At 40.1% G+C, this 72,089-nt stretch overlaps 4 protein-coding genes across 4 annotated transcripts; all 4 read left to right on the top strand.

The window, feature by feature from the left end:
- Positions 1-10,227: 10,227 nt before the first annotated feature.
- LOC311055937 (GTPase IMAP family member 8-like) lies at positions 10,228-21,273 on the top strand (the record flags this gene model as incomplete). The annotated part of the gene is made up of 3 exons (XM_084072217.1): positions 10,228-10,264; positions 10,435-11,265; positions 20,306-21,273. The coding sequence occupies 3 exons, from the start codon at positions 10,228-10,230 to the stop codon at positions 21,271-21,273; spliced, it is 1,836 nt and encodes a 611-aa protein (XP_083928343.1).
- Positions 21,274-30,218: 8,945 nt separating this feature from the next.
- Positions 30,219-34,778, top strand: LOC311055929 (GTPase IMAP family member 9-like; the record flags this gene model as incomplete). Its single annotated transcript, XM_084072203.1, has 3 exons — positions 30,219-30,255; positions 30,428-31,186; positions 34,678-34,778. 3 exons carry the CDS (start codon positions 30,219-30,221, stop codon positions 34,776-34,778), a joined length of 897 nt encoding a protein of 298 aa, XP_083928329.1.
- A 4,651-nt stretch (positions 34,779-39,429) lies between these two features.
- On the top strand, positions 39,430-50,834 carry LOC311055921 (GTPase IMAP family member 8-like; the record flags this gene model as incomplete). The annotated part of the gene is made up of 4 exons (XM_084072192.1): positions 39,430-39,466; positions 39,635-40,393; positions 46,013-46,771; positions 50,806-50,834. The coding sequence occupies 4 exons, from the start codon at positions 39,430-39,432 to the stop codon at positions 50,832-50,834; spliced, it is 1,584 nt and encodes a 527-aa protein (XP_083928318.1).
- A 299-nt stretch (positions 50,835-51,133) lies between these two features.
- LOC311055913 (GTPase IMAP family member 8-like) lies at positions 51,134-68,745 on the top strand (the record flags this gene model as incomplete). The annotated part of the gene is made up of 4 exons (XM_084072178.1): positions 51,134-51,170; positions 51,343-52,101; positions 59,722-60,477; positions 67,955-68,745. 4 exons carry the CDS (start codon positions 51,134-51,136, stop codon positions 68,743-68,745), a joined length of 2,343 nt encoding a protein of 780 aa, XP_083928304.1.
- Positions 68,746-72,089: the final 3,344 nt, after the last annotated feature.

Genomic DNA, 72,089 nt, shown 5'->3' with positions numbered 1-72,089 from the left:
GAGTACTCCAGAAAAGCTACCAAAGCTAAACCCCGGTGAAGGAGAAATAATTCGTAACAACTTGGTACTTCTAAATTATCAGTGCAAGTTCATGGAAAGCCGGAAGGAATTGCAGGAGCAGGCCTTCAAGACATCGACTCAAGTCCTTCTTTATATACAAAAACTGGAGCAGGAAAAAAGAAAAATGAACCAAAGAATTACAAAACTCGATTGGGATGCGAAATGGAAAGCTAATAAGGCTGTTGCTGTGGATCAGATGGGACAGTCAACATCTGCTGGCCAGACAGGAGGAGCAGACGGAGGAGGAGACAGTGTTCCTGGGGAGCAGATGGAACAGTCAACATCTGTTGACTGTTCGCAAAATGGATGTATCAACAAAGACAACCTTCTCAAAGGCACTGTATACACTCCTCTGAACAATGACATCCGAGAAATCAACAACATATGCTTGGCTGACTTACCTACAGAAGAGAGAGTCTACCTTTCAGCCGACTCAATTCAGGAGGACGACCACAAGGATTACGTGACTGTGGAATTACTCAATTCACTGACACCCTCTGGAATCCCTGATCATAACCTCAAATTGAAAGTAGGCGCACCAGTCATGCTGCTTAGAAACCTGCAATCAGGTCCTGACCGCACTCTCAAGAATGGCACCAGAATGGTGGTAATGCAAATGATGGACAGTCAGTGTGAGATTGCAGTAGGCACAAACAGGGGTGAAACAATCTTCCTACCAAGCATACCTCACTATGACAGAGGTGAGCTTCCCTTCACCTTCATTAGACGACAGTTCCCTATCCGCTTAGTCACAGACACAGATAGCTCCATATATGGGCATAAATGCACACACAGATGGGCATAAATGGACACAGGCAAACAGATGGCCAAAACGGGTCCTATGACAACAGGTCTAATGGGGTTTGATTTAAAGGGTGGAGCATTCATTCCCTATTTACATCGTTCCTGTGTAGGCCGGTCCCCGACTAGACCCTCGGCCACCCGAAGGGCTAGACCCTCGGCCGCCCAAAGGGCGGCCGAGCTTCTAGTTTTAATAATTGATGTTTTACTTTGGGATTTGGATACATTATGAGAGAGAGAGAGAGAGAGAGAGGGACGCAAGGCACAGCTCTGTTTCTATGCTGTTCCTTTTGTCATTGGATTCATAAATTCAAGTTCTGTTATCAATACACATAATATTATTGTCTCCGCCAGGCCGAAAGGCATGGCGAGAGAGTATGTTTTACCCCCTGTCCGTCCGTCCGTCCGTCCGTCCGTCCGTCCGTCCGTCCGTCCGTGTGTCCGTCATTCTATCTGTCTGTGTACAGCTAATCTCCGGCATCGTTGGCTTACTCGCAGCGAAACTGTGCACACACTCCCTGGATGCCAGAGCAGAACCTCTGGCCCAAACTTTTCACATGGGCCTGTTATAGCGCCACCAGGAGGCTGGTTTGTGCAAAACGCATTTCTTGACAGTACTCCTACATATTTTGTCCAAACATCACGCAAATCGGTACACAGTATCTCTATAGTCATTAAACGAAACGGGTCTTTCAGATTTTTCATATTCTATCCTGATTGACTAAAATTGCCTTCCAAAGTTTGCAAGAGTGCTCCGTTTTGAACAAAATGCCTCAAATCATGAACACAGCATGCAATTTCCGTGACATTTCACACGCACATTCCCACTACGTCAAGGAAGAAATGCTACTTGAACATTTTAAAATCAGCCTCATGGTGGCGCTATAAAAGGCCAATTTGTGTTTTTGCCTATAACTGTACCGATCTGTGTAAAACTTTGTATGCACACTCTCTAGAGGCGAAGGAAAAACCTTTGCCCTACAGTTTTCACATTTGCCTTTTATAGCGCCACCAGGAGGCCCACTTATGTAAAACACATTTTTTTATTGTAAGCCTTCAGATTTTATCCAAATTTCACGCAAATCGGTACACATGATCTCTCTAGTCATGTGATCAAGACGGATCTGTTAGATTTTTTATATTCCATCCTGATTGACTAAAATTGACATCTAAAGTTTGCAGGAGTGGCCCGTTTTGAACTAAATGCCGCAAATCATGAACGCAGTGTCCGATTGCAGTGAAACTTTGCTCGCACATTCGCACTACGTTTTTTTTGTATTACTCCCACAAATAGTGTCCAAACATCATGCAAATCGGTACCCATTATCTCTATAGTCAAGTGGTCAAGATGGTTCCGTCCGATTTTTCATATTACATCCTGATTGCCGAATTCCCAACATTGCTGCCCCACAATAACCTACCTGACCTGGCGGAGACCTGTGCTCCGAGGAGCACTTTTTCTAGTTTGATTTTGAAACAGTAGCCTTATGCCTTTCTGAGGTTATTGTATTATTAAATCAATGACTTATTTCACAAAGGTCAGTCACTTCATGCTGGTCTTGTGGAATTAAACCTACATTTCTAACCACTGCTAATCCTCTGATGTGCCTATGCCTACAAATGTAACTTTAGTAGTCACCATACTTTTACTGTGTTGCATTATTAGCTGTGCATATTGTTTGCGGCCAATGCATAGAACATGTCCTCCATGGTCATTAAAACAAGTAATAGTTGGTCAGATATTAGCCTTCAATCAGCCACTGTCTATCAGTTACTGCATCAGATAGTGTACGTTTTTTAATTGGGCCTTGCCCCCTGGTACATGATCTTGCTGTGAAGAACAATCTTATGTAAAATTGTTGCATGCAATAATGTGATTTTCTGCCAGTCTGCCATCCAACACTGCTATGACAAACAGTTCCACACTGAGGCTCTTTGCGCTCCATTGCTCAAACAATGATGCAATTATCGGTCTAAAGACAAATTATTGACACATATACAATACCACAGCCACAATACTAGAGGGAGCGACAACAACGATCTAGTAACACCCACCTTTAAAACAAACATGGGTAAATTATCCTTCTACAGCACTGCCACCCAAGTGTGTGTGGAATGCCCCGACCCATCCCTTAAAAAAAAAAACTTTTGGTGTTCATCCTTTTAGATCAAGTGTTTGACTGTACGCATGCTGTTGCTTTTCTGACTAATAAAGTATTCAATCAAATAGGCCTATAGCCTACATAGCTCAGATTGTAATCATAGCAATCCCAACATGGCATGACTCATGCCATGTCATTTCACTCACACTGTCAAGCTATTTAGTATATTTGCAGTTTCCCCACTTGAAAGGGATGGTACAGTCCATAGGAGGTTTTAACTGGGTTTCACTCATACAATGACCACAACTTTGGTTTTCCTTTTAGTTCTTCTTTACTTTAGTTTTTGTTGTTGCAGTACAGCTTATGCAGGTAGTGTATAGTTGTTGTAAGGTTGTAAGGTAAGTATAGGTGAAAAACCTTTAAATGAAAAATAAAACATAATTACTGTAAATACAATGCACATGAAATAATAAATGCAAAATATAAATGCTTTACATATATGTTTTAACACTTGTGAATATTGTTTTTACTTTCTTAGTGTCTTTTTATGAATTAGGTTTTTAAACTGTTTTTAACAAATGCAGTCTCATATGAAATGCAAATATAATAGACTGAATTTTAGCAGCCTTTAAACTGTTTCTATCAATCTACATTTCTCAATAAACAAATCACATTCGTTTTTAAAACAACAATCATGTTGCTTTAACTTGAGGACATCAAACAAACAATTGACATTGAACTAGAACGCACGTTGTAACGTGCGCCACAAACGGCAAGTTTTATGACTCTTAAACAAACAAACAGTTCGTCTCTCACCGGCTGCCTCTCCAGCTTTTTATGGCTGCACCAGTGCTGCTTGATGTTCTGCGCGACGTTGCTGTTGCAGGACACACATTTGTTTGTTTGCAACAATGGCGGATTTTGGAGGATTCTCCTCCTTCTCCCTTCTCTTCCACTGTGGTTTGGTTTACAGGCTCCTTTCGGGTGTGGTGCTTTATAGTGTAGCGACGCTGATTAGTGATTGGGAATGATTTCAGACAGCTGCCACTCTGTCAATCAGCCCGACTTTTTAACCCTTTTGGTTCCAGTGAGGATTTCCCAAGTTGACTGCACACACACACACACACACACACACACACACACACACACACACACACACACACACACACACACACACGCTTAGTACTGTATATGCATGTGCATGTGTCCAACAACATATCGGTACATACTTATTGGGGTTTATGCAATGCCACAATTCACCCCTGCTAATGTCACATTGCGCTTCTTACCAGGTACTTTGGTCTAATGCCAAAGAAAACAATCTACTCTTGTGGATCTCAGGATCCACTTGGGAACATTGTGGATCCAATATAAATATTATCCAATATAAATCTCAGACTCATGTGGCCAGCCTGTCACATCAGTCGTCAGTAACATACACCTATCGATGAGTATGAGGTACTAAAGTTTTACTGGTAGTGTGCATAAGAAATATGGCACTGATCACTTTGACAAAATATGACTTGGCTGAAACGACCTAAAAGTCACTGGCAGTGACCTAAAGATTATCACCACCAGACAGTCCTCGACTTCTCGGGCAGGTTGTCACATTTGATTTCACGTCAAATAAATGTAAACATTGCCTCTTTTTGTGATAGTATTACCTCTTACGTATAGCTTGTATTTGTATTGTATACATTTTGTTTCTGTATAATTTCTGTACATGGTAGTTGTAATTGTAGGCTTAATTGGATAATGTATGTTTTGTAATACAAATAATAATCTAAATCTGCAAAGTAACTATTGTAACTAAATCTGTCAAATAAATGTTAACTTTCCACCTCTGGCCAGCCATGGAGGACTAGAGAAGTAGGGTGAAGGTCCAGACGGCTATCAGGGAATGCAGTTACCATAGCCAAATAGACACATATGGAACTGGAGCAGTGCCAGATTTTGCGAGAGAAATAAGCAACCAGGTATTTGAAAACAAGACAAAAAAAAACGACTATAGGCCACATGAGCACTTTAACCTATTGGCTATTTGAAAATAGCAGATCTACAAGCTCACAACATGTTGCGATGTGACACGTTTGTTTTTACATAAATGCTAAGTATTATGCACAGTTCACCATAACTAATGAGCCACTTTTGTGACTTGTGCTTTATATTTAAAGTCATGTATTTATATATTTAACGGTTTAGGATTACATCCTATAAGATGTGTAGAAGAAATCTTATTTTCACCTTTATTTTTATTCTAACCTATTTCACAGCATGTGCTATGTGCTTTTTTTTTTTTTTTGCTAATCTGCTTTTATTTTCACTACTTTGATCTTGTTTATTATTATGTTTTTATTTTCGTCCACACGGTTGAAAAGACTTCATGTGCAAGAGTTCACTGACTGAAGTGTTGCCAGAACTCGTGACAATACAATCCATGAATCTTGTGTGCTCATAAAATAGTTTGAAGTGGCAGGTAAATGGACTCAAAGGTTAAGAAGAAGAGTGCCACTGCCAGAAGTTGCATGTATGGACAGACAGACAGACAGACAGACAGACAGGGCGGAGTGCAATTGAAGACCTTAGCCGTTACCAAGACAGAATGCACAGCAACATTGTATGGTACCTAAACATTTACTTTCCAAGAACGTACAATGGATAAGCACTTGAGACCATATACAATTTAGGCATTTAGCAGACGCTCTTAATCCAGAGCGAATTACAGTAAGCAAGGTAAAGGTAAGGCAAGGCAAGGCAATTTTATTTGTATAGCAAATTTCAACAACAAGGCAATTCATTGTGCTTTACAAAAAGAAAAACATTTCAAATACAGTAACTCAATTAAAGGCAGCAGCAAACAGAAAGGTCTTTATTTGTGTTTTAAAATGAATAAGAGTGGCAGCCGAACCTGCAGTTTTCAGGGAGTTTGTTCCAGATACAGTATGTGGTGCATAAAAACTAAATGCTGCTTGCCCACGTTTATTTTTGGTTTTAGGGACAGGGTTTTAGACAAACAGTTATCAATAACCAATAACCCTGATCTGTCACTCTGCCTCACAGCATTTACAAGAAATAGTCCCATCATTCATGTATTTTGGAGGTAATAATTACATTTTTATCTTTCCCATACTGTACACCTAGTCTGACCTACTTTACACTTCACACTCATAAACAGAAGAACAATGGCTGTCTTTGATTTCTGCTTGAAATGTGTCATGTTCACAAAGAACACCACAACGCATGACGCAATGAAGCTGCCAACTCTGACAACAACTAAGGCACACAAAGAACATGCACTGAAACGACTTCTAAAATATTTAACACAGAGGGTCAGTGATGTTGCTAGGTTTTCAATGTAATGGGTCCTGGGACCCAAGGGTGGTCTTTTAGATGGGTCCCAGGGACGGGATAGAACCGAATTAGACCCGAATTAGACCCGATTTTTTTTCAGGTTGTGCACGCACATGCACGCGCGCGTGCGTGGGCCTCACGTGAAACTCCCGCGGGGAGGCCCCGCGATTCTGCGTTACGCCACTGCTTTGGTATTGTGTGTTTTTATGAGGAGCTGGTGAGGCAGACACAAGCCAGGCTCTGCAAATTATTGCCTGGATGGAAGTAAGAGCCAGAACTGTTCCTCTCTGCTGCATGGCACCAAACCACTTCATAATGTCTGCGCCCCCAGGCTTTGAGGCCTTGAACACGGCCAACACCACCATAGTCTTTACCAGGATACACAAGACACTCAGCACAAAGCTGATGCCAGTTGCTGCTTGCCTCAGCTGACAAGTCCATAACCTGGGACGGCCGATGAACAGAAGCGAACACATCTACTTATATAATTGAGGACTGACTTCCGCCCCGCCACTGACGCTATACCCAGAGCTCTGTTGTCGAGTAAACACAACACCGACACACCACATCTCGCCACCACAGTAGCCACGGCGTGCGTGCTCAATTTGGGAGGCATGCGATAATCCGACAGACCTTTTCTCCGACGACGGGTTTCGCCGAAACACTGGCCGCAAACAATATGCACAGCTAATAATGCAACACAGTAAAAGTATGGTGACTACTAAAGTTACATTTGTAGGCATAGGCAGATCAGAGGATTAGCAGTGGTTAGAAATGTTTAATTCCACAAGACCAGCATGAAGTGACTGACCTTTGTGAAATAAGTCATTGATTTAATAATACAATAACCTCAGAAAGGCTACATATATACAATAAGGCTATTGTTTCTAAGTCAAATAATATTATGTGTATTGATCACAGAACTTGAATTTATGAATCCAATGACAAAAGAAACAGCATAGAAACAGCTGTGCCTTGCATCTCTCTCTCTCTCTCTCTCTCTCTCTCTCTCTCTCTCTCTCTCTCTCTCTCTCTCTCTCTCTCTCTCTCTCTCTCTCTCTCTCTCTCTCTCTCATATACTGTATATAGGCCTACATTTACATAATGTATCCAAATCCAAAAGTAAAACATCCATTATTAATATGCTGGGTCCCCATGGTTAAGTTTATTGTCTAGTGTTGTAGGAGTTGTCCCAATTATTTTATGGAGCTGAGGAGTCCAGGGTAGACTCTCGTGCCTCGCTCGCTTTGTCCTTAGTAGAAGGTTGATTTTGGCTGCGGTGGTCTCAACAACTAAGAGGAACTGAGGTGAAAGACCCGAGCACTTTTTTACATGCTCAATCCTACAGTGCAAAGTGATAAGACGACAAATGTTTCGGTGACCCAAACGTTTGTCCTCTTATCATTTTGCACTTGAGCACAAAAAGGAAATATGAGTCTTTCACCTCTCTCCCGTTCCTATGAAGCTGCTGGAGGATTGCTCTCTAGATGTGACCAATCATGTTAACGCTGTACAATATTATAGAATTGACAGTGAATTCTAATTAAACGTAGGGTAAGTGGAAAGTATGGTTAAAGCACTATATTCTGATAGTACTCATTGCTATAGAGTGTTTGTTCAGTAACAGGAGTCTCCCCGTCTCTCCAGCTCTTTAATAAACAGAAAAAAAAAATTCCGGTAGGTGTCAAAATCTCAGCCAATCAGGAAAAAGTAGCCATTTTTAAGCTTCATTTTTATAGTGTTCCAGTTCCAATTTTGCCTGCTCATTTCCTAGTGTCATCACTTCCAATTTCACTTGTTTAATCTGTATCCTGATAGAGTTCTGTATCCTGATTGGATAAAATTGGAAATGAAACTGAAACTGAAACGAAAAGACCTGACTGCTGCTGTTTTGCAAATAAAAAGCAGTGCTGTCCAGGGCCGGCCCATGACACCATGCACATTCATGAGAGATAGTCTGCCCTGGCCAGAATGTCATAATCTGAACGTTTATGGGGTGATTAATGAATGCTTGAACATTCATGGATGATGGCTGGTGTTTGGTGGGAGTTAAACCTATCTCCAATCTCCTGCTGAAGTCCTGTGGTCAAAAACACACAACGTGAAGAAGAGCTCCTGCGCTTATGTCGGTTATATCCTTAACTGTAGGCTAAGTTGAGAGACCGCTCTCCCTCCATGAAAATATTTTAGATCTGATGACTGTTATGGCACTTTTTAAATGGGTGAATGATTAAGGATCTAACTTATAAAACACATAAAATTGAAAATATGTCAGATTTAAATCGCTTGATTTTAATTGCTTGTAGGCCTAATTATGTCACTTGAAAATATTTGATAAATGAGCGCCTGGAGCGCAACATGTCCCACAACCCATTAGCCTATTAATGGTCTCTTTTTTATTATAAAAATGCAGATTTGAATGCACATAACCTGTTGGGGTGCTGGGTTAAAAAGAGGAGCATGAAAGGGTCCTTGTATGAAATTTACTGGAGCGATGAGTCTACACGTTTGATTTGATTGTTAATTATGATTGACAGAGTAACATCAATTTCGCAAAATGTTTCCTCGACGCAAACACAATTTTGTTTATTCATAGGCCTACAGAATATAATTTGTTCCTATAGAACATAGTCTACTATAATGCAAGTGTATGCAGTCAATTTGCAATGACAGTGAGGAATATTAAATAAACGACGTAGGCTATATAGGCTAATTATTATATTGACATTATTATTTTATGAGTGTGTGTGACAGAGTGAGAACTCTCACTGCGCATGCTTATAATGTGAAAAACTCTGTTTATGCCGTCCACATGACGACGCATAAACGCTGTTTTTAAAATTTACACTGTGGCAGGAGTTTTCAAAAAGATGCATTTGCGTGTGGGCGAACCCCCCAAAACGCATATAAAAATGTGCGTTTTTTAAAATGCCCGTGTACGTGTGGACGAAAGCTAATAATCTATAAAATGACAGGAAGACACCGGAGAGGTGTCAGTGAGCTGGTCGTTGTTGATTGTAGAATAATCCATTATGATGATGTTTGTATTGGCATGTTACCTGCACATGTGGCCTTCTAGCGCCTTCCTGTATCTTATTTTCAGAATGTTTCAGGAAATTTAGCCATAATAAGTACAAATATATGCAATTCTAAGAAGCTACAGCTGTGACTACACTATTGAAACCAGGGGACTTTGTACATGTCACATGAAAGTGTTGAGAGAGTTGATTGATTAGATCAGATAAGGACAGTAGCCACTGTTAAAGAACAGTGCTGGAGCCTGAGTTGCGTCATGTTAGACAGTACCAAGTCACGATTAAGTCATGATTAATCAACAGAATGTTACACCCACATGGGTAGACCAAACCCATAATAAATAGAGTGGATGCTCACTGATCAGTACGAACTGTCTGCAGGCATCAGTGTTACTAGTTACCAGGGTGTTATTGCTGCGTCATTTTCCATTGCGAGCTCCGAGAGACTGACGGTAAGAATTGAGAGTGTTTAAACGACGATAAATGTATGTGTTTCTGATATGTTTTACAGTTTTGTGTGTACAGTATATTTCATGTCAGAATTGAGAGGTCTGAGTTGTGTCCGCTAACTCGGTTGCTCCAATACCCTTTACAAGGGGAGATCTAATTAGTTGCATTGCTTGTGTGACTGGCTAGATAATTGTACATTGATGAAGCTTCATATCCTGTCTTTATACTTCCTCTGTCTCTCCACACCTACAGTACATTAGTATTTCAGTACTGAAGCAGGTAAGACACTGAGACCGGTTGTCTTTTAATGTAGACGGGAAAATGTGACTTCTCTTAACCATTTTAATTCGGTGGTTCTCTCTCTCTCTCGCTCTCTCTCTCTCTCTCTCTCTCTCTCTCTGAAGGTGAGAGAAAACAACAACTCAGAAATGAGTGAAGATTCAAGCAGCAAGAAGGGAGGTGAAGGTATGTATCTTACTAGGAGAAAAGACGCATTTCAACAAATTTTTCTTTATCAAGACAGGACTAAATCTGTAATGAAATGTAAATTCATACAAATAGCATAGAGTCTTATAACCATGTATTTAAACCTCAAGTGTTTACCAACCATAACCATTATCCTTTTAATCCACTAGCTCTCATAATAAATGATGAAGCTGTTCGCATCGTGTTGGTTGGGAAGACTGGAGCTGGAAAGAGCGCCACTGGAAACACCATCCTGAGTTCAAAAGCTTTTCCATCAAAGTTGGCCGTTGAATCTCTGACAACTAGCTGTAAGAAAGTCACAGGTGTAGTGGCTGGTAGAAATGTTGCTGTCATTGACACACCAGGCTTTTTTGACACCAGGTTTGGCGAAGAGCAAACTTTTCAAGAGGTTCAGCAGTGTATCAGTTTTGCTTCTCCTGGTCCCCATGTGTTCCTGATCGTGATCAAACTGGGAAGATTCACAAAGGAGGAGGAGAGAACCGTGGAGATGCTTCAGGAAGGGTTTGGTGAAATGTCCAAAAAATACACCATGATCCTCTTCACCTTTGCTGACCAGGTTGAAGAAGATAAGTCAGTTGAAGACATGTTGAATGATAGTCCAAAACTAACAGAATTAATCAGAAAATGTGAAGGTCGCTATCATGTCTTCAACAACAAAACCAAGGATCCCTCTCAGGTCGCTGAGCTGCTGGAGAAAATCAACAACATGGTGTTGGAGAATGGAGGAAGCCACTACACCACTGAGATGTTCCAAGAAGCAGAGAGAGCCAAAGAAGAAGAGAAACAGAGGATTCTCAAAGAGACCGAAGAGGAGAGACGTAAAGAGGAGGAAAAATTGAAAAAAAAATATGAGGATGAGCTACAGAAAGAACTAGAGAAAGAGAAAGCTAAACATGAGGTGCAGCAACGTATAAGGAGAGAGGCTCATGAAAGACAGATGAGAGAGATGAGAGAGATGCAAGAATATGAGGTGCAGCAACGTATAAGGAGAGAGGCTCATGAAAGACAGATGAGAGAGATGAAAGAGATGCAAGAAAGACGTGATATAGAAGCAAGAGGAGAGATGCTCATTCGTCAGATTGCTAAACTAACTAAGAGTTTTAATCCGTTTAAATAGGATGAAATCTGACTTAGGCGAAAAACAAAAGCAAAAATGTTTTCAAAATGGCCTAAATCAGTAAATAATTTGGCTTAAGTCACAAAACCATGCTGACTTAGGCCCAAAAAAGGCCTATTTTGGCCTAAGTCACACTAGGGAGCTAGGCCATTGTACTAAAAGGGGAGTGAACAGCATGATCCTTTTCAATTAGGAGTTGGGCGATTTTACCAGAGGTGGCCAGTGTCGTGAGGAGCTGACTTAGGCAAAAATATCATTTTCCTCAAAAAATGACTTAGGCCATTAGTTTAGCAAGGTGACGATTTTTGTTCTTGCTTTGCTGGTCCATCACTGATAAATGAATATTGGGAATGAATGATGAACATGATAAGAGCACAGTGGGTTGTATGAGACAAGAGACAACAACCTGCTTTTATGCTTTCTTAACTATAATATGTCCATACAAGTGAAATACTTGTTCTATATTATTGTTTGTGACTTAGTAGATAATTTAATATTGTGTTGTTACTAGTGTGTTTTGTTTTTACCACATCTCACTAAGTCTAAGAGCACACTTTTACTTGTTGAAATGAAGGATTCAGTACCTGTAATTCATGATAATGAACGCTGTGTTCATGTTCATGAATGTCTCAATATGTGCAGTAATCTAATAAAGTAATCTCCTTTTAAGAATATTCCACAAATACTCTTAATTATTCAGTGACATTCATGTAGACTACATCACAGATTTTGGAGGTAATAATGACATTTTTATCTTTCACATACTGTACACCTAGTCTGACCTACTTTAAATGTAAAACACTCATAAAACAGAAGAAAAAATGGCTGTCTTTGATTTTTGCGATCTCTTAAAAGTAGATTCCGTGCCTCAAAAAAGAAGTTTGAGAGCTTTTAAAACTGAAAGTAAAAAGTTAAAACTGCCCACAGAAAACAATGGCGTCTCGTTCCATTTTTGTCGGCTGCACTCGGTTCCATTCGGTTTCACTCGGAACAGTTCACACGGACGCGCACGGACGCACACATGCGTGCGTTAATTTACGTCCCGGACTAAGGCTTCGTCCACACGTACACGGGTATTTTCATAAACGTAGCTTTTTATATGCGTTTTGGGGGGTTCGTCCACACGCAAACGCGTTTTTGCTCCATGTAAACGCATCTTTTGGAAAACTCCTGCCACAGTGTAGATTTTTAAAAACTCCGGCTATGTGTTCCCGTGTGGACACGGTAAACGGAGTTTTTGCATTTAGCCGTTAACGTTTAGCCGTTGTCGTGTGGACAGAGAGATTTTTTTAAACAGGGCCGTGTAGACGTGGAGGTTTTCAAAAACGAAAACGAAATATCTGCGTTTATGAAAATACCCGTGTACGTGTGGACGAAGCCTTACATAAACTGTAGGGAAAATACGGATTTCAGAAAAACGACTGTGTTTCAATGCAGGAAAACACCCCAGCATCATTATATAGTGGCTGATAGAGAGAAAATGTAGGCTTAATGTTGCCTAGAATCCCTTTAACACAGAGGGTATATATTGACAAAAGACCAACTAGACACAGGTGAACATAAGTACAATCAACACACGATATGTTGGAACTGAACAAGACACAGGTGATCACATTTGCTAATTACAGGACAGGAAAGACAAGACAGGCAAACTAACTAAGCAAAACAGGAAACAGTAGGATGACACTACAAAATAAACACTGCAAAACCTAAAGTACAACACGAGACAGGAAATAATATTAAGTCACTGCAACAGGGGTAGGCAACCTTATAAGTTCAGACTCTGAACTCTGACTGGGGAGGGAGTCTGGTAGATACAGTAGGTGGGTTATTGAGTTTAATGGTCATTACAATGTTCTCCTGATCATGTGAAAGAAAATATTTCAAGAGAAGGAAACAATAAGGTTATCTCTCATATACATATACATATACTCTTACACTGTTTATTTTCTTCATTTATCCAAATTCCAAAGCAAATAAATTCCATTTTAAATCTATGGTTGTTTGTCCTATTTATAGAGCAGCTCCAGGATTGGCCTCTAGAGGACAGATCATCTCATTCTGCTGATCAGCTTAAAACAAGATTTGTTGAAATTCACAAGTACAAAACACTGTTCAATATTATATTATATAATTAACAGTGTATGCTAATAATTTAGGTTTAATTTAGCAAGTAAGACCCTGGTTTGTGTTACTCCTCCTTACACACACACACACACACACACACACACACACACACACACACACACACACACACACACACACACACACACACACACACACACACTAATCTTATCACTTTGGTATTGTGTGTTTTTATGAGGAGCTGGTGAGGCAGACACAAGCCAGGCTCTGCAAATTATTGCCTGGATAGAAGCAAGAGCCAGAACTGTTCCTCTCTGCTGCATGGCACCAAACCACTTCATAATGTCTGCGTCCCCAGGCTTTGAGGCCTTGAACACGGCCAACAGCACCATAGTCTTTACCAGGATACACAAGACACTCAGCAAAAAGCTGATCCCACTTGCTGCTTGCCTCAGCTGACAAGTCCATAACCTGGGACGGCCGATGAACAGAAGCGAACACATGAAACAAAATATGAGTGACAGCAAAAGTTGGAAGCTGAGTTCTGAGTTGTTGGCGCGCACCATGGGAGTGTCTCGATGATAGATGAAGATTTCCAGGACAATGGCTCAGATAAGTTTTCCGAACAATGAGATGGTGGTCAAGGAGATACCCAGGGCCTCATGGTAGGAGAGGAACTCAATGCTCTTTGGGAAACAGTGGACACGCTGGGGACTGGACCACAAGTCCTCTGGACAGCAGCATGCACTCTGTAGAGCAGGGGTGGGCGACATTTATTTCCAGAGGGCCATACTGACTTGGATAAAGTGAGTGAAGGGCCATAAAGTGTACAATTTAATTGAAACTTGAAACACGTAGTGCTAAATTATGTTAAAACTGCATGAATTTGGCAGACATACCAGACTACTTTACAAGAAGGTACTTGCTTTCACAACAAGAATGTCCAGTTACAAAATGTTGCTCCTGAAAATTGCTCAGTTTTGTACAGCTGTGCTGTACTGTATCACTCTGGTGTACTCTGGCCTTACAACAAAAAGATTACTTACATAAAAAAAGCCACGTCAATGCCGTATCAAGTTTTAAATTAGCCTATGAATTTATACAGTAATAATAAATTGCATTTTTATAGCGCTTTTCCAAGTGCTCAATACAGTCTAATATAATACAATATCTTATCTTATCTGATATGAACCACTCCATAGGTCACTGATAAAACACATTCCATTATGTTATGGAACATACTGTATGTTGTGGAATCAAGGTTGACTGTTTCACTGTTACATAAACATTTGAGTACATACAGATGGAGAAATGCAGGTACAGTATAGTACTCAAATGGTAAATATTAATTATTATTAATTGGAGTCGATTCTTTCTCAAAACCATTAATATACGGCAGCCTTTTGGAATGTACATTATTTGGGGGGGGGGGGGGTCATTTAGTTTTTCTTTGAGGACTTGGCGGGCCGGATTGAGATGGCCAAAGGGCCGGGTCCTGCCCCCTGGGCTGTATGTTGTGTACCTCATATTCATCCATATGTGTTGTTACTGACAACTGATGTGACAGGCTGGCCACATGAGTCCAAGATTTATATTGGATGATATTTATATTGGATCCACAATGTTCCCAAGTGGCTCCTGAGATCCATATGAGTAGATTGTTTTCTTTGGCATTAGACCAAAGTACCTGGTAAGAAGCAGAATGTGACATGTGGGGATTTGGCATTGCATAAACCCCAAAAAGTATGTACCGGTATGTTGTTGGACACGTGCACATGCATACTGTATACTAAGCATTTGTGTGAGTAAAATGACTGAGTCATGCCATGTCAGGATTACAATCTGAGCTACATGTATTTGATTGAATACTTTATTAGACAGAAATGCAACAGCACAAGTAAAGTCATACAGTTGGTCTAAAAGGATAACACCAAAAAAGTCATTTTTTTAAAGGGACGAGGTCGGGGCATTCCACACTTGGGTGGCAGTGCTGTAGAAGGAGAATTTACCCATGTTTGTTTTATAGGTGGGTGTTACCAGATCGTTGTTGTCGCTCCCTCTAGTATTGTGGCTGTGGTATTGTATATGTGTCAATAATTTGTCTTTAGACGAGGTCCGATAATTGCATCATTGTTTGAGCAATGGAGCGCAAAGAGCCTCAGTGTGGAACTGTTTGTCAAAAAAGTTAGAACAGGAGGCAGAGCATTTAAGTTTCAGGCACCTCAGCTGTGGAACCTTCTCCCAGTCTCAGTCCGCGAAGCAGACACACTCTGTATATTTAAGACTAGACTAAAAACCTTTCTCTATGATAAAGCCTATAGCCGAAGTGTATAGACTCAGTCACCCTATAGTTTTCCTCTCTCCCCTCCCCTGCACACCCCCCCCCCTTCTCCTCTCGTCCTCTCTCTTCTCGTCCTCCCTTTGGTTGTGTGGGTTTGTGTCCCAATGGTACAATGGTACAATCGTAATTAACCCTGTACGGATTCACGCTCTAGTAAGGGCTGCCACTAATTCTACAACCGGGGACCCGCTCCCCGGAGTTTCTTTTATTTCCCACGTCGCAGGTCCATGGACTGTCACTACGGACCCCCAGCTGCGGCTCAAGACTGTGACTGCGGACCGGGCCTCTCCATGGAGCACGACCGTGGATTTCTATTACACTACACTATACCACTATACTATATATACTGTATATTATCTTAACATTCTTATACTATACCATTATATATTACATACACATTATTACTGTACTATATTATACTATCATATATATCTTACACTATTATATGTGCTACTATTGTTACTGTTACTACCTGCACTGTATCTCTTTCTGTCTCTCCTCTGTCTCTGTATCTCTTTCTGTCTCTCCCTCTCTCTCTCTCTCCCTCTCTCTCTCTCTCTCTCTCTCTCTCTCTCTCTCTCTCTCCTCTTTCCCCCAACACGGTCGAGGCAGAAGGCCGCCACCCTAGAACCTAGGGTCTGCCTGACGTTTCTTCCAGTTAAGAGGGAGTTTTTCGTTGCCACTGTCGCAAAAATTGCTTGTTCAGGGTGGGATTGTCGGGTCTCTTCTCTACATGTAAAGTGTCTTGAGACAACTTGTTGTGATTTGACACTAATAAAATTGAATTGAATTGAATTGAATAGCAGTGTTGGATGGCAGACTGGCAGAGAATCACATTATTGCATGCAACAATTTTACATAAGATTGTTCTTCACAGCAAGATCATGTACCAGGGGGCAAGGCCCAATAAAAAAACGTACTCTATCTGATGCAGTAACTGATAGACAGTGGCTGATTGAAGGCTAATATCTGACCAACTATTACTTGTTTTAACGACCATGGAGGACATGTTCTATGCACTGGCCGCAAACAATATGCACAGCTAATAATGCAACACAGTAAAAGTATGGTGACTACTAAAGTTACATTTGTAGGCATAGGCAGATCAGAGGATTAGCAGTGGTTAGAAATGTTTAATTCCACAAGACCAGCATGAAGTGACTGACCTATGTGAAATAAGTCATTGATTTAATAATACAATAACCTCAGAAAGGCTACATATATACAATAAGGCTACTGTTTCTAAATCAAATAATATTATGTGTATTGATCACAGAACTTGAATTTATGAATCCAATGACAAAAGAAACAGCATAGAAACAGCTGTGCCTTGCATCTCTCACTCTCTCTCTCTCTCTCTCTCTCTCTCTCTCTCTCTCTCTCTCTCTCTCTCTCTCTCTCTCTCTCTCATATACTGTATATAGGCCTACTTTTACATAATGTATCCAAATCCAAAAGTAAAACATCCATTATTAATATGCTGGGTCCCCATGGTTAAGTTTATTGTCTAGTGTTGTAGGAGTTGTCCCAATTATTTTATGGAGCTGAGGAGTCCAGGGTAGACTCTCGCGCCTCGCTTTGTCCTTAGTATAAGGTTGATTTTGGCTGCGGTGGTCTCAACAACTAAGAGGAACTGAGGTGAAAGACCCAAGCACTTTTTTACATGCTCAATCCTACAGTGCAAAGTGATAAGAGGACAAATGTTTCGGTGACCCAAACGTTTGTCCTCTTTTCATTTTGCACTTGAGCACAAAAAGGAAATATGAGTCTTTCACCTCTCTCCCGTTCCTATGAAGCTGCTGGAGGATTGCTCTCTAGATGTGACCAATCATGTTAACGCTGTACAATATTATAGAATCGACAGTGAATTCTAATTAAACGTAGGGTAAGTGGAAAGTATGGTTAAAGCACTATATTCTGATGGTACTCATTGCTATAGAGTGTTTGTTCAGTAACAGGAGTCTCCCCGTCTCTCCAGCTCTTTAATAAACAGAAAATACATTTTCCGGTAGGTGTCAAAATCTCAGCCAATCAGGAAAAAGTAGCCATTTTTAAGCTTCATTTTTATAGTGTTCCAGTTCCAATTTTGCCTACTCATTTCCTAGTGTCATCACTTCCAATTTCACTTGTTTAATCTGTATCCTGATTGAGTTCTCTATCCTGATTGGATACAATTGGAAATTAAACTGAAACTGAAACGAAAAGACCTGACTGCTGCTGTTTTGCAAATAAAAAGCAGTGCTGTCCAGGGCCGGCCCATGACACCATGCACATTCATGAGAGATAGTCTGCCCTGGCCAGAATGTCATAATCTGAACGTTTATGGGGTGATTAATGAATGCTTGAACATTCATGGATGATGGCTGGTGTTTGGTGGGAGTTAAACCTATCTCCAATCTCCTGCTGAAGTCCTGTGGTCAAAAACACACAACGTGAAGAAGAGCTCCTGCGCTTATGTCGGTTATATCCTTAACTGTAGGCTAAGTTGAGAGACCGCTCTCCCTCCATGAAAATATTTTAGATCTGATGACTGTTATGGCACTTTTTAAATGGGTGAATGATTAAGGATCTAACTTATAAAACACATAAAATTGAAAATATGTCAGATTTAAATCGCTTGATTTTAATTGCTTGTAGGCCTAATTATGTCACTTGAAAATATTTGATAAATGAGCGCCTGGAGCGCAACATGTCCCACAACCCATTAGCCTATTAATGGTCATTTTTGTATTATAAAAATTAAGATTTGAATGCACATAACCTGTTGGGGTAATGGGTTAAAAAGAGGAGCATGAAAGGGTCCTTGTATGAAATTTACTGGAGCGATGAGACTACACGCTTGATTTGATTGTTAATTATGATTGACAGAGTAACATCAATTTCGCAAAATGTTTCCTCGGTGCAAACACAATTTTGTTTATTCATAGGCCTACAGAATATAATTTGTTCCTATAGATTAGAACATAGCCTACTATAATGCAAGTGTATGCAGTCAATATGCAATGACAGTGAGGAATATTAAATAAACGACGTAGGCTATATAGGCTAATTATTATGTAATATTGACATTATTATTTTATGAGTGCGTGTGACAGAGCGAGAACTCTCACTGCGCATGCTTATAATGTGAAAAACTCTGTTTATGCCGTCCACATGAGACGCATAAACGCTGTTTTTAAAAATCTACACTGTGGCAGGAGTTTTCAAAAAGATGCATTTGCGTGTGGGCGAACCCCCCAAAACGCATATAAAAATGTGAGTTTTTTAAAATGCCCGTGTACGTGTGGACGAAAGCTAATAATCTATAAAATGACAGGAAGACACCGGAGAGGTGTCAGTGAGCTGGTCGTTGTTGATTGTAGAATAATCCATTATGATGATGTTTGTATTGGCATGTTACCTGCACATGTGGCCTTCTAGCGCCTTCCTGTATCTTATTTTCAGAATGTTTCAGGATATTTAGCCATAATAAGTACAAATAAATACAATTCTAAGAAGCTACAGCTGTGACTACACTATTGAAACCAGGGGACTTTGTACATGTCACATGAAAGTGTTGAGAGAGTTGATTGATTAGATCAGATAAGGACAGTAGCCACTGTTAAAGAACAGTGCTGGAGCCTGAGTTGCGTCATTTTAGACAGTACCAAGTCACGATTAAGTCATGATTAATCAACAAAATGTTACACCCACATGGGTAGACCAAACCCATAATAAATAGAGTGGATGCTCACTGATCAGTACGAACTGTCTGCAGGCATCAGTGTTACTAGTTACCAGGGTGTTATTGCTGCGTCATTTTCCATTGCGAGCTCCGAGAGACTGACGGTAAGAATTGAGAGTGTTTAAATGACGATAAATGTATGTGTTTCCGATATGTTTTACAGTTTTGTGTGTATATTTCATGTCAGAATTGAGAGGTCTGAGTGGTGTCCGCTAACTCGGTTGCTCCAATACCCTTTACAAGGGGAGATCTAATTAGTTGCATTGCTTGTGTGACTGGCTAGATAATTGTACATTGATGAAGCTTCATATCCTGTCTTTATACTTCTTTATACTTTATACTCTCTCCACACCTACAGTACATTAGTATTTCAGTACTGAAGCAGGTAAGACACTGAGACCGGTTGTCTTTTAATGTAGACGGGAAAATGTGACTTCTCTTAACCATTTTAATTCGGTGGTTCTCTCTCTCTCTCTCTCTCTCTCTCTCTCTCTCTCTCTCTCTCTCTCTCTCTGAAGGGAAGGGAGAGAAAACAACAACTCAGAAATGAGTGAAGATTCAAGCAGCAAGAAGGGAGGTGAAGGTATGTATCTTACTAGGAGAAAAGACGCATTTCAACACATTTTTCTTTATCAAGACAGGACTAAATCTGTAATGAAATGTAAATTCATACAAATAGCATAGAGTCTTAAAACCATGTATTTAAACCTCAAGTGTTTACCAACCATAACCATTATCCTTTTAATCCACTAGCTCTCATAATAAATGATGAAGCTGTTCGCATCGTGTTGGTTGGGAAGACTGGAGCTGGAAAGAGCGCCACTGGAAACACCATCCTGAGTTCAAAAGCTTTTCCATCAAAGTTGGCCGTTGAATCTCTGACAACTAGCTGTAAGAAAGTCACAGGTGTAGTGGCTGGTAGAAATGTTGCTGTCATTGACACACCAGGCTTTTTTGACACCAGGTTTGGCGAAGAGCAAACTTTTCAAGAGGTTCAGCAGTGTATCAGTTTTGCTTCTCCTGGTCCCCATGTGTTCCTGATCGTGATCAAACTGGGAAGATTCACAAAGGAGGAGGAGAGAACCGTGGAGATGCTTCAGGAAGGGTTTGGTGAAATGTCCAAAAAATACACCATGATCCTCTTCACCTTTGCTGACCAGGTTGAAGAAGATAAGTCAGTTGAAGACATGTTGAATGATAGTCCAAAACTAACAGAATTAATCAGAAGATGTGAAGGTCGCTATCATGTCTTCAACAACAAAACCAAGGATCCCTCTCAGGTCGCTGAGCTGCTGGAGAAAATCAACAACATGGTGTTGGAGAATGGAGGAAGCCACTACACCACTGAGATGTTCCAAGAAGCAGAGAGAGCCAAAGAAGAAGAGAAACAGAGGATTCTCAAAGAGACCGAAGAGGAGAGACGTAAAGAGGAGGAAAAATTGAAAAAAATATATGAGGATGAGCTACAGAAAGAACTAGAGAAAGAGAAAGCTAAATATGAGGTGCAGCAACGTATAAGGAGAGAGGCTCATGAAAGACAGATGAGAGAGATGAGAGAGATGCAAGAATATGAGGTGCAGCAACGTATAAGGAGAGAGGCTCATGAAAGACATATGAGAGAGATGAGAGAGATGCAAGAAAGACGTGATAGAGAAGCAAGAGGAGAGATGCTCATTCGTCAGATTGCTAAACTAACTAAGAGTTTTAATCCGTTTAAATAGGATGAAATCTGACTTAGGCGAAAAACAAAAGCAAAAATGTTTTCAAAATGGCCTAAATCAGTAAAAAATGTGGCTTAAGTCACAAAACCATGCTGACTTAGGCCAAAAAAAGGCCTATTTTGGCCTAAGTCACACTAGGGAGCTAGGCCATTGTACTAAAAGGGGAGTGAACAGCATGATCCTTTTCAATTAGGAGTTGGGTGATTTTACTTGAGGTGGCCAGTGTCATGAGGAGCTGACTTAGGCAAAAATATAATATTCCTCAAAAAATGACTTAGGCCATTAGTTTAGCAAGGTGACGATTTTTGTTCTTGCTTTGCTGGTCCATCACTGATAAATGAATATTGGGAATGAATGATGAACATGATAAGAGCACAGTGGGTTGTATGAGACAAGAGACAACAACCTGCTTTTATGATTTCTTAACTATAATATGTCCATACAAGTGAAATACTTGTTCTATATTAACACCAAAACCTTAGATAAATAAAAGATGTGTATTATAAACATAGCCTGTACATTTTATCTCATGATATAGTATTCATTTATGTATTTGCTTGTTTGTGACTTAGTAAATAGTTTAATATTGTGTTGTTACTAGTGTGTTTTTACCACATCTCACTAAGTCTAAGAGCACACTTTTACTTGTTGAAAGGAAGGATTCAGTACCTGTAATTCATGATAATGGACGCTGTGTTCATGTTCAGTCTCAATATGTACAGTAATCTAATATTCTCCTTTTAAGAGTATTCCACAAATAAACGTAATTATTCAGTGACATTCATATAGACTACATCACAGATTTTGTCTTTGATTTCTGCTTGAAATGTGTCATGTTCACTGAACCACTGATTTAATGAAAAGAACACCACAACGTAGGACAATGAAGCTGTCAACCCTGACAACAACTAAGGCACACAAAGAACATGCACTGTAACAACTTCTATAATAGTTAAAGGGATTCTAGGCAAGTTCAGAGATTAAAAAAAAAGAAACTGTTGTCAAACACCGCCCCTCCACTCCCTACCTCCCCCCCACCCACCTCATCAGCAGTTTGTTTCCCCGACCACCAGGGGGTGACGCAGGGGGGACTTCGAAACGGGCCATGCCCGTTTAGGGTTAGGTTAGGGTTATGTTATTTAATTCTGATTTTACCGATTTATTATTATTCATTTTTTTCCCCTACTTTTTTTGCCGCCTGTCCAAACTGCCGCTCTAGGCGGCCGCCTAGGTCGCCTCTATGGACGTGCCGGCCCTGGTCGGCGCCTGATTGGGAAGGCTAATATTTAACGTACTATTACTTGTTTTAACAACCATGGTTCAAGTCAGGGAAGTTCTATGCACTGGCCGTAAACAATACGCACAACTAATAATACAACACAGTAAGAAAGTGGTTAGAAATTGATTTTTAATTCCACAAGACGAGCATGAAGTGACTGACCTTTGTGAAGTCATTGATTTAACCATGCAACAACCTCAGAAAGGCTAGATACAAAACCATAGAATACACGTATTATTCAGAGCACTTGGAAATGTGTAACAATGGGGGAGCAGTGGCGTAGCCAGAAAGCTGGCAGCAGCTGCGCATGGGGATTTGTGGGTGGGCACTCGCGCGTGCATGAGTGCCATGTGCGCGCGCGATTTTCTTTCGGTTATTATCGGTTAAAATCTTACTTTTTTGCGCAATTTGCGGGTCTTTTGCGGGTCTTTTGCGGGTTTATTATGTTATTTAATTGTTATTTTTGCCTTAATTTTCATGAAAACATTGACAGGTCGCAAATAATGCCCCGTTGTCCGCCTCCTCCGCACGTCCGCAGTCCGCGGCTGTCCGCCTCCACTCACAGAGCACAGGCACAGTTCACAAGCAGAAAAAATGTTTTCTTCTTTTTTTTTTTGGGTGGGCACAACAGCCAGGTGGGTGGGCCCAGGCCTACCTATGCCCACCCGTGGCTACGCCCCTGCAGGGGGAGTATAGAAACAGCTCGCTCTCTCTCTCTCTCTCTCTCTCTCTCTCTCTCTCTCTCTCTCTCTCTCTCTCTCATATTCATATACTCTTACACTGTTTATTTTCTTAATTTATCCAAATTCCAAAGCAAATAAATTCCATTTAAATCTATGGTTGTTTGTCCTATTTATTCTATAGAGCAGCTTCAGGATTGGCCTCTAGAGGACAGATCATCTCATTCTGCTGATCAGCTTAAAACAAGATTTGTTGAAATTCACAAGTACAAAACGCTGTTCAATATATATATAATATATTATGTTATAGAATTAACAGTGTATGCTAATAATTAAGGTTACCCTTTAATTTAATAAGTAAGACCCTGGTTTGTGTTACTCCTCCTTACACGCACGCACGCACGCACGCACGCACGCGCGCACGCGCACACACACACACACACACACACACACACACACACACACACACACACACACACACACACACACACACACACACACACACACACACACACACACACACACACACACACACACACACAGATGGACACCAGAGCTGTGTGTGTGTGTACACACACCTACACATATATCATATATCTGTGTCAGTTTGAAGTTTTTGGGTTCCTACCTACCTGCTGATGCAGTGGGGCGAAACTAGTTTGTGACGCAGTACTGTTTCCGCACATACGTCTTTTAACAACGCACACACACACCTCCATCATCATCATCATCATCATCATCACACATTAATAATGTTGTCTTTGGGATGTACATGACATGAAAATTACGGAAATATTACCACAACTCGGGTTGCACATAATCTGTTGGGGTGCTGGGCCTACCCAGGGCCTCATGGTAGGAGAGGAACTCAATGCTCTTTGGGAAACAGTGGACACACTGGGGACTGGACCAGAAGTCCTCTGGATAGCAGCGTGCACTCTGTAGAGCAGGGGTGGGCGACATTTATTTCCAGAGGGCCATACTGACTTTGACTTAGATAAACACCTAGTGCTAAATGATGTTAAAACTGCATGAATTTGGCAGACATGCCAGACTACTTTACAAGAAGGTACTTGCTTCGATTCCCGCCAGGGACGCTGTGGGCGCTGGGGGCGTGTTCTCAAGTGGCAGCGGTGGCCTAGTGGTTAGAGGGGCGGCCTTGATACCGGAAGGTCCCTAGTTCGATTCCCCAATACATCACATCAATCATGAATCATCGCTGAATAGCCCTTGAGCAAGGCTTCCATGCAGGGTCCGGCTGGAAACAAGTTTCGTACTTAGTCCGACACCCTGGGTAAACAACAAACTTTGCTTTGCTTTGCTTTGCTTTGCTCTCCTCCACGTCATCGGCGCCCATACCCTGGGTGGGGTTGGCGAAAGGGCCTACTCTGTGTGGAGTTTGCATGTTCTCCCCGTGTCTCCTAGGGTAGTTAATACCCTCACAAAAACATGTAGTAATCCTGGTCACTATACTGCCTCCCCCTGGTCAGCCGGGGCGCCTGATGGAGGAGAAGGGAACTGGTTGGAATAACGTGTTCCTTCCACGCGCTATGTCCAACCAGGGAAACTCCCCCCTGTCGGGTGATAAGAAGCGGCCTGCTTGCTCCTCATGCATTGAAGGAGGCATGAGCTTCAGCTTGGGCTCTCCCTAGGCTGGCAGAGGGTAGGTAGTGCCCAGGATTACATAGGCAATTGGTACTGGGTGAAAAAATGTGGGTTACAAAATCGTGGGATAAAAATTATAGATAAAATAAAAAAAATTAAAAAAAGAAGGTACTTGCTTTCACAACAAGAATGTCCAGTTACAAAATGTTGTTCCTGAAAATTGCTCAGTTTTGTACAGCTGTGCTGTACTGTATCACTCTGGTGTACTCTGGCCTTACAACAAAAGGATTACTTACATAAAAAAATCCACGTCAATGCCGTATCAACTTTTAAATTAGCCTATGAATTTATACAGTAATAATAAATTGCATTTTTATAGCGCTTTTCCAAGTGCTCAATACAGTCTAATATATAATACAATATCTTATCTTATCTGATATGCACCACTCCATAGGTCACTGATAAAACACATTCCATTATGTTATGGAACATATGTTGTGGAATCAAGGTTGACTGTTTCACTGTTACATAAACATTTGAGTACATACAGATGGAGAAATGTAGGTATAGTACTCAAATGGTGAATATTAATTATTATTAATTGGAGTCGATTCTTTCTCAAAACCATTAATATACGGCAGCCTTTTAGAATGTACATTATTTGGGGGGGAGGCATGCGATAATCCGACAGACCTTTTCTCCGACTATGTGGCATCCGCGTGCGGTTAGGGTTAGGGTGCGGGTTTGGTTCGGGTTCTAACGTACTGCACCCATTTGGGGGGGGGGGGGGTCATTTAGTTTTTCTTTGAGGACTTGGCGGGCCGGATTGAGATGGCCAAAGGGCCGGGTCCTGCCCCCTGGGCTGTATGTTGTGTACCTCATATTCATCAATAGTGTTGTTACTGACAACTGATGTGACAGGCTGGCCACATGAGTCCAAGATTTATATTGGATGATATTTATATTGGATCCACAATGTTCCCAAGTGGCTCCTGAGATCCACATGAGTAGATTGTTTTCTTTGGCATTAGACCAAAGTACCTGGTAAGAAGCAGAATGTGACATTGGCAGGGGGGATTTGGCATTGCATAAACCCCAAAAAGTATGTACCGGTATGTTGTTGGACACGTGCACATGCATACTGTATACTAAGCATTTGTGTGAGTAAAATGACTGAGTCATGCCATGTCAGGATTACAATCTGAGCTACGTGTATTTGATTGAATACTTTATTAGACAGAAATGCAACAGCACAAGTAAAGTCATACAGTTGGTCAAAAAGGACCAAACACCAAAACAATATTTTCTTTAAGGGACAAGGTCGGGGCATTCCACACTTGGGTGGCAGTGCTGTAGAAGGAGAATTTACCCATGTTTGTTTTATAGGTGGGTGTTACCAGATCGTTGTTGTCGCTCCCTCTAGTATTGTGGCTGTGGTATTGTATATGTGTCAATAATTTGTCTTTAGACGAGGTCCGATAATTGCATCATTGTTTGAGCAATGGAGCGCAAAGAGCCTCAGTGTGGAACTGTTTGTCATAGCAGTGTTGGATGGCAGATTGGCAGAGAATCACATTATTGCATGCAACAATACCAGGCCCAAAATACTTACACTATCTGATGCAGTAACTGATAGACAGTGGCTGATTGAAGGCTAATATCTGACCAACTATTACTTGTTTTAACGACCATGGAGGACATGTTCTATGCACTGGCCACAAACAATATGCAGAGCTAATAATGCAACACAGTAAAAGTGTGGTGACTACTAAAGTTACATTTGTAGGCATAGCCACATCAGAGGATTAGCAGTGGTTAGAAATGTAGGTTTAATTCCACAAGACCAGCATGAAGTGACTGACCTTTGTGAAATAAGTCATTGATTTAATAATACAATAACCTCAGAAAGGCTACATATATACTATAAGGCTACTGTTTCTAAATCAAATAATATTATGTGTATTGATCACAGAACTTGAATTTATGAATCCAATGACAAAAGAAACAGCATAGAAACAGCTGTGCCTTGCGTCTCTCTCTCTCTCTCTCTCTCTCTCTCTCTCTCTCTCTCTCTCTCTCTCTCTCTCTCTCTATCTCTCTCTCTCTCTCTCTCTCTCTCATACTGTATATATAGGCCTACTTTTACATAATGTATCCACATCCCAAAGTAAAACATCCATTATTAATATGCTGAGTCCCCATGGTTAAGTTTATTGTCTAGTTATTTTAGGAGTTGTCCTAATTATTTTATGGAGCTGAGAAGTCCAGGGTAGACTCTCGCGCCTTGCTTTGTCCTTAGTATAAGGTTGATTTTGGCTGCGGTGGCCTCAACAACTAAGAGGAACTGAGGTGAAAGACCCGAGCATTTTTACATGCTCAATCCTACAGTGCAAAGTGATAAGAGGACAAATGTTTCGGTGACCCAAACGTTTGTCCTCTTATCATTTTGCACTTGAGCACAAAAAGGAAATATGAGTCTTTCACCTCTCTCCTGTTCCTATGAAGCTGCTGCAGGATTGCTCTCTAGATGTGACCAATCATGTTAACACTGTACAATATTATATTATAGAATTGACAGTGAATTTTAATTAAAGGTAGGGCAAGTTATATTTGTTGGTTAAAACAAAAAGTATTTTGTTAAAAGGTTCAAGCACTATATTCTGATAGTACTCATTGCTATAGAGTGTTTTTTCAGTAACAGGAGTATCCCCGTCTCTCCAGCTCTTTGATAAACAGAAAATACATTCAGTCAAAATCTCAGCCAATCAGGAAAAAGTACCAATTTTTAAGCTTCATTTTTTTGTTCCAGTTCCAATTTTGTCTGCTCATTTCTTAGTGTCATCACTTCCAATTTCACTTGTTTAATCTGTATCCTGATTGAGTTCTCTATCCTGATTGGATAAAATTGGAAATGAAACTGAAACTGAAACGAAAAGACCTGACTGCTGCTGTTTTGCAAATAAAAAGCAGTGCTGTCCAGGGCCGGCCCGTGACACCATGCACATTAATGAGAGATAGTCTGCCCTGGCCAGAATGTCACAATCTGAACGTTTATGGGGTGATTAATGAATGCTTGAACATTAATGGATGATGGCTGGTGTTTGGTGGGAGTTAAACCTATCTCCAATCTCCTGGTGAAGTCCTGTGGTCAAAAACACACAACGTGAAGAAGAGCTCCTGCGCTTATGTCGGTTATATCCTTAACTGTAGGCTAAGTTGAGAGACCGCTCTCCCTCCATGAAAATATTTTAGATCTGACGACTGTTATGGCACTTTTTAAATGGGTGAATGATTAAGGATCTAACTTATAAAACACATAAAATTGAAAATATGTCAGATTTAAATCGCTTGATTTTAATTGCTTGTAGGCCTAATTATGTCACTTGGAAATATTTGATAAATGAGCGCCTGGAGCGCAACATGTCCCACAACCCATTAGCCAATTAATGGTCTTTTTTTATTATAAAAATGCAGATTTGAATGCACATAACCTGTTGGGGTGCTGGGTTAAAAAGAGGAGCATGAAAGGGTCCTTGCATGAAATTTACTGGAGCGATGAGACTACACGTTTGATTTGATTGTTTATTATTGACAGAGTAACATCAATTTCGCAAAATGTTTCCTCGGTGCAAACACAATTTTGTTTATTCATAGGCCTACAGAATATAATTTGTTCCTATAGAACATAGCCTACTATAATGCAAGTGTATGCAGTCAATATGCAATGACAGTGAGGAATATTAAATAAACGACGTAGGCTATATAGGCTAATTATTATATCACTAGACCATACCCGGTCGACGCATCCGTGGGGGGATATGCGCACATGATCTGGCTGGGAGGCATGCGTTAATCCGACAGACCTTTTCTCCGCCTATGTGGCATCCGCGTGCGGTTAGGGTTAGGGTGCGGGTTTGGTTCGGGTTTAGTATTGGAAACGTCGGAGCGCTGCGCTGTCGGAGGAATGCGCTGTCGGACTAACGTACTGCACCCGATCTGGCTACCCGGGAGGCGACATTGTTTGACACATAAACGCTAATAAGAAGCTGAGATTTGATGAAATTGAAAAACGGGCTTCACAGTTAAGTTCAGATGGTAATGGTCAATGGCTGTGTGCAAAATCAGAGCAATTGGTCCAGCCACTGAGGAGAACCGGGTAGCTTCACCTACCACTACAGAGGTTACTAGAATTATAGGATAATTGACATTGACATTATTATTTTATGAGTGTGTGTGACAGAGTGAGAACTCTCACTGCGCATGCTTATAATGTGAAAAACTCTGTTTATGACGTCCACATGACGACGCATAAACGCTGTTTTTAAAAATCTACACTGTGGCAGGAGTTTTCAAAAAGATGCATTTAAGTGTGGGCGAACCCCCCAAAACGCATATAATATTTTTATGCGTTTTGGCATTTTTTAAATGCCCGTGTACGTGTGGACGAAATCTAATAATCTATAAAATGACAGGAAGACACCGGAGAGGTGTCAGTGAGCTGGTCGTAGTTGATTGTAGAATAATCCATTATGGTGATGTAACGGTAGCGTTTGTATTGGCATGTTACCTGCACATGTGGCCTTCTAGCGCCTTCCTGTATCTTATTTTCAGAATGTTTCAGGATATTTAGCCATAATAAGTACAAATATATGCAATTCTAAGAAGCTACAGCTGTGACTACACTATTGAAACCAGGGGACTTTGTACATGTCACATGAAAGTGTTGAGAGAGTTGATTGATTAGATCAGATAAGGACAGTAGCCACTGTTAAAGAACAGTGCTGGAGCCTGAGTTGCGTCATTTTAGACAGTACCAAGTCACATGATTAATCAACAGAATGTTACACCCACATGGGTAGACCAAACCCATAATAAATAGAGTGGATGCTCACTGATCAGTACGAACTGTCCTGCAGGCATCAGTGTTACTAGTTACCAGGGTGTTATTGCTTTCCATTACGAGCTCCGAGAGACTGACGGTAAGAATAGAGACTGTTTGAACTTTGTATGTGTTTCTGATATGTTGTGTGTACTGTATATTTCATGTCAGAATTGAGAGGTCTGAGTTGTGTCCGCTAACTTGGTTGCTCCATACCCTTTACAAGGGGAGATCTAATTAATTGCATTGCTTGTATGACTGGCTAGATAATTGTACATTGATGAAGCTTCATATCCTGTTTTTATACTTCCTCTGTCTCTCCACACCTACAGTACATTAGTATTTCAGTACTGAAGCAGGTAAGACACTGAGACCGCTTGTCTTTTAATATAGACGGGAACATGTGACTTCTCTTAACCATTTTAATTCAGTGGTTCTCTCTCTCTCTCTCTCTCTCTCTCTCTCTCTCTCTCAGAAGGTGAGAGAAAACAACAACTCAGAAATGAGTGAAGATTCAAGCAGCAAGAAGGGAGGTGAAGGTATGTATCTTACTAGGAGAAAAGACGCATTTCAAAATATTTTTTACTTTATCAAGACAGGAGTAAATCTGTAATGAAATGTAAATTCATACAAATAGCATAGAGTCTTAAAACCATGTATTTAAACCTCAAGTGTTTACCAACCATAACCATTATCCTTTTAATCCACTAGCTCTCATAATAAATGATGAAGCTGTTCGCATCGTGATGGTTGGGAAGACTGGTGCTGGAAAGAGCGCCACTGGAAATACCATCCTGGGTTCAAAAGCTTTTCCATCAAAGTTGGCCGTTGAATCTCTGACAACTAGCTGTAAGAAAGTCACAGGTGTAGTGCTTGGTAGAAATGTTGCCATCATTGACACACCAGGCTTGTTTGACACCAGGTTTGGCGAAGAGCAAACTTTTCAAGAGGTTGAGCAGTGTATCAATTTTGCTTGTCCTGGTCCCCATGTGTTCCTGATCGTGATCAAACTGGGAAGATTCACAAAGGAGGAGGAGAGAACCGTGGAGATGCTTCAGGAAGGGTTTGGTGAAATGTCCAAAAAATACACCATGATCCTCTTCACCGGTGCTGACCAGGTTGATGAAGATGAGTCAGTTGAAGACATGGTGAATGAAAGTCCAAAACTAACAGAATTAATCAGAAAATGTGAAGGTCGCTATCATGTCTTCAACAACAAAACCAAGGATCCCTCTCAGGTCGCTGAGCTGCTGGAGAAAATCAACAACATGGTGTTGGAGAATGGAGGAAGCCACTACACCACTGAGATGTTCCAAGAAGCAGAGAGAGCAATAGAAGAAGAGAAACAGAGGATTCTCAAAGAGACCGAAGAGGAGAGACGTAAAGAGGAGGAAAAATTGAAAAAAAAATATGAGGATGAGCTACAGAAAGAACTAGAGAAAGAGAAAGCTAAATATGAGGTGCAGCAACGTATAAGGAGAGAGGCTCATGAAAGACAGATGAGAGAGATGAGAGAGATGCAAGAAAGACGTGATAGAGAAGCAAGAGAGGAAGCTGAGAGACAGAGAACCTCCCAGACAACTTCAACTTCACGGAGAAGAAGAAAAAAATGCACTATCCAATGATTAACAAAGTTAAAAGAATTACAGTTCAGGCCAAAATGTACAGCTTGCTACTATACTGTCTCCTATTAAATCCCTTGTTGATCTTTGTATTGTTATGTGTTGGTACTGTAGATATTTGAACTCCTCACTTTCTCTTCTACAGACCAGTGAAACGATTCTGATCATAACTCGTGTTCTGTTCATTTCTCAATAAATCGATGTAAGACTTTATACATGTGTGATGTGTTGATTATGTTATAATGGACAACATATATTTGAAATCTGATATCTGAAATCAGTGAAGCAGCTGAGGTGCACCGGGTTTATCTTGTTAGGATATAACTATCATTTCGTCGCCTTGCTAAACTAATGGCCTAAGTCATTTTTTTTTAAAGTTTTTCAGGAAGAATAAAAAACTGATCCAAAACAAAACTATATGATATTTCTTAATCATTTCACCCAAAATGTTTATAACAAAGTATGACTATTTAAATAGAAATAACACTGTCTGTCAGTTATGTAACATAAGAGATTTAAATAGGTTTAAATAGGATTAAATCTGACTTAGGCGAAAAACAAAAGCAAAAATGTTTTCAAAATGGCCTAAATCAGTAAATAATTTGGCTTAAGTCACAAAACCATGCTGACTTAGACCAAAAAAGGCCTATTTTGGCCTAAGTCACACTAGGGAGTTAGGCCATTGTATTAAAAGGGGAGTGAACCTTTTCAATTAGGAGTTGGGTGATTTTACCAGAGGTGGCCAGTGTCATGAGGAGCTGACTTAGGCAAAAATATCATTTTCCTCAAAAAATGATTTAGGCCATTAGTTTAGCAAGGTGACGATTTTTGTTCTTGCTTTAATGGTCCATCACTGATAAATGAATATTGGGAATGAATGATGAACATGATAAGAGCACAGTGGGTTGTATGAGACAAGAGACAACAACCTGCTTTTATGCTTTCTTAACTATAATATGTTCATACAAGTGAAATACTTGTTCTATATTAACACCAAAACCTTAGATAAATAAAAGATGTGTATTGTAAACACAGCCTGTACATTTTATCTCATGATATAGTATTCATTTATGTATTTGCTTGTTTGTGACTTAGTAGATAGTTTAATATTGTGTTGTTACTAGTGTGTTTTGTTTTTACCACATCTCACTAAGTCTAAGAGCACCCTTTTACTTGTTGAAATGAAGGATTCAGTACCTGTAATTCATGATAATGAACGCTGTGTTCATGTTCAGTCTCAATATGTGCAGTAATCTAATATTCTCCTTTTAAGAGTATTCCACAAATACTCTTAATTATTCAGTGACATTCATATAGACTACATCACAGATTTTGGAGGTAATAATGACATTTTTATCTTTCACATACTGTACACCTAGTCTGACCTACTTTAAACGTATAACACTCATAAACAGAAGAAAAAATGGCTGTCTTTGATTTTTGCTTGAAATGTGTCATGTTCACTGAACCACTGATTTAATGAAAAGAGCACCACAACGTAGGACAATGAACATGCACTGTAACAACTTCTATAATAGTTAAAGGGATTGTAGGCAAGTTCAGAGATAAAAAAAAGAAAAAAAACTGTTGTCAAACACCGCCCCTCCAATCCCCCCCCCCACCCCCCTCCTCATCAGCAGTTTGTTTCCCCGACCACCAGGGGGTGACGCAGGGGGGACTTCTAAACGGGCCATGCCGAAAAGAGGTTGCTTTATTCGGATACAATGCGTGTCACTGCCCGCCCGGTCCGCCCCTGCCGGTTCTCTGAATTTTTATTTTTAAATAGGCTCTGTCATGATAAATTGACCACATGAAGTTAAACAACTAAATTCTATCCAAACGATCTCTTAAAAGTAAATTCCGTGCCTCAAAAAAGAAGTTTGAGAGCGTTTTAAAACCGAAAGTAAAAAGTTAAAACTGCCCACAGAAAACAATGGCGGCTCGTTCCATTTTTGTCGGCTGCACTCGGTTCCATTCGGTTTCACTCGGAACAGTTCACACGGACGCGCACATGCGTGCGTTAATTTACGTCCCGGACTAACATAAACTGTAGGGAAAATACGGATGTCAGAAAGACGACTGTGTTTCAATGCAGGAAAACACCCCAGCATCATTATATAGTGGCTGATAGAGGGGAAAATGTAGGCTTAATGTTGCCTAGAATCCTTTTAACACAGAGGGTATATATTGACAAGAGACCAACTAGACACAGGTGAACATAAGTACAATCAACACACGATAGGTTGGAACTGAACAAGACACAGGTGATCACATTTGCTAATTACAGGACAGGAAAGACAAGACAGGCAAACTAACTAAGCAAAACAGGAAACAGTAGGATGACACTACAAAATAAACACTGCAAAACCTAAAGTACAACACGAGACAGGAAATAATATTAAGTCACTGCAACAGGGGTAGGCAACCTTATAAGTTCAGACTCTGAACTCTGACTGGGGAGGGAGTCTGGTAGATACAGTAGGTGGGTTATTGAGTTTAATGGTCATTACAATGTTCTCCTGATCATGTGAAAGAAAATATTTCAAGAGAAGGAAACAATAAGGTCATCTCTCATATACATATACATATACTCTTACACTGTTTATTTTCTTCATTTATCCAAATTCCAAAGCAAATAAATTCCATTTTAAATCTATGGTTGTTTGTCCTATTTATTCTATAGAGCAGCTCCAGGATTGGCCTCTAGAGGACAGATCATCTCATTCTGCTTGTTGAAATTCACAAGTACAAAACACTGTTCAATATTATATTATAGAATTAACAGTGTATGCTAATAATTTAGGTTTAATTTAGCAAGTAAGACCCTGGTTTGTGTTACTCCTCCTTACACACACACACACACACACACACACACACACACACACACACACACACACACACACACACACACACACACACACACACACACACACATACACACACACACAGCAAGACAGCATTTACATGAAATGGTGGCACGTCTTGCAAACCATAGTAGAGAGAGATAGATTCTGTATACGTATTTATATATATATATATATATATATATATATATATATATATATATATATATATATATTCCTTGCCATGAATGCTAGGAGGAAGCTGAGGAGTGCCAGTAAACAAATATAACCCTAATAACACTGCAAAACCAGCTGTTGAACCCACCTCACACTCATAGACTAATCTTATCACTTTGGTATTGTGTGTTTTTATGAGGAGCTGGTGAGGCAGACACAAGCCAGGCTCTGCAAATTATTGCCTGGATGGAAGTAAGAGCCAGAACTGTTCCTCTCTGCTGCATGGCACCAAACCACTTCATAATGTCTGCGCCCCCAGGCTTTGAGGCCTTGAACACGGCCAACACCACCATAGTCTTTACAAGGATACACAAGATACTCAGCACAAAGCTGATCCCACTTGCTGCATGCCTGAGCTGACAAGTCCATAACCTGGGACGGTCGATGAACAGAAGCGAACACATGAAACAAAATATGAGTGACAGCAAAAGTTGGAAGCTGAGTTCTGAGTTGTTGGCGTGCACCATGGGGGGGTAATGTCTGCATTCCGACATCTCACTACTCCGACTAGTGGCTTCCGCGTGCGGTTAGGGTTAGGGTTAGGTATAGGGTTAATTAACGTCGGAAAGGCGACATGTCGGAAAGGCGACATGTAACCCCCCATGGGAGTGTCTCGATGATAGATGAAGATTTCCAGGACAATGGCGCAGATAAGTTTGCCGAACAATGAGATGGTGGTCAAGGAGATACCCAGGGCCTCATGGTAGGAGAGGAACTCAATGCTCTTTGGGACACAGTGGACACGCTAGGGACTGGACCAGAAGTCCTCTGGACAGCAGCGTGCGCTCTGTAGAGCAGGGGTGGGCGACATTTATTTCCAGAGGGCCATACTGACTTGGATAAAGTGAGTGAAGGGCCATAAAGTGTACAATTTAATTGAAACTTGAAACACCTAGTGCTAAATTATGTTAAAACTCTATGAATTTGGCAGACATACCAGACTACTTTACAACAAGGTACTTGCTTTCACAACAAGAATGTCCAGTTACAAAATGTTGTTCCTGAAAATTGCTCAGTTTTGTACAGTAGATTGTAGATTGTTTTCTTTGGCATTAGACCAAAGTACCTGGTAAGAAGCAGAATCTGACATTGGCAGGGGGGATTTGGCATTGCATAAACCCCCAAAAGTATGTACCGGTATGTTGTTGGACACGTGCACATGCATACTGTATACTAAGCATTTGTATGAGTAAAATGACTTAGTCATGCCATGTCAGGATTACAATCTGACCTACAGTTATTTGATTGAATACTTTATTAGACAGAAATGCAAAAGCACGAGTAAAGTCATACAGTTGGTCTAAAAGGATAACACCAAAAAAGTCATTTTTTTAAGGAACGAGGTCGGGGCATTCCACACGCAGTGCTGTAGAAGGAGAATTTACCCATGTTTGTTTTATAGGTGGGTGTTACCAGATCGTTGTTGTCGCTCCCTCTAGTATTGTGGCTGTGGTATTGTATATGTGTCAATAATTTGTCTTTAGACGAGGTCCGATAATTGCATCATTGTTTGAGAAATGGAGCGCAAAGAGCCTCAGTGTGGAACTGTTTGTCATAGCAGTGTTGGATAGCAGACTGGCAGAGAATCACATTATTGCATGCAACAATTTTACATAAGATTGTTCTTCACAGCAAGATCATGTACCAGGGGGCAAGGCCCAATAAAAAAACGTACTCTATCTGATGCAGTAACTGATAGACAGTGGCTGATTGAAGGCTAATATCTGACCAACTATTACTTGTTTTAACGACCATGGAGGACATATTCTATGCACTGGCCGCAAACAATATGCACAGCTAATAATGCAACACAGTAAAAGTATGGTGACTACTAAAGTTACATTTGTAGGCATAGGCACATCAGAGGATTAGCAGTGGTTAGAAATGTAGGTTTAATTCCACAAAACCAGCATGAAGTGACTGACCTTTGTGAAATAAGTCATTGATTTAATAATACAATAACCTCAGAAAGGCTACATAAACAATAAGGCTACTGTTTCTAAATCAAATAATATTATGTGTATTGATCACAGAACTTGAATTTATGAATCCAATGACAAAAGAAACAGCATAGAAACAGCTGTGCCTTGCGTCTCTCTCTCTCTCTCTCTCTCTCTCTCTCTCTCTCTCTCTCTCTCATATACTGTATATATAGGCCAACTTTTACATAATGTATCAAAATCCCAAAGTAAAACATCCATTATTAATATGCTGGGTCCCCATGGTCAAGTTTATTGTCTAGTGTTGTAGGAGTTGTCCCAATTATTTTATGGAGCTGAGGAGTCCAGGGTAGACTCTCGCGCCTTGCTTTGTCCTTAGTATAAGGTTGATTTTGGCTGTGGTGGTCTCAACAACTAAGAGGAACTGAGGTGAAAGACCCGAGCATTTTTTACATGCTCAATCCCACAGTGCAAAGTGATAAGAGGACAAATGTTTCGGTGACCCAAACGTTTGTCCTCTTATCATTTTGCACTTGAGCACAAAAAGGAAATATGAGTCTTTCACCTCTCTCCTGTTCCTATGAAGCTGCTGCAGGATTGCTCTCTAGATGTGACCAATCATGTTAACACTGTACAATATTATATTATAGAATTGACAGTGAATTCTAATTAAAGGTAGGGCAAGTGATATTTTTTGGTTAAAACAAAAAGTATTTTGTTAAAAGGTTAAAGCACTATATTCTGATAGTACTCATTGCTATAGATTGTTTTTTCAGTAACAGGAGTATCCCCGTCTCTCCAGCTCTTTAATAAACAGAAAATACATTCAGTCAAAATCTCAGCCAATCAGGAAACAGTACCAATTTTTAAGCTTCATTTTTTTGTTCCAGTTCCAATTTTGCCTGCTCATTTCTTAGTGTCATCACTTCCAATTTCACTTGTTTAATCTGTATCCTGATTGAGTTCTCTATCCTGATTGGATAAAATTGGAAAAGAAACTGAAACTGAAACGCTGACTGCTGCTGTTTTGCAAATAAAAAGCAGTGCTGTCCAGGGCCGGCCCGTGACACCATGCACATTCATGAGAGATAGTCTGCCCTGGCCAGAATGTCACAATCTGAACGTTTATGGGGTGATTAATGAATGCTTAAACATTAATGGATAATGGCTGGTGTTTGGTGGGAGTTAAACCTATCTCCAATCTCCTGCTGAAGTCCTGTGGTCAAAAACACACAACGTGAAGAAAAGCTCCTGCGCTTATGTCGGTTATATCCTTAACTGTAGGCTAAGTTGAGAGACCGCTCTCCCTCCATGAAAATATTTTAGATCTGACGACTGTTATGGCACTTTTTAAATGGGTGAATGATTAAGGATCTAACTTATAAAACACATAAAATTGAAAATATGTCAGATTTAAATCGCTTGATTTTAATTGCTTGTAGGCCTAATTATGTCACTTGGAAATATTTGATAAATGAGCGCCTGGAGCGCAACATGTCCCACAACCCATTAGCCAATTAATGGTCTTTTTTTTATTATAAAAATGCAGATTTGAATGCACATAACCTGTTGGGGTGCTGGGTTAAAAAGAGGAGCATGAAAGGGTCCTTGTATGAAATTTACTGGAGCGATGAGTCTACACGCTTGATTTGATTGTTAATTACGATTGACAGAGTAACATCAATTTCGCAAAATGTTTCCTCGGTGCAAACACAATTTTGTTTATTCATAGGCCTACAGAATATAATTTGTTCCTATAGAACATAGCCTACTATAATGCAAGTGTATGCAGTCAATATGCAATGACAGTGAGGAATATTAAATAAACGACGTAGGCTATATAGGCTAATTATTATATCATATTGACATTATTATTTTATGAGTGTGTGTGACAGAGTGAGAACTCTCACTGCGCATGCTTATAATGTGAAAAACTCTGTTTATGACGTCCACATGACGACACATAAACGCTGTTTTTAAAAATCTACACTGTGGCAGGAGTTTTCAAAAAGATGCATTTGCGTGTGGGCGAACCCCCCAAAACGCATATAATATTTGTATGCGTTTTGGCATTTTTTAAATGCCTGTGTACGTGTGGACGAAATCTAATAATCTATAAAATGACAGGAAGACACCGGAGAGGTGTCAGTGAGCTGGTCGTTGTTGATTGTAGAATAATCCATTATGGTGATGTAACGGTAGCGTTTGTATTGGCATGTTACCTGCACATGTGGCCTTCTAGCGCCTTCCTGTATCTTATTTTCAGAATGTTTCAGGATATTTAGCCATAATAAGTACAAATATATGCAATTCTAAGAAGCTACAGCTGTGACTACACTATTGAAACCAGGGGACTTTGTACATGTCACATGAAAGTGTTGAGAGAGTTGATTGATTAGATCAGATAAGGACAATAGCCACTGTTAGCAAGCCTGGGTTGCGTCATGTTAGACAGTACCAAGTCACGATTAAGTCATGATTAATCAACAGAATGTTACACCCACATGGGTAGACCAAACCCATAATAAATAGAGTGGATGCTCACTGATCAGTACGAACTGTCTGCAGGCATCAGTGTTACTAGTTACCAGGGTGTTATTGCTGCGTCATTTTCCATTGCGAGCTCCGAGAGACTGACGGTAAGAATTGAGAGTGTTTAAACGACGATAAATGTATGTGTTTCTGATATGTTTTACAGTTTTGTGTGTACAGTATATTTCATGTCAGAATTGAGAGGTCTGAGTTGTGTCCGCTAACTCGGTTGCTCCAATACCCTTTACAAGGGGAGATCTAATTAATTGCATTGCTTGTGTGACTGGCTAGATAATTGTACATTGATGAAGCTTCATAACCTGTTTTTATACTTCCTCTGTCTCTCCACACCTACAGTACATTAGTATTTCAGTACTGAAGCAGGTAAGACACTGAGACCGCTTGTCTTTTAATGTAGACGGGAAAATGTGACTTCTCTTAACCATTTTAATTCAGTGGTTCTCTCTCTCTCTCTCTCTCTCTCTCTCTCTCTCTCTCTCTCTCTCTCTCTGAAGGTGAGAGAAAACAACAACTCAGAAATGAGTGAAGATTCAAGCAGCAAGAAGGGAGGTGAAGGTATGTATCTTACTATGAGAAAAGACGCATTTCAACATATTTTTCTTTATCAAGACAGGAGTAAATCTGTAATCAAATGTAAATTCATACAAATAACATAGTCTTAAAACCATGTATTTAAACCTCAAGTGTTTACCAACCATAACCATTATCCTTTTCATCCACTAGCTCTCATAATAAATGATGAAGCTGTTCGCATCGTGATGGTTGGGAAGACTGGAGCTGGAAAGAGCGCCACTGGAAACACCATCCTGGGTTCAAAAGCTTTTCCATCAAAGTTGGCCGTTGAATCTCTGACAACTAGCTGTAAGAAAGTCACAGGTGTAGTGGCTGGTAGAAATGTTGCCGTCATTGACACACCAGGCTTGTTTGACACCAGGTTTGGCGAAGAGCAAACTTTTCAAGAGGTTGAGCAGTGTATCAATTTTGCTTGTCCTGGTCCCCATGTGTTCCTGATCGTGATCAAACTGGGAAGATTCACAAAGGAGGAGGAGAGAACCGTGGAGATGCTTCAGGAAGGGTTTGGTGAAATGTCCAAAAAATACACCATGATCCTCTTCACCGGTGCTGACCAGGTTGATGAAGATGAGTCAGTTGAAGACATGGTGAATGATAGTCCAAAACTAACAGAATTAATCAGAAAATGTGAAGGTCGCTATCATGTCTTCAACAACAAAACCAAGGATCCCTCTCAGGTCGCTGAGCTGCTGGAGAAAATCAACAACATGGTGTTGGAGAATGGAGGAAGCCACTACACCACTGAGATGTTCCAAGAAGCAGAGAGAGCCATAGAAGAAGAGAAACAGAGGATTCTCAAAGAGACCGAAGAGGAGAGACGTAAAGAGGAGGAAAAATTGAAAAAAAAATATGAGGATGAGCTACAGAAAGAACTAGAGAAAGAGAAAGCTAAATATGAGGTGCAGCAACGTATAAGGAGAGAGGCTCATGAAAGACAGATGAGAGAGATGAGAGAGATGCAAGAAAGACGTGATAGAGAAGCAAGAGAGGAAGCTGAGAGACAGAGAACCTCCCAGACAACTTCAACTTCACGGAGAAGAAGAAAAAAATGCACTATCCAATGATTAACAAAGTTAAAAGAATTACAGTTCAGGCCAAAATGTACAGCTTGCTACTATACTGTCTCCTATTAAATCCCTTGTTGATCTTTGTATTGTTATGTGTTGGTACTGTAGATATTTGAACTCCTCACTTTCTCTTCTACAGACCAATGAAACTATTCTGATCATAACTCGTGTTCTGTTAATTTCTCAATAAATCGATGCAAGACTTTATACATGTGTGATGTGTTGATTATGTTATAATGGACAACATATATTTGAAATCTGATATCTGAAATCAGTGAAGCAGCTGAGGTGCACCTGGTTTATCTTGTTAGGATATAACTATAATTTTGTCGCCTTGCTAAACTAATGGCCTAAGTCTTTTTTTTCCAGGAAAAATAAAAAACTGATCCAAAAGAAAACTATATGATATTTCTTAATCATTTCACCCAAAATGTTTATAACAAAGTACTATTTAAATAGAAATAACACTGTCTGTCAGTTATGTAACATAAAAGATTTAAATAGGTTTAAATAACCTGAAAAACAAAAGCAAAAATGTTTTCAAAATGGCCTAAATCAGTAAATAATTTGGCTTAAGTCACAAAACCATGCTGACTAGGACAAAAAAAGGCCTATTTTGGCCTAAGTCACACTAGGGAGTTAGGCCATTATACTAAACTAGAGTTTCGGGGGGCTACGCCCCCCTCAACCCCAGCCGCGCACGGGGCCCAGCGTGGGTGCGTGTATTTTGGGGTACCCAAATCGCCGGAGTAAAAGTGTCCAAAAAGGAAAAGAGAAAAAAAAAAAAAAAAAAAAAAAATTGGAAAAAAATGTTAATAGTGATTGTTACTTTGGTGGTCCGCGGACCCCCTGGTGGTCCGCCGACCCCTGTGAGTGTTGGGACCCCCGGGGACCCCCCTGGAACATGGCGGACCCCTTCGGCAGTTTTTTTTTTTTTCATGCACGGTTTGCTTGTTTCTGTCGCTTGTTTTTTAAAACCTGGCAGCAAACTTGGCAACCCGACTGACATCACTGACCTATCCTTGGTATTTGTACTTCCGGGTTGCATAATGATGACATCACTGTCGAGTCCTGTGGTGTCATGAACCTAGCCAGGTTTGTTTAGCAGATTACCCTGGGCAGCGTGCTGTGCTGTGGCGGTGGCTGTTTGTTTTTGTGTTTGGGATGAACATGGCACGTGAAGGACGGACATATTGTGATCGAGACATGAGTGAAGTGAAAGTAACGGCCTGGGTGGAACAAAGGAGGTACGTAAGAAGGGGGGGGGGGGGGGTTGAAGCAAAGGAGCTGTGTGTGTGCTGTTGTGGAGGACATGGGCAGAGTGCAATGGCGGCCGCTCGTGTTGTTTCGGCGAAACCCGTCGCCGTGCGGTGTCGGTGGTGTGCACGGTAAACGGTACGAAGCTGCCTCCCCTTCCGTTTTGTCCGACATTTGGTGAGTAGAATTAATTATGTTGCGCGGTGGAAAAGGTGTAGTGAGCAATGAGAGGTCCCCTACGCGACGCGTAAATTCAGCGCGGCCGCCGTGGCGAGTCAGTTGGCGACATGTGGTCTGGCGGTGCGTTGTTTATTCGATAACAGAGCTGTGGGGTGTCGCACCTAGGGTGCGGAAGTCGCTCGCCATTTATATAGTTAGAAGGGGAGTGAACAGCATGATCCTTTTCAATTAGGAGTTGGGCGATTTTACCGGAGGTGGCCAGTGTCATGAGGAGCTGACTTAGGCCAAAATATCATTTTCCTCAAAAAATGACTTAGGCCATTAGTTTAGCAAGGTGACGATTTTTGTTCTTGCTTTGCTGGGCCATCACTGATAAATGAATATTGGGAATGAATGATGAACATGATAAGAGCACAGTGGGTTGTATGAGACAAGAGACAACAACCTGCTTTTATGCTTTCTTAACTGTAATATGCCCATACAAGTGAAATACTCACTCTCTCTCTCTCTCTCTCTCTCTCTCTCTCTCTCTCTCTCTCTCTCTCTCTCTCTCTCTCTCTCTCTCTCTCTCTCTCTCTCTCTCTCTCTCTCTCATACTGTATATATAGGCCTACTTTTACATAATGTATCCAAATCCCAAAGTAAAACATCCATTATTAATATGCTGGGTCCCCATGGTTAAGTTTATTGTCTATTGTTGTAGGAGTTGTCCCAATTATTTTATGGAGCTGAGGAGTCCAGGGTAGACTCTCGCGCCTTGCTTTGTCCTTAGTATAAGGTTGATTTTGGCTGCGGTGGCCTCAACAACTAAGAGGAACTGAGGTGAAAGACCCGAGCATTTTTACATGCTCAATCCTACAGTGCAAAGTGATAAGAGGACAAATGTTTCGGTGACCCAAACGTTTGTCCTCTTATCATTTTGCACTTGAGCACAAAAAGGAAATATGAGTCTTTCACCTCTCTCCTGTTCCTATGAAGCTGCTGCAGGATTGCTCTCTAGATGTGACCAATCATGTTAACACTGTACAATATTATATTATAGAATTGACAGTGAATTTTAATTAAAGGTAGGGCAAGTGATATTTGTTGGTTAAAACAAAAAGTATTTTGTCAAAAGGTTAAAGCACTATATTCTGATAGTACTCATTGCTATAGAGTGTTTTTTCAGTAACAGGAGTATCCCCGTCTCTCCAGCTCTTTAATAAACAGAAAATACATTCAGTCAAAATCTCAGCCAATCAGGAAAAAGTACCAATTTTTAAGCTTCATTTTTTTGTTCCAGTTCCAATTTTGCCTGCTCATTTCTTAGTGTCATCACTTCCAATTTCACTTGTTTAATCTGTATCCTGATTGAGTTCTCTATCCTGATTGGATAAAATTGGAAATGAAACTGAAACTGAAACGAAAAGACCTGACTGCTGCTGTTTTGCAAATAAAAAGCAGTGCTGTCCAGGGCCGGCCCGTGACACCATGCACATTCATGAGAGATAGTCTGCCCTGGCCAGAATGTCACAATCTGAACGTTTATGGGGTGATTAATGAATGCTTAAACATTAATGGATAATGGCTGGTGTTTGGTGGGAGTTAAACCTATCTCCAATCTCCTGCTGAAGTCCTGTGGTCAAAAACACACAACGTGAAGAAGAGCTCCTGCGCTTATGTCGGTTATATCCTTAACTGTAGGCTAAGTTGAGAGACCGCTCTCCCTCCATGAAAATATTTTAGATCTGACGACTGTTATGGCACTTTTTAAATGGGTGAATGATTAAGGATCTAACTTATAAAACACATAAAATTGAAAATATGTCAGATTTAAATCGCTTGATTTTAATTGCTTGTAGGCCTAATTATGTCACTTGGAAATATTTGATAAATGAGCGCCTGGAGCGCAACATGTCCCACAACCCATTAGCCAATTAATGGTCTTTTTTTTATTATAAAAATGCAGATTTGAATGCACATAACCTGTTGGGGTGCTGGGTTAAAAAGAGGAGCATGAAAGGGTCCTTGTATGAAATTTACTGGAGCGATGAGTCTACACGCTTGATTTGATTGTTAATTACGATTGACAGAGTAACATCAATTTCGCAAAATGTTTCCTCGGTGCAAACACAATTTTGTTTATTCATAGGCCTACAGAATATAATTTGTTCCTATAGAACATAACCTACTATAATGCAAGTGTATGCAGTCAATATGCAATGACAGTGAGGAATATTAAATAAACGACGTAGGCTATATAGGCTAATTATTATATCATATTGACATTATTATTTTATGAGTGTGTGTGACAGAGTGAGAACTCTCACTGCGCATGCTTATAATGTGAAAAACTCTGTTTATGACGTCCACATGACGACACATAAACGCTGTTTTTAAAAATCTACACTGTGGCAGGAGTTTTCAAAAAGATGCATTTGCGTGTGGGCGAACCCCCCAAAACGCATATAATATTTTTATGCGTTTTGGCATTTTTTAAATGCCTGTGTACGTGTGGACGAAATTAGGGTTGTCCGATATTGGCTTTTTTACCGAGAACCGATATACCGATATTGTCCAACTCTTAATTACCGATACCTATATCAACCGATACCGATATATGCGGGGATTATTGTGATTAGGGTAAGCTCAAATTTCATATCACACACACCATATACAGTAAGAACTACTGTAACTTATTTATAAAGCAAAAAAAAAAAACATTTTTTTTTTTTTTTCAAAAAACGATACCGATATTTTCCCGATATCATTTTTTATGCTAATATCGGCCGATAATATCGGGAGGCCGATAATATCGGACATCCCTAGACGAAATCTAATAATCTATAAAATGACAGGAAGACACCGGAGAGGTGTCAGTGAGCTGGTCGTTGTTGATTGTAGAATAATCCATTATGGTGATGTAACGGTAGCGTTTGTATTGGCATGTTACCTGCACATGTGGCCTTCTAGCGCCTTCCTGTATCTTATTTTCAGAATGTTTCAGGATATTTAGCCATAATAAGTACAAATATATGCAATTCTAAGAAGCTACAGCTGTGACTACACTATTGAAACCAGGGGACTTTGTACATGTCACATGAAAGTGTTGAGAGAGTTGATTGATTAGATCAGATAAGGACAATAGCCACTGTTAGCAAGCCTGGGTTGCGTCATGTTAGACAGTACCAAGTCACGATTAAGTCATGATTAATCAACAGAATGTTACACCCACATGGGTAGACCAAACCCATAATAAATAGAGTGGATGCTCACTGATCAGTACGAACTGTCTGCAGGCATCAGTGTTACTAGTTACCAGGGTGTTATTGCTGCGTCATTTTCCATTGCGAGCTCCGAGAGACTGACGGTAAGAATTGAGAGTGTTTAAACGACGATAAATGTATGTGTTTCTGATATGTTTTACAGTTTTGTGTGTACAGTATATTTCATGTCAGAATTGAGAGGTCTGAGTTGTGTCCGCTAACTCGGTTGCTCCAATACCCTTTACAAGGGGAGATCTAATTAATTGCATTGCTTGTGTGACTGGCTAGATAATTGTACATTGATGAAGCTTCATAACCTGTTTTTATACTTCCTCTGTCTCTCCACACCTACAGTACATTAGTATTTCAGTACTGAAGCAGGTAAGACACTGAGACCGCTTGTCTTTTAATGTAGACGGGAAAATGTGACTTCTCTTAACCATTTTAATTCAGTGGTTCTCTCTCTCTCTCTCTCTCTCTCTCTCTCTCTCTCTCTCTCTCTCTCTCTCTCTCTCTCTCTCTCTCTCTCTCTCTCTCTCTCTCTCTGAAGGTGAGAGAAAACAACAACTCAGAAATGAGTGAAGATTCAAGCAGCAAGAAGGGAGGTGAAGGTATGTATCTTACTATGAGAAAAGACGCATTTCAACATATTTTTCTTTATCAAGACAGGAGTAAATCTGTAATCAAATGTAAATTCATACAAATAACATAGTCTTAAAACCATGTATTTAAACCTCAAGTGTTTACCAACCATAACCATTATCCTTTTCATCCACTAGCTCTCATAATAAATGATGAAGCTGTTCGCATCGTGATGGTTGGGAAGACTGGAGCTGGAAAGAGCGCCACTGGAAACACCATCCTGGGTTCAAAAGCTTTTCCATCAAAGTTGGCCGTTGAATCTCTGACAACTAGCTGTAAGAAAGTCACAGGTGTAGTGGCTGGTAGAAATGTTGCCGTCATTGACACACCAGGCTTGTTTGACACCAGGTTTGGCGAAGAGCAAACTTTTCAAGAGGTTGAGCAGTGTATCAATTTTGCTTGTCCTGGTCCCCATGTGTTCCTGATCGTGATCAAACTGGGAAGATTCACAAAGGAGGAGGAGAGAACCGTGGAGATGCTTCAGGAAGGGTTTGGTGAAATGTCCAAAAAATACACCATGATCCTCTTCACCGGTGCTGACCAGGTTGATGAAGATGAGTCAGTTGAAGACATGGTGAATGATAGTCCAAAACTAACAGAATTAATCAGAAAATGTGAAGGTCGCTATCATGTCTTCAACAACAAAACCAAGGATCCCTCTCAGGTCGCTGAGCTGCTGGAGAAAATCAACAACATGGTGTTGGAGAATGGAGGAAGCCACTACACCACTGAGATGTTCCAAGAAGCAGAGAGAGCCATAGAAGAAGAGAAACAGAGGATTCTCAAAGAGACCGAAGAGGAGAGACGTAAAGAGGAGGAAAAATTGAAAAAAAAATATGAGGATGAGCTACAGAAAGAACTAGAGAAAGAGAAAGCTAAATATGAGGTGCAGCAACGTATAAGGAGAGAGGCTCATGAAAGACAGATGAGAGAGATGAGAGAGATGCAAGAAAGACGTGATAGAGAAGCAAGAGAGGAAGCTGAGAGACAGAGAACCTCCCAGACAACTTCAACTTCACGGAGAAGAAGAAAAAAATGCACTATCCAATGATTAACAAAGTTAAAAGAATTACAGTTCAGGCCAAAATGTACAGTTTGCTACTATACTGTCTCCTATTAAATCCCTTGTTGATCTTTGTATTGTTATGTGTTGGTACTGTAGATATTTGAACTCCTCACTTTCTCTTCTACAGACCAATGAAACTATTCTGATCATAACTCGTGTTCTGTTAATTTCTCAATAAATCGATGCAAGACTTTATACATGTGTGATGTGTTGATTATGTTATAATGGACAACATATATTTGAAATCTGATATCTGAAATCAGTGAAGCAGCTGAGGTGCACCTGGTTTATCTTGTTAGGATATAACTATAATTTTGTCGCCTTGCTAAACTAATGGCCTAAGTCTTTTTTTTCCAGGAAAAATAAAAAACTGATCCAAAAGAAAACTATATGATATTTCTTAATAATTTCACCCAAAATGTTTATAACAAAGTACTATTTAAATAGAAATAACACTGTCTGTCAGTTATGTAACATAAAAGATTTAAATAGGTTTAAATAACCTGAAAAACAAAAGCAAAAATGTTTTCAAAATGACCTAAATCAGTAAATAATTTGGCTTAAGTCACAAAACCATGCTGACTAGGACAAAAAAAGGCCTATTTTGGCCTAAGTCACACTAGGGAGTTAGGCCATTATACTAAAAGGGGAGTGAACAGCATGATCCTTTTCAATTAGGAGTTGGGCGATTTTACCGGAGGTGGCCAGTGTCATGAGGAGCTGACTTAGGCAAAAATATCATTTTCCTCAAAAAATGACTTAGGCCATTAGTTTAGCAAGGTGACGATTTTTGTTCTTGCTTTGCTGGGCCATCACTGATAAATGAATATTGGGAATGAATGATGAACATGATAAGAGCACAGTGGGTTGTATGAGACAAGAGACAACAACCTGCTTTTATGCTTTCTGAACTGTAATATGCCCATACAAGTGAAATACTCACTCTCACTCTCTCTCTCTCTCTCTCTCTCTCTCTCTCTCTCTCTCTCTCTCTCTCTCTCTCTCTCTCTCTCTCTCTCTCTCTCTCTCTCTCTCTCTCTCTCATACTGTATATATAGGCCTACTTTTACATAATGTATCCAAATCCCAAAGTAAAACATCCATTATTAATATGCTGGGTCCCCATGGTTAAGTTTATTGTCTAGTGTTGTAGGAGTTGTCCCAATTATTTTATGGAGCTGAGGAGTCCAGGGTAGACTCTCGCGCCTTGCTTTGTCCTTAGTATAAGGTTGATTTTGGCTGCGGTGGCCTCAACAACTAAGAGGAACTGAGGTGAAAGACCCGAGCATTTTTACATGCTCAATCCTACAGTGCAAAGTGATAAGAGGACAAATGTTTCGGTGACCCAAACGTTTGTCCTCTTATCATTTTGCACTTGAGCACAAAAAGGAAGTATGAGTCTTTCACCTCTCTCCTGTTCCTATGAAGCTGCTGCAGGATTGCTCTCTAGATGTGACCAATCATGTTAACACTGTACAATATTATATTATAGAATTGACAGTGAATTTTAATTAAAGGTAGGGCAAGTGATATTTGTTGGTTAAAACAAAAAGTATTTTGTTAAAAGGTTAAAGCACTATATTCTGATAGTACTCATTGCTATAGAGTGTTTTTTCAGTAACAGGAGTATCCCCGTCTCTCCAGCTCTTTAATAAACAGAAAATACATTCAGTCAAAATCTCAGCCAATCAGAAAGTACCAATTTTTAAGCTTCATTTTTTTGTTCCAGTTCCAATTTTGCCTGCTCATTTCTTAGTGTCATCACTTCCAATTTCACTTGTTTAATCTGTATCCTGATTGAGTTCTCTATCCTGATTGTATAAAATTGGAAATGAAACTGAAACTGAAACGAAAAGACCTGACTGCTGCTGTTTTGCAAATAAAAAGCAGTGCTGTCCAGGGCCGGCCCGTGACACCATGCACATTCATGAGAGATAGTCTGCCCTGGCCAGAATGTCACAATCTGAACGTTTATGGGGTGATTAATGAATGCTTAAACATTAATGGATAATGGCTGGTGTTTGGTGGGAGTTAAACCTATCTCCAATCTCCTGCTGAAGTCCTGTGGTCAAAAACACACAACGTGAAGAAAAGCTCCTGCGCTTATGTCGGTTATATCCTTAACTGTAGGCTAAGTTGAGAGACCGCTCTCCCTCCATGAAAATATTTTAGATCTGACGACTGTTATGGCACTTTTTAAATGGGTGAATGATTAAGGATCTAACTTATAAAACACATAAAATTGAAAATATGTCAGATTTAAATCGCTTGATTTTAATTGCTTGTAGGCCTAATTATGTCACTTGTAAATATTTGATAAATGAGCGCCTGGAGCGCAACATGTCCCACAACCCATTAGCCAATTAATGGTCTTTTTTTTATTATAAAAATGCAGATTTGAATGCACATAACCTGTTGGGGTGCTGGGTTAAAAAGAGGAGCATGAAAGGGTCCTTGTATGAAATTTACTGGAGCGATGAGTCTACACGCTTGATTTGATTGTTAATTACGATTGACAGAGTAACATCAATTTCGCAAAATGTTTCCTCGGTGCAAACACAATTTTGTTTATTCATAGGCCTACAGAATATAATTTGTTCCTATAGAACATAGCCTACTATAATGCAAGTGTATGCAGTCAATATGCAATGACAGTGAGGAATATTAAATAAATGACGTAGGCTATATAGGCTAATTATTATATCATATTGACATTATTATTTTATGAGTGTGTGTGACAGAGTGAGAACTCTCACTGCGCATGCTTATAATGTGAAAAACTCTGTTTATGACGTCCACATGACGACACATAAACGCTGTTTTTAAAAATCTACACTGTGGCAGGAGTTTTCAAAAAGATGCATTTGCGTGTGGGCGAACCCCCCAAAACGCATATAATATTTTTATGCGTTTTGGCATTTTTTAAATGCCTGTGTACGTGTGGACGAAATTAGGGTTGTCCGATATTGGCTTTTTTACCGATAACCGATATACCGATATTGTCCAACTCTTAATTACCGATACCGATATCAACCGATACCGATATATGCGGGGATTATTGTGATTAGGGTAAGCTCAAATTTCATATCACACACACCATATACAGTAAGAACTACTGTAACTTATTTATAAAGCAAAAAAAAAAAACATTTTTTTTTTTTTTCAAAAAACGATACCGATATTTTCCCGATATCATTTTTTATGCTAATATCGGCCGATAATATCGGGAGGCCGATAATATCGGACATCCCTAGACGAAATCTAATAATCTATAAAATGACAGGAAGACACCGGAGAGGTGTCAGTGAGCTGGTCGTTGTTGATTGTAGAATAATCCATTATGGTGATGTAACGGTAGCGTTTGTATTGGCATGTTACCTGCACATGTGGCCTTCTAGCGCCTTCCTGTATCTTATTTTCAGAATGTTTCAGGATATTTAGCCATAATAAGTACAAATATATGCAATTCTAAGAAGCTACAGCTGTGACTACACTATTGAAACCAGGGGACTTTGTACATGTCACATGAAAGTGTTGAGAGAGTTGATTGATTAGATCAGATAAGGACAGTAGCCACTGTTAAAGAACAGTGCTGGAGCCTGAGTTGCGTCATTTTAGACAGTACCAAGTCACATGATTAATCAACAGAATGTTACACCCACATGGGTAGACCAAACCCATAATAAATAGAGTGGATGCTCACTGATCAGTACGAACTGTCCTGCAGGCATCAGTGTTACTAGTTACCAGGGTGTTATTGCTGCGTCACTTTCCATTGCGAGCTCCGAGAGACTGACGGTAAGAATAGAGACTGTTTGAACTTTGTTTGTGTTTCTGATATGTTGTGTGTATATTTCATGTCAGAATTGAGAGGTCTGAGTTGTGTCCGCTAACTTGGTTGCTCCAATACCCTTTACAAGGGGAGATCTAATTAATTGCATTGCTTGTATGACTGGCTAGATAATTGTACATTGATGAAGCTTCATATCCTGTTTTTATACTTCCTCTGTCTCTCCACACCTACAGTACATTAGTATTTCAGTACTGAAGCAGGTAAGACACTGAGACCGCTTGTCTTTTAATATAGACGGGAACATGTGACTTCTCTTAACCATTTTAATTCAGTGGTTCTCTCTCTCTCTCTCTCTCTCTCTCTCTCTCTCAGAAGGTGAGAGAAAACAACAACTCAGAAATGAGTGAAGATTCAAGCAGCAAGAAGGGAGGTGAAGGTATGTATCTTACTAGGAGAAAAGACGCATTTCAAAATATTTTTTTCTTTATCAAGACAGGAGTAAATCTGTAATGAAATGTAAATTCATACAAATAGCATAGAGTCTTAAAACCATGTATTTAAACCTCAAGTGTTTACCAACCATAACCATTATCCTTTTAATCCACTAGCTCTCATAATAAATGATGAAGCTGTTCGCATCGTGATGGTTGGGAAGACTGGTGCTGGAAAGAGCGCCACTGGAAATACCATCCTGGGTTCAAAAGCTTTTCCATCAAAGTTGGCCGTTGAATCTCTGACAACTAGCTGTAAGAAAGTCACAGGTGTAGTGCTTGGTAGAAATGTTGCCGTCATTGACACACCAGGCTTGTTTGACACCAGGTTTGGCGAAGAGCAAACTTTTCAAGAGGTTGAGCAGTGTATCAATTTTGCTTGTCCTGGTCCCCATGTGTTCCTGATCGTGATCAAACTGGGAAGATTCACAAAGGAGGAGGAGAGAACCGTGGAGATGCTTCAGGAAGGGTTTGGTGAAATGTCCAAAAAATACACCATGATCCTCTTCACCGGTGCTGACCAGGTTGATGAAGATGAGTCAGTTGAAGACATGGTGAATGAAAGTCCAAAACTAACAGAATTAATCAGAAAATGTGAAGGTCGCTATCATGTCTTCAACAACAAAACCAAGGATCCCTCTCAGGTCGCTGAGCTGCTGGAGAAAATCAACAACATGGTGTTGGAGAATGGAGGAAGCCACTACACCACTGAGATGTTCCAAGAAGCAGAGAGAGCAATAGAAGAAGAGAAACAGAGGATTCTCAAAGAGACCGAAGAGGAGAGACGTAAAGAGGAGGAAAAATTGAAAAAAAAATATGAGGATGAGCTACAGAAAGAACTAGAGAAAGAGAAAGCTAAATATGAGGTGCAGCAACGTATAAGGAGAGAGGCTCATGAAAGACAGATGAGAGAGATGAGAGAGATGCAAGAAAGACGTGATAGAGAAGCAAGAGAGGAAGCTGAGAGACAGAGAACCTCCCAGACAACTTCAACTTCACGGAGAAGAAGAAAAAAATGCACTATCCAATGATTAACAAAGTTAAAAGAATTACAGTTCAGGCCAAAATGTACAGCTTGCTACTATACTGTCTCCTATTAAATCCCTTGTTGATCTTTGTATTGTTATGTGTTGGTACTGTAGATATTTGAACTCCTCACTTTCTCTTCTACAGACCAGTGAAACGATTCTGATCATAACTCGTGTTCTGTTCATTTCTCAATAAATCGATGTAAGACTTTATACATGTGTGATGTGTTGATTATGTTATAATGGACAACATATATTTGAAATCTGATATCTGAAATCAGTGAAGCAGCTGAGGTGCACCGGGTTTATCTTGTTAGGATATAACTATCATTTCGTCGCCTTGCTAAACTAATGGCCTAAGTCATTTTTTTTTAAAGTTTTTCAGGAAGAATAAAAAACTGATCCAAAACAAAACTATATGATATTTCTTAATCATTTCACCCAAAATGTTTATAACAAAGTATGACTATTTAAATAGAAATAACACTGTCTGTCAGTTATGTAACATAAGAGATTTAAATAGGTTTAAATAGGATTAAATCTGACTTAGGCGAAAAACAAAAGCAAAAATGTTTTCAAAATGGCCTAAATCAGTAAATAATTTGGCTTAAGTCACAAAACCATGCTGACTTAGACCAAAAAAGGCCTATTTTGGCCTAAGTCACACTAGGGAGTTAGGCCATTGTATTAAAAGGGGAGTGAACCTTTTCAATTAGGAGTTGGGTGATTTTACCAGAGGTGGCCAGTGTCATGAGGAGCTGACTTAGGCAAAAATATCATTTTCCTCAAAAAATGATTTAGGCCATTAGTTTAGCAAGGTGACGATTTTTGTTCTTGCTTTAATGGTCCATCACTGATAAATGAATATTGGGAATGAATGATGAACATGATAAGAGCACAGTGGGTTGTATGAGACAAGAGACAACAACCTGCTTTTATGCTTTCTTAACTATAATATGTTCATACAAGTGAAATACTTGTTCTATATTAACACCAAAACCTTAGATAAATAAAAGATGTGTATTGTAAACACAGCCTGTACATTTTATCTCATGATATAGTATTCATTTATGTATTTGCTTGTTTGTGACTTAGTAGATAGTTTAATATTGTGTTGTTACTAGTGTGTTTTGTTTTTACCACATCTCACTAAGTCTAAGAGCACCCTTTTACTTGTTGAAATGAAGGATTCAGTACCTGTAATTCATGATAATGAACGCTGTGTTCATGTTCAGTCTTAATATGTGCAGTAATCTAATATTTTCCTTTTAAGAGTATTCCACAAATACTCTTAATTATTCAGTGACATTCATATAGACTACATCACAGATTTTGGAGGTAATAATGACATTTTTATCTTTCACATACTGTACACCTAGTCTGACCTACTTTAAACGTATAACACTCATAAACAGAAGAAAAAATGGCTGGCTTTGATTTTTGCTTGAAATGTGTCATGTTCACTGAACCACTGATTTAATGAAAAGAGCACCACAACGTAGGACAATGAACATGCACTGTAACAACTTCTATAATAGTTAAAGGGATTGTAGGCAAGTTCAGAGATAAAAAAAAGAAAAAAAACTGTTGTCAAACACCGCCCCTCCAATCCCCCCCCCCACCCCCCTCCTCATCAGCAGTTTGTTTCCCCGACCACCAGGGGGTGACGCAGGGGGGACTTCTAAACGGGCCATGCCGAAAACAGGTTGCTTTATTCGGATACAATGCGTGTCACTGCCCGCCCGGTCCGCCCCTGCCGGTTCTCTGAATTTTTATTTTTAAATAGGCTCTGTCATGATAAATTGACCACATGAAGTTAAACAACTAAATTCTATCCAAACGATCTCTTAAAAGTAAATTCCGTGCCTCAAAAAAGAAGTTTGAGAGCGTTTTAAAACCGAAAGTAAAAAGTTAAAACTGCCCACAGAAAACAATGGCGGCTCGTTCCATTTTTGTCGGCTGCACTCGGTTCCATTCGGTTTCACTCGGAACAGTTCACACGGACGCGCACATGCGTGCGTTAATTTACGTCCCGGACTAACATAAACTGTAGGGAAAATACGGATGTCAGAAAGACGACTGTGTTTCAATGCAGGAAAACACCCCAGCATCATTATATAGTGGCTGATAGAGGGGAAAAATGTAGGCTTAATGTTGCCTAGAATCCTTTTAACACAGAGGGTATATATTGACAAAAGACCAACTAGACACAGGTGAACATACTGTAAGTACAATCAACACACGATAGGTTGGAACTGAACAAGACACAGGTGATCACATTTGCTAATTACAGGACAGGAAAGACAAGACAGGCAAACTAACTAAGCAAAACAGGAAACAGTAGGATGACACTACAAAATAAACACTGCAAAACCTAAAGTACAACACGAGACAGGAAATAATATTAAGTCACTGCAACAGGGGTAGGCAACCTTATAAGTTCAGACTCTGAACTCTGACTGGGGAGGGAGTCTGGTAGATACAGTAGGTGGGTTATTGAGTTTAATGGTCATTACAATGTTCTCCTGATCATGTGAAAGAAAATATTTCAAGAGAAGGAAACAATAAGGTCATCTCTCATATACATATACATATACTCTTACACTGTTTATTTTCTTCATTTATCCAAATTCCAAAGCAAATAAATTCCATTTTAAATCTATGGTTGTTTGTCCTATTTATTCTATAGAGCAGCTCCAGGATTGGCCTCTAGAGGACAGATCATCTCATTCTGCTGATCAGCTTAAAACAAGATTTGTTGAAATTCACAAGTACAAAACACTGTTCAATATTATATTATAGAATTAACAGTGTATGCTAATAATTTAGGTTTAATTTAGCAAGTAAGACCCTGGTTTGTGTTACTCCTCCTTACACACACACACACACACACACACACACACACACACACACACACACACACACACACACACACACACACACACACACACACACACACACACACACACACACACACACACACACATACACACACACACACAGCAAGACAGCATTTACATGAAATGGTGGCACGTCTTGCAAACCACAGTAGAGAGAGATAGACTCTGTATACGTATTTATATATATATATATATATATATATATATATATATATATATATATATATATATATATATATATATGAATGCTAGGAGGAAGCTGAGGAGTGCCAGTAAACAAATATAACCCTAATAACACTGCAAAACCAGCTGTTGAACCCACCTCACACTCATAGACTAATCTTATCACTTTGGTATTGTGTGTTTTTATGAGGAGCTGGTGAGGCAGACACAAGCCAGGCTCTGCAAATTATTGCCTGGATGGAAGTAAGAGCCAGAACTGTTCCTCTCTGCTGCATGGCACCAAACCACTTCATAATGTCTGCGCCCCCAGGCTTTGAGGCCTTGAACACGGCCAACACCACCATAGTCTTTACAAGGATACACAAGATACTCAGCACAAAGCTGATCCCACTTGCTGCATGCCTGAGCTGACAAGTCCATAACCTGGGACGGTCGATGAACAGAAGCGAACACATGAAACAAAATATGAGTGACAGCAAAAGTTGGAAGCTGAGTTCTGAGTTGTTAGCACCATGGGGGGGTAATGTCTGCATTCCGACATCTCACTACTCCGACTAGTGGCTTCCGCGTGCGGTTAGGGTTAGGGTTAGGTATAGGGTTAGTTAACGTCGGAAAGGCGACATGTCGGAAAGGCGACATGTAACCCCCCATGGGAGTGTCTCGATGATAGATGAAGATTTCCAGGACAATGGCGCAGATAAGTTTGCCGAACAATGAGATGGTGGTCAAGGAGATACCCAGGGCCTCATGGTAGGAGAGGAACTCAATGCTCTTTGGGACACAGTGGACACGCTAGGGACTGGACCAGAAGTCCTCTGGACAGCAGCGTGCACTCTGTAGAGCAGGGGTGGGCGACATTTATTTCCAGAGGGCCATACTGACTTGGATAAAGTGAGTGAAGGGCCATAAAGTGTACAATTTAATTGAAACTTGAAACACCTAGTGCTAAATTATGTTAAAACTCTATGAATTTGGCAGACATACCAGACTACTTTACAACAAGGTACTTGCTTTCACAACAAGAATGTCCAGTTACAAAATGTTGTTCCTGAAAATTGCTCAGTTTTGTACAGTAGATTGTAGATTGTTTTCTTTGGCATTAGCCAAAGTACCTGGTAAGAAGCAGAATGTGACATTGGCAGGGGGGATTTGGCATTGCATAAACCCCCAAAAGTATGTACCGGTATGTTGTTGGACACGTGCACATGCATACTGTATACTAAGCATTTGTATGAGTAAAATGACTTAGTCATGCCATGTCAGGATTACAATCTGACCTACAGTTATTTGATTGAATACTTTATTAGACAGAAATGCAACAGCACGAGTAAAGTCATACAGTTGGTCTAAAAGGATAACACCAAAAAAGTCATTTTTTTTAAGGGACGAGGTCGGGGCATTCCACACGCAGTGCTGTAGAAGGAGAATTTACCCATGTTTGTTTTATAGGTGGGTGTTACCAGATCGTTGTTGTCACTCCCTCTAGTATTGTGGCTGTGGTATTGTATATGTGTCAATAATTTGTCTTTAGACAAGGTCCGATAATTGCATCATTGTTTGAGAAATGGAGCGCAAAGAGCCTCAGTGTGGAACTGTTTGTCATAGCAGTGTTGGATAGCAGACTGGCAGAGAATCACATTATTGCATGCAACGATTTTACATAAGATTGTTCTTCACAGCAAGATCATGTACCAGGGGGCAAGGCCCAATAAAAAAACGTACTCTATCTGACGCAGTAACTGATAGACAGTGGCTGATTGAAGGCTAATATCTGACCAACTATTACTTGTTTTAACGACCATGGAGGACATATTCTATGCACTGGCCGCAAACAATATGCACAGCTAATAATGCAACACAGTAAAAGTATGGTGACTACTAAAGTTACATTTGTAGGCATAGCCACATCAGGGGATTAGCAGTGGTTAGAAATGTAGGTTTAATTCCACAAGACCAGCATGAAGTGACTGACCGTTGTGAAATAAGTCATTGATTGAATAATACATTAAACTCAGAAAGGCTACTGTTTTAAAATCAAATATTATTATCTGTATTAATCAACAACTAAGAGGAACTGAAGAGGTGAAAGGCTCGCACACCTAAAAAATGTAGACTCCTTAGACAGAGACTAGAACAACAAATCTTACATTTATGACATGCTCAATCCTAAAGTGCTGACGTGCAAAGTGATAAGAAGACAAATGTTTGGGTCACAAGACCATCGTCTTGTGATGATGGCATGGCACTGACAATGGTCTTGTGCCCCAAACGTTTGTCCTCTTATCACTTTGCACATGAGCACTTTAGGATTGGGCATATAAAAAAAAGGGGGGGAAATAAATGTGTGTCTTTCACCTCTCTCCCGTTTCTATGGACCTGCTGCAGGATTGCTCTCTAGATGTGACCAATCATGTTAACACTGTACAATATTATATTATATAATTGACAGTGAATTCTAAGTTAGGTTGGATGAACCCTTTCATTTAGTTGATTCAACTTTGCATTGTCAGGTCACATGATCCCCTCACAGCATTCACAATAAATGGTCCCACTTCTACATACTGTATCTCTGACTGGAGGAAATGCAGACTGTAATCATCTATAAAATGACAGGTAGACACCGGAGAGGTGTCAGTGAGCTGGTCGTTGTGGATGAAACTTCATAGCCTGTCTTTATACTTCCTCTTGTCTCTCCACACCTACAGTACATTAGGATTTCAGAACTGAAGCAGGTAAGACACTGAGACCGCTTGTCTTTTAATGTAGACCGGAAAATGTTCTCTTAACCATTTTAATTTCGTGGTTCTCAAATATTCTCATGTCCAGGACATCCAAATAGATACTTATTAGGCCATGGTCCCCCATTTGAAAATACTTTATGCTAGCGTACAGTAGCTGCATATATATGTTTTATATTAGATTTAGTATAGCATCTGTACTGAAGGTGGGGAGAGAGAAACCTATGATCTTAATTTAATAGTAATTCTACAATTTACATTCTCTCGTGGGTTAACTTCTTGCGGGGGGGAATAATAGTGAATTTAACCCATCAAAACCGGGATCTTTTTTATTTTAACCACTTTAACCATTATTTTATACTTCGTGAGCCTGTAGATCTGCTATTTTAGAAATAAATCATTAACATTTGTGCAAATCTATGAATAAGTATTTTTTCAAACATTTTTTTTTTGTATTTAAGAAAAATGAATTAAAGTCATGTATTTGTTATTGCTTACTTTATCTCTCGCTCCCTCTCTGCGCGTCTCTCTCTCTCTCTCTCTCTCTCTCTCTCTCTCTCTCTCTCTCTCTCTCTCTCTCGAAGGTGAGAGAAAACAACGACTCAGAAATGAGTGAAGATTCAAGCAGCAAGAAGGGAGGTGAAGGTATGTATCTTACCAGGAGACAAAGCACATTTTAACATATTTTTCTTTATCAAGACAGGAGTAAATTTGTAATGAAATGAATTTCATTCAATTAGCCTTAAAAGGAGTCTTAAAACCATGTATTTAAACCTCAAGTGTTTACCACCCATAACCAGTGGTGGAAAAAGTACTCAAATGTTTTACTTAAGTAAAAGTATCAATACTGTAATGTAGAAATACTCTGTTAAAAGGAAAAGGCCTGTGTTCAAAATATTACTTGAGTAAAAGTACAAAAGTATTGGTATCAAAATATACTTAAAGGGATATTTCACTTTCCAAAAAACGTTGGGTTATTTTATCGTCTACTCAGGCTTTTTTGAGCCCCCCAGACAGTGTTTAAGTTGCTTGATTCAGTATTTAGATATTTGATATTCATTTTATCAGACACGCCCCCTTCCTATACTGTACAATATAGGAACATTTAACATGTTAAAATTTTGTTTGAAGTTATAATGGGTTTGTATAGGAAGGGGGCGTGTCTGATAAAAATAATATCAAATATCTAAATACTGAATCAAACAATTTAAAAACGGTCTGGGGGGCGGGCTCACAAAAGTCTGAATAGACGATAAAACGACCCAAAGTTTTTTTTAAAGTGAAATATCCCTTTAAAGTGCCAAAAGTAAAAGTACTAAAATGCTTGAAAATAGCACATCTACAAGCTCACAAGTTGTGAGCTTGTAGATCGGCTATAGCCTATAAAATAGGGCTAAAGTGGTTAATGTATGTTTTATAATATAATAATTTATATCTGCAAAGTAACTAGTAACTAAAGTTTTCAAATAATTGTATTGGAGTAAAAGTACAATATTTGCCTCTGAGATGTAGTGGAGTAGAAGTAAAAGTATTGAAAATGGGAAATAATCCAGTAAAGTAAAAAATCCTCAAAAGTGTACTTAAGTAAATGTACTTACGTAGTTATTTTACACCACTGCCCATAACCATGTCCTTTTAATCCACTAGCTCTCATAATAAATAATGAAGACGTTCGGATCGTGATGGTTGGGAAGACTGGAGCTGGAAAGAGCGCCACTGGAAACACCATCCTGGGTTATAAAGCTTTTGAATCAAAGTTGGCCGTTGAATCTCTGACAACTAGCTGTAAGAAAGTCACAGGTGTAGTGGCTGGTAGAGATGTTGCCGTTGTTGACACACCAGGCTTGTTTGACACCAGGTTTGGCGAAGAGCAAACTTTTCAAGAGGTTGAGCAGTGTATCAGTTTTGCTTCTCCTGGTCCCCATGTGTTCCTGATCGTGATGAAACTGGGAAGATTCACAAAGGAGGAGGAGAGAACCGTGGAGATGCTTCAGGAAGGGTTTGGTGAAATGTCCAAAAAACACACCATGATCCTCTTCACCGGTGCTGACCAGGTTGAAGAAGATGAGTCAGTTGAAGACATGTTGAATGATAGTCCAAAACTAACAGAATTAATCAGAAAATGTGAAGGTCGCTATCATGTCTTCAACAACAAAACCAAGGATCCCTCTCAGGTCGCTGAGCTGCTGGAGAAAATCAACAACATGGTGTTGGAGAATGGAGGAAGCCACTACACCACTGAGATGTTCCAAGAAGCAGAGAGAGCAATAGAAGAAGAGAAACAGAGGATTCTCAAAGAGACCGAAGAGGAGAGACGTAAAGAGGAGGAAAAATTGAAAAAAAAATATGAGGAAGAGCTACAGAAAGAACTAGAGAAAGAGAAAGCTAAATATGAGCAGGAACGTATAAGGAGAGAGGCTTATGAAAGACAGAAGAGAGAGATTAGAGAGATGCAAGAAAGATGTGATAGAGACGCAAGAGAGAAAGCTGAGAGACAGAGAACCTCCCAGACAACTTCAACTTCAGGGAGAAAAAAAAAGAAATGCACTATCTTATGATTAACAAAGTTAAAAGAATTACAGTTCAGGCCAAAATGTACAGCTTGCTACTGTATTGTCTCCTATTAAATCCCTTGTTGATCTTTGTATTGTTATGTGTTGGTACTGTAGATATTTGAACTCCTCACTTTCTCTTCTACAGACCAGTGAAACAATTCTGATCATAACTCATGTTCTGTAATTTCTCAATAAATCGATGGAAGACTTTATACATGTGTGATGTTTTGATTATGTTATAATGGACAACATATATTTGAAATCTGATATCTGAAATCAGTGAAGCAGCTGAGGTGCACCTGGTTTATCTTGTTAGGATGTAACTATCATTTCGTCCCCTTGCTAAACTAATGGCCTAGGTAATTTTTTTCAGGAAAAAAATCTTAGCCGTCTGGCATAGCCCTCTACCATATTGCCGAGTTTCGTAAAAAGCCACCACACGGTTAGGCCAGAACTGAAAAAACGGCGGAAGAACGCCAAGGGTTTCAATTAGGCTTCGAGCCTGATAGGCCTCGAAACCTTAACTGATTTATGCAATTTACATTAATAATTTTATTACAGATTACAGACTTTCCTAGTGTGTCTTGAAAAATAAAATAATTTGGTGTATGTCTGCTGGCAAGATACATACCTTCACCTCTCTTCTTGCTGCTTGAAACTTCAGTCATGTCTGTTTTGAGAGAGAGAGAGAGAGAGAGAGAGAGAGAGAGATAGAGAGAGAGAGAGAGAGAGAGAGAGCCGTATTCAACTAATCACTTGCATTTTTTTGTGATGTGCTTTATGTGAATGTTGTTACATTTATCTGCAAATTGTTGAATATTACAAATCACTAGATGTGACTGTGTTCTCAGGAATCATTTCATAATGTGCCCTATATTTAGAGATGTGATCTACGACAGTTCATGAGGTTTTCCACATCATACAGTATATCTACATTTAAGCCCTTAAGTCAAGAACATTAGATCAAGTTTTTCAGAAGTTGACACATCATTTTACACATTTTATACATCAATTCACACTGACACTTTTCGCTGAAGATAAATTAGGCTTTAGTGGACCTCTCTCTCTCGCATGTCTTGGGTCTCGCACGCACGCCCGCACGCAAGCTCACACACTCTTACTGTACACACAGGTCATGTCACTCCAGGGTAATAAAAAAACTGCAGTTTGCATGGTCTGCCACGTTTCAGATACATCTGTGTAATGTCATCCTACACCTCATTACTTTTCAGTTTTATAATTGACAGTCAACATGTGTAGCTCTAATGCCATTAGCAATATGCTGTCATCCAACAACTAAAACTTCACTGTAGATCTTCTAACATAATTCATACTCCTGAGACCTGTTTCCAGGTCTACTGCTATTGGAAAAACAATCATTAACCATTCACACGTCACGGGGCAGGCCTACCGACCAGACACCTGAGCAAGTAATTTAACAGCAGTCTCTAGTGCAGACAAAATACCCTGTTGACCTCCCAACCTGGGTCTCTGTGGTGGAGGGTGAGTGGTGTACTTCTACTGTATGCCACCCGATGCCCTTTTATTTATTCATTCATTTATTTCACCTTTATTTCACTAATTTAGTCCCATTGAGATTAGAATCTCTTCTACAAGACAGGCCTATAAAATATAATCTTTAAATAATGAAATTATTGACTTTTCAACTGACTAATCAGTAAAAATATTGTATTCCTTTTCTACAAATGTAAGACGTGTTCAATACCTTATTGGAAAATGATTTAACACAATGTCAGCTGCTGATCACTGAATGAATGTTAAAGATGTTATAAATCAACACTTTCCCATGTACATGTCACTAAAAGACAAGCGGTCTCAGTGTCTTACCTGCTTCAATATTGAAATCCTGATAGAGGAGATTATGAAGCTTCATCAACAAGGACCAGCTCACTGACACGTCTCTCGTGTCTTTATGTGTTTATGTGTTTATGTGTTTATGTGTTTATGTGTTTATGTGTTTATGTGTCTGTCTGTCTGTCTGTCTGTCTGTCTGTCTGTCTGTCTGTCTGTCTGTCTGTCTGTCTGTCTGTCTGTCTGTCTGTCTGTCTGTCTGTCTGTCTGTCTGTGTGTGTGTGTGTGTGTGTGTGTGTGTGTGTGTGTGTGTGTGTGTGTGTGTGTGTGTGTGTGTGTGTGTGTGTGTGTGTGTGTGTGTGTGTGTGTGTGTGTGTGTGTGTGTGTGTGTGTGTGTGTGTGTGTGTGTGTGTGTGTGTGTGTGTGTGTGTGTGTGTGCGCCAATTCCTACCTCTGAATGAGTGCTAATCCATTTGCCTTTGATAGGGGGAGCCAGAGATCTATGTCTGTAGGTTACAATACATGGGACTATTTCTTGTAAATGCTGTGAGGCAGAGTGAACAGGAAACAGATCAGGGTTATTGTTTATTGATAACTATTCGTCTAAAACCCTGTCCCTAAAAACAAAAATAAACGTGGGGAAGCAGCATTTAGTTTTTATGCACCACATATCTGGAACAAACTCCCTGAAAACGGCAGGTTCTGCTGCCACTCTTATTCATTTTAAAACACAAATAAAGACCTTTCTGTTTGCTGCTGCCTTTTATTGAGTTACTGTATTTCAAATGTTTTTCTTTGTGTAAAGCACAATGAATTGCCTCGTTGTTGAAATTTGCTATACAAATAAAATTGCCTTGCCTTGCCTTACCTTTACCTTTCTTACTGTAATTAGCTCTGGATTAAGAGCGTCTGCTAAATTCCTAAATTGTATATTGTCTCAAATGCTTATCCATTGTGCGTTCTTGGAAAGTAAATGTTTAGGTACCATACAATGTTGCTGTGCATTCTGTCTTGGTAACGGCTAAGGTCTTCAATTGCACTCAGCCCTGTCTGTCTGTCTGTCTGTCTGTCTGTCTGTCCATACAGTACATGCAACTTCTGGCAGTGGCACTCTTCCTCTTAACCTTTGAGTCCATTTACCTGCCACTTAAAACTATTTTATGAGCACACAAGGTTCATGGATTGTATTGTCATGAGTTCTGGCAACACTTCAGTCAGTGAACTCTTGCACATGAAGCCTTTTCAACCGTGTGGACGAAAATAAAAACATAATAAACAAGATCAAAGTAGTGAAAATAAAATCAGATTAGCAAAAAAAGAAAAAAAGAAGAAGAAGCAAATAGCACATGCTGTGAAATAGGTTAAAATAAAAATAAAGGTGAAAATAAGATTTCTTCTACAAACCTTATAGGATGTAATCCTAAACCGTTAAATATATAAATACATGGCTTTAAATATAAAGCACAAGTAACAAAAGTGGCTCATTAGTTATGGTGAACTGTGTATAATACTTAGCATTTATTTATGTAAAAACATAGCAGATTTACAAGCTCACAACGTGTCACATCGCAACATGTTGTGAGCTTGTAGATCTGCTATTTTCAAATAGCCAATGTACTGTATATACTGTAGGTTTAAAGTGCTCATGTGGCCTATAGTCGTTTTTTTTTTGGTCTTGTTTTCAAAGACCTGGTTGCTTATTTACCTGTCTATGGCTATGGTAACTGCATTCCCTGATAGCCGTCTGGACCTTCACCCTACTTCTCTAGTCCTGCATGGCTGGCCAGAGGTGGAAAGTTAACATATTTGACAGATTTAGTTACAATAGTTACTTTGCAGATTATTATTTGTATTACAAAACATACATTATCCAATTAAGCCTACAATTACAACTACCATGTACAGCAATTATACAGAAACAAAATGTATACAATACAAATACAAGCTATACGTAAGAGGTAATACTATCACAAAAAGAGGCAATGTTTAAATGTATTTGACGTGAAATTAAATGTGACAACCTGCCCGAGAAGTTTGAAGTCGAGGACTGTCTGGTGGTGATAATCTTTAGGTCACTGCCAGTGACTTTTAGGTCGTTTCAGCCAAGTCATATTTTGTCAAAGTGATCAGTGCCATATTACTTGTGCACACTACCAGTAAAACTTTAGTACCTCATACTCATCGATAGGTGTATGTTACTGACGACGGATGCGACAAGCTGGCCACATGTCTGAGATTTATATTGGATGATATTTATATTGGATCCACAATGTTCCCAAGTGGATCCTGAGATCCACATGAGTAGATTGTTTTCTTTGGCATTAGACCAAAGTACCTGGTAAGAAGCAGAATGTGACATTAGCAGGGGTGAATTGTGGCATTGCATAAACCCCAATAAGTATGTACCGATATGTTGTTGGACACATGCACATGCATATACTGTACTAAGCATTTGTGTGAGTAAAATGACATGGCATGAGTCATGCCATGTTGGATTGCTATGATTACAATCTGAGCTATGTAGGCTATATTTGATTGAATACTTCGGGGGCATACGTCGGGGCATTACACACTTGGGTGGCAGTGCTGTAGAAGGAGAATTTACCCATGTTTGTTTTATAGGTGGGTGTTACCAGATCGTTGTTGTCGCTCCCTCTAGTATTGTGGCTGTGGTATTATGTGTCAATAATTTGTCTTTAGACGAGGTCCGATAATTGCATCACTGTTTGAGCAATGGAGCGCAAAGAGCCTCAGTGTGGAACTGTTTGTCATAGCAGTGTTGGATGGCAGACTGGCAGAGAATCACATTATTGCATGCAACAATACCAGGGGGCAAGGCCCAATAAAAAAACTTACACTATCTGATGCAGTAACTGATAGACAGTGGCTGATTGAAGGCTAATATTTGACCAACTATTACATGTTTTAACGACCATGGAGGACATGCTCTATGCACTGGCCGCAAACAATATGCACAGCTAATAATGCGACACAGTAAAAGTATGGCGACTACTAAAGTTACATTTGTAGGCATAGGCACATCAGAAGATTAGCAGTGGTTAGAAATGTAGGTTTAATTCCACAAGACCAGCATGAAGTGACTGACCGTTGTGAAATAAGTCATTGATTTAATAATACATTAACCTCAGAAAGGCTACTGTTTTAAAATCAAATATTATTATCTGTATTAATCAACAACTAAGAGGAACTGAAGAGGTGAAAGGCTCGCACACCTAAAAAATGTAGACTCCTTAGACAGAGACTAGAACAACAAATCTTACATTTATGACATGCTCAATCCTAAAGTGCTGACGTGCAAAGTGATAAGAAGACAAATGTTTGGGTCACAAGACCATCGTCTTGTGATGATGGCATGGCACTGACAATGGTCTTGTGCCCCAAACGTTTGTCCTCTTATCACTTTGCACATGAGCACTTTAGGATTGGGCATATAAAAAAAAGGGGGGGAAATAAATGTGTGTCTTTCACCTCTCTCCCGTTTCTATGGACCTGCTGCAGGATTGCTCTCTAGATGTGACCAATCATGTTAACACTGTACAATATTATATTATATAATTGACAGTGAATTCTAAGTTAGGTTGGATGAACCCTTTCATTTAGTTGATTCAACTTTGCATTGTCAGGTCACATGATCCCCTCACAGCATTCACAATAAATGGTCCCACTTCTACATACTGTATCTCTGACTGGAGGAAATGCAGACTGTAATCATCTATAAAATGACAGGTAGACACCGGAGAGGTGTCAGTGAGCTGGTCGTTGTGGATGAAACTTCATAGCCTGTCTTTATACTTCCTCTTGTCTCTCCACACCTACAGTACATTAGGATTTCAGAACTGAAGCAGGTAAGACACTGAGACCGCTTGTCTTTTAATGTAGACCGGAAAATGTTCTCTTAACCATTTTAATTTCGTGGTTCTCAAATATTCTCATGTCCAGGACATCCAAATAGATACTTATTAGGCCATGGTCCCCCATTTGAAAATACTTTATGCTAGCGTACAGTAGCTGCATATATATGTTTTATATTAGATTTAGTATAGCATCTGTACTGAAGGTGGGGAGAGAGAAACCTATGATCTTAATTAATAGTAATTCTACAATTTACATTCTCTCGTGGGTTAACTTCTTGCGGGGGGGAATAATAGTGAATTTAACCCATCAAAACCGGGATCTTTTTTATTTTAACCACTTTAACCATTATTTTATACTTCGTGAGCCTGTAGATCTGCTATTTTAGAAATAAATCATTAACATTTGTGCAAATCTATGAATAAGTATTTTTTCAAACATTTTTTTTTTGTATTTAAGAAAAATGAATTAAAGTCATGTATTTGTTATTGCTTACTTTATCTCTCGCTCCCTCTCTGCGCGTCTCTCTCTCTCTATCTCTCTCTCTCTCTCTCTCTCTCTCTCTCTCTCTCTGAAGGTGAGAGAAAACAACGACTCAGAAATGAGTGAAGATTCAAGCAGCAAGAAGGGAGGTGAAGGTATGTATCTTACCAGGAGACAAAGCACATTTTAACATATTTTTCTTTATCAAGACAGGAGTAAATCTGTAATGAAATGAATTTCATTCAAATAGCCTTAAAAGGAGTCTTAAAACCATGTATTTAAACCTCAAGTGTTTACCACCCATAACCAGTGGTGGAAAAAGTACTCAAATGTTTTACTTAAGTAAAAGTATCAATACTGTAATGTAGAAATACTCTGTTAAAAGGAAAAGGCCTGTGTTCAAAATATTACTTGAGTAAAAGCACAAAAGTATTGGTATCAAAATATACTTAAAGGGATATTTCACTTTCCAAAAAACGTTGGGTTATTTTATCGTCTACTCAGGCTTTTTTGAGCCCCCCAGACAGTGTTTAAGTTGCTTGATTCAGTATTTAGATATTTGATATTCATTTTATCAGACACGCCCCCTTCCTATACTGTACAATATAGGAACATTTAACATGTTAAAATTTTGTTTGAAGTTATAATGGGTTTGTATAGGAAGGGGGCGTGTCTGATAAAAAGAATATCAAATATCTAAATACTGAATCAAACAATTTAAAAACGGTCTGGGGGGCGGGCTCACAAAAGTCTGAATAGACGATAAAACGACCCAAAGTTTTTTTTAAAGTGAAATATCCCTTTAAAGTGCCAAAAGTAAAAGTACTAAAATGTTTGAAAATAGCACATCTACAAGCTCACAAGTTGTGAGCTTGTAGATCGGCTATAGCCTATAAAATAGGGCTAAAGTGGTTAATGTATGTTTTATAATATAATAATTTATATCTGCAAAGTAACTAGTAACTAAAGTTTTCAAATAATTGTATTGGAGTAAAAGTACAATATTTGCCTCTGAGATGTAGTGGAGTAGAAGTAAAAGTATTGAAAATGGGAAATAATCCAGTAAAGTAAAAAATCCTCAAAAGTGTACTTAAGTAAATGTACTTACGTAGTTATTTTACACCACTGCCCATAACCATGTCCTTTTAATCCACTAGCTCTCATAATAAATAATGAAGACGTTCGGATCGTGATGGTTGGGAAGACTGGAGCTGGAAAGAGCGCCACTGGAAACACCATCCTGGGTTATAAAGCTTTTGAATCAAAGTTGGCCGTTGAATCTCTGACAACTAGCTGTAAGAAAGTCACAGGTGTAGTGGCTGGTAGAGATGTTGCCGTTGTTGACACACCAGGCTTGTTTGACACCAGGTTTGGCGAAGAGCAAACTTTTCAAGAGGTTGAGCAGTGTAACAGTTTTGCTTCTCCTGGTCCCCATGTGTTCCTGATCGTGATCAAACTGGGAAGATTCACAAAGGAGGAGGAGAGAACCGTGGAGATGCTTCAGGAATGGTTTGGTGAAATGTCCAAAAAATACACCATGATCCTCTTCACCGGTGCTGACCAGGTTGATGAAGATGAGTCAGTTGAAGACATGTTGAATGAAAGTCCAAAACTAACAGAATTAATCAGAAAATGTGAAGGTCGCTATCATGTCTTCAACAACAAAACCAAGGATCCCTCTCAGGTCGCTGAGCTGCTGGAGAAAATCAACAACATGGTGTTGGAGAATGGAGGAAGCCACTACACCACTGAGATGTTCCAAGAAGCAGAGAGAGCCATAGAAGAAGAGAAACAGAGGATTCTCAAAGAGACCGAAGAGGAGAGACGTAAAGAGGAGGAAAAATTGAAAAAAATATATGAGGAAGAGCTACAGAAAGAACTAGAGAAAGAGAAAGCTAAATATGAGGTGCAGGAACGTATAAGGAGAGAGGCTTGTGGTATTATGTGATATTATGGAATGTTATTGGCTGTGATGCGGATGTGACGTCAGGGTTCATAGTGCATGCTAACGCGGAAGCAGCTAGGCTATCATTCTCAAGTTACCGTCGTTGTTGTTCATTCATTGACCTGCTGTTGCTTAATAAATACTGTCCGTTACGTCGTTGTAAGAGCCTGCTTATTAAACAACTCGACATGGTGTCAGAACTGGGCGACTTGTACACGGAGTAAAAAAAAAAAAAAAGAATGAAAAAAAAGAGGAGCGAATCGTTTTGGTGCGGACGAATGAGTGACGAGGAGGACATGGCTCGACCTACGCCGACTGCTACGTTCACCATACAGCCTCCAGAACCTTTTGATTTCACCAAACCTCAAGAATGGGAGCGTTGGATCCGAAGATTCGATCGCTTTCGGCTTGCAAGTAACTTAAATGCAACGTCGGACGAACACCAGGTGAACACGTTAGTGTATTGTATGGGTGATGAATCCGAAGATGTGCTAAGGGGGCTAACGCTAACTGAAGATGAGAGGAAGGCATACGCGTCTGTCAAGACAGGCTTTGATGCATTTTTTGTGCCTAAAAAGAATGTAATCTACAAAAGAGCCAAGTTTAATCAGCGTGTGCAACAGCCGGGAGAAACGGTGGATTCCTTCATAACTGCGTTGTATGGATTAGCTGAACATTGCAACTATGGACTGTTACAGAATGAGCTGATCCGCGACAGGTTAGTGGTTGGCCTGAGAAACGTCTCATTGTCTGAAAAGCTGCAGCTAGACAGAGACTTAACCCTTCAAACTGCTATCACAAAGGTGAGGCAATCTGAAGAAGTTAGAAGACAGCAGTCTGACTTAAGAGGGGAAAATGACAGTGCTAACAAGTGCTCCAATGTTGATGCTGTTCATGCTAAAAGCTACAGAAAGCCCAACTTTCCCTCTAAGCCTCAGCCACAAGCACAAGGCAGATATAAACCCAATGCATGGTCACAGCCTGATTCAAACGCCTGTAAAAGTTGTGGAAAAATGCCCTCACATGGAAAGTGGGAATGCCCTGCAAAAGATGCTGCGTGTCATAACTGTGGAAAAAGGGGACATTATGGCAAGGTATGCAGAAGCAGTGCAAAATCTCTGAATGCTGTCACTACAGAGGATGAAGACAGATTTTTCTTAGGAGCTGTGGATGCTGGAAAAGACCCCTGGACAGTACAGCTTCAAGTGAGACAGAAAAAGGTGTGCTTTAAAATTGACACTGGTGCTGATGTCACTGCCCTGCCAGCTGAGGTGTACCATGACATAACAGGGGGGCATGATGTACAGCACCTGTTTGGGCCAGGTGGTAATGTGCTCTCTGTCCTGGGTGTAGCCAGAGAAACCCTGCGCAGAGGCAAAAAGACAGCCACAGAGCACATTTATGTTGTGGAAGGCCTGCACACTGCACTGTTGGGGAGGCCTGCCATAGAACAGCTTCAGCTTGTGTGCAGGGTTGACAGCATCACCATGGACACATTGAAACAACAGTATCCGAAGCTGTGTAGCGGCTTAGGTCTTGTTCAGAGGCCATACTCAATTAAATTGAAGCCAGAGGCTGTGCCCTTCTCTCTCCACACACCACGCAGAGTCCCTCTGCCGCTTATGGGGAAAGTGCAAGAGGAGATAGACCGTATGGAGGAGATGGGCGTAATCACCAAGATTGAGGAGCCGACTGATTGGTGTGCCGGAATGGTGGTGGTTCCAAAGAAATCAGGTGCTGTTCGCATTTGTGTAGACTTCACAAAGATGAATGAAGCAGTGTGCAGAGAAAAATTCATCCTGCCTTCTGTCGAGCACACTTTGGGCATGCTAGCTGGTGCAACAGTATTCAGCAAATTAGATGCCAACATGGGCTTTTGGCAGATACCATTGACAAAGGAGTCTGCTAAATACACCACTTTCATCACGCCATTTGGGCGCTACTATTTTAATCGCTTACCCTTTGGCATATCATCAGCCCTGAACACTTCCAAAGGATGATGGTGACCGAAGTGACCAGTGGCCTAGCGGGGGTGCTGTGTCACATGGATGACATACTGGTCTGGGGGAAGACACAGGAAGAGCACGATGTGCGGCTACATGCAGTGCTGCAGAAAGCACAAAAGGCCGGCATTACGCTTAACATGGACAAATGTGAGCTCACACGCCACACAGTCAGATTCCTGGGTCATGTGATTTCAGCATATGGGGTGAAGCCAGATCCAGAGAAGACGAGAGCAGTACAGGAGATGGATGAACCTAAAAATGTCAGTGAACTCAGAAGTTTTCTGGGCATGGTCAATCAGCTGGGACGCTTCTTGCCTAACCTGGCTGAAAAAGACAAGGTGCTGCGTGACCTGCTGTCCAAGAAGAACCACTGGTACTGGGGGACAGAGCAGCAGGCAGCCTTTGATCAGTTAAAAACAGAACTGTCATCCACACCAGTGCTCACACTGTACAACCCAAACAGTGTACTGAAAATCTCAGCTGATGCCTCTTCTTTTGGCCTGGGGCAGTCCTGCTGCAGAAGAGTGACGCCAAGTGGTCACCTGTGGCATATGCATCCAGGTCAATGACGCCAACGGAGCAGCAATATGCTCAAGTGGAAAAGGAGGCACTGGCTGCAACATGGGCATGTGAACGATTTGGCTGCTTCATCCTGGGCAGACCATTCGAACTGGAAACTGACCATAAGCCGTTGGTGAGTCTGCTAGGAGGGAAAGCTTTGGATGACCTCCCACCAAGAATCCAAAGATTCAGGATGTGGCTCATGAGATACAATTACACGGTCAACCATGTCCCTGGCAAAAGCTTATGGACAGCCGATACCCTGTCTCGTCAGCAACCTACCTGTCAGTGGGGATTATCTGAGCAACCTACGTGAGCAGTTGAAGGCGGACAGCACATGCTCTGCACTGATGACGTACTGCAAAGACGGCTGGCCGGACAAAAGCCAACTGCAGGGGGTGTTGAGACAGTACTGGGCAGAGAGAGCAGTGCTGACCGTGCATGATGGACTGCTATTGCGAGGCACAAGGCTCGTCATCCCATCAGCTTTGAGAGACGATGTTCTGCAGAGACTGCATGAGGGACACCTGGGGGTGACAAAGTGTAGGGGGCGAGCCAAGCAGACAGTGTGGTGGCCAGGACTCAGCAGCCAGCTAAATGAGATGGTGCTAAAATGTAGGACCTGCATCCAGGAAAGGACGAACGTCAAAGAGCCGCTGATGCCAACCAAGATGCCAGACAGGCCTTGGCAAACCTTGGGAGCTGACTTGTTCACACTGAATAGCAAGACTTATCTACTAGTAGTAGATTATTTTTCAAGGTATGTGGAAATTGCACAGC

The sequence above is a fragment of the Gymnoscopelus microlampas genome, assembly GCF_963454915.1.
Source record: "Gymnoscopelus microlampas genome assembly, chromosome: 2".
In the NCBI taxonomy this organism is placed as follows: Eukaryota; Metazoa; Chordata; class Actinopteri; order Myctophiformes; family Myctophidae; genus Gymnoscopelus; species Gymnoscopelus microlampas.
This window is presented reverse-complemented; position numbering and strand designations above follow the sequence as displayed.